General features: G+C 31.4%; 9 protein-coding genes and 1 long non-coding RNA gene across 11 annotated transcripts; 7 read left to right on the top strand and 3 right to left on the bottom strand.

Moving 5' to 3' along the window:
• Positions 1-293: 293 nt before the first annotated feature.
• LOC114179744 (putative casein kinase II subunit beta-4) lies at positions 294-3,673 on the top strand. Of its 2 annotated transcripts, none has more exons than XM_028066169.2 (5): positions 294-737; positions 2,301-2,519; positions 2,741-2,850; positions 2,933-3,098; positions 3,337-3,673. In XM_028066169.2, the coding sequence occupies exons 1-5, from the start codon at positions 560-562 to the stop codon at positions 3,465-3,467; spliced, it is 804 nt and encodes a 267-aa protein (XP_027921970.1). In that variant the 5' UTR covers positions 294-559; the 3' UTR covers positions 3,468-3,673. The 2 variants fall into 2 exon arrangements, with proteins under 2 accessions (XP_027921970.1, XP_027921971.1); XM_028066170.2 differs by having other exon boundaries at positions 296-737; positions 2,744-2,850.
• A 5,074-nt stretch (positions 3,674-8,747) lies between these two features.
• LOC114178326 (uncharacterized) lies at positions 8,748-12,970 on the top strand. Its single transcript, XM_028064165.2, has 3 exons — positions 8,748-9,873; positions 11,512-11,770; positions 12,414-12,970. Exons 1-3 carry the CDS (start codon positions 8,945-8,947, stop codon positions 12,576-12,578), a joined length of 1,353 nt encoding a protein of 450 aa, XP_027919966.1. The 5' UTR covers positions 8,748-8,944; the 3' UTR covers positions 12,579-12,970.
• A 3,206-nt stretch (positions 12,971-16,176) lies between these two features.
• Positions 16,177-18,936, top strand: LOC114178648 (putative casein kinase II subunit beta-4). Its single transcript, XM_028064667.2, has 5 exons — positions 16,177-16,515; positions 16,651-16,872; positions 17,116-17,225; positions 17,311-17,476; positions 18,387-18,936. The coding sequence occupies exons 1-5, from the start codon at positions 16,359-16,361 to the stop codon at positions 18,515-18,517; spliced, it is 786 nt and encodes a 261-aa protein (XP_027920468.1). The 5' UTR covers positions 16,177-16,358; the 3' UTR covers positions 18,518-18,936.
• A 3,088-nt stretch (positions 18,937-22,024) lies between these two features.
• On the bottom strand, positions 22,025-23,203 carry LOC114176944 (large ribosomal subunit protein eL43). Its single transcript, XM_028062150.2, has 5 exons — positions 23,064-23,203; positions 22,921-22,960; positions 22,547-22,635; positions 22,348-22,430; positions 22,025-22,270 (listed from the first exon to the last, which is right to left on the bottom strand). The coding sequence occupies exons 1-5, from the start codon at positions 23,064-23,066 to the stop codon at positions 22,207-22,209; spliced, it is 279 nt and encodes a 92-aa protein (XP_027917951.1). The 5' UTR covers positions 23,067-23,203; the 3' UTR covers positions 22,025-22,206.
• A 2,626-nt stretch (positions 23,204-25,829) lies between these two features.
• Positions 25,830-26,546, top strand: LOC114175503 (uncharacterized). Its single transcript, XM_085670471.1, has 2 exons — positions 25,830-26,307; positions 26,398-26,546. Exons 1-2 carry the CDS (start codon positions 25,830-25,832, stop codon positions 26,544-26,546), a joined length of 627 nt encoding a protein of 208 aa, XP_085526597.1.
• Positions 26,547-33,831: 7,285 nt separating this feature from the next.
• Positions 33,832-39,757, top strand: NPSN11 (Putative plant snare 11). The gene is made up of 10 exons (XM_028066491.2): positions 33,832-34,115; positions 34,199-34,291; positions 34,615-34,708; positions 34,850-34,887; positions 35,045-35,133; positions 35,757-35,836; positions 38,273-38,329; positions 38,426-38,518; positions 38,610-38,684; positions 39,380-39,757. The coding sequence occupies exons 1-10, from the start codon at positions 34,039-34,041 to the stop codon at positions 39,467-39,469; spliced, it is 786 nt and encodes a 261-aa protein (XP_027922292.1). The 5' UTR covers positions 33,832-34,038; the 3' UTR covers positions 39,470-39,757.
• A 3,443-nt stretch (positions 39,758-43,200) lies between these two features.
• On the top strand, positions 43,201-45,875 carry LOC114178398 (putative serine/threonine-protein kinase PBL19). The gene is made up of 4 exons (XM_028064263.2): positions 43,201-43,888; positions 44,327-44,587; positions 44,759-44,881; positions 45,184-45,875. Exons 1-4 carry the CDS (start codon positions 43,565-43,567, stop codon positions 45,613-45,615), a joined length of 1,140 nt encoding a protein of 379 aa, XP_027920064.1. The 5' UTR covers positions 43,201-43,564; the 3' UTR covers positions 45,616-45,875.
• A 4,825-nt stretch (positions 45,876-50,700) lies between these two features.
• Positions 50,701-51,272, top strand: LOC114179692 (uncharacterized). Its single transcript, XR_003603519.2, has 2 exons — positions 50,701-50,835; positions 50,919-51,272. It is a non-coding gene; the product is annotated as an uncharacterized LOC114179692 (long non-coding RNA).
• A 677-nt stretch (positions 51,273-51,949) lies between these two features.
• Positions 51,950-54,405, bottom strand: LOC114179691 (beta-amylase 3, chloroplastic-like). The gene is made up of 4 exons (XM_028066106.2): positions 53,855-54,405; positions 53,555-53,765; positions 53,158-53,268; positions 51,950-52,979 (listed from the first exon to the last, which is right to left on the bottom strand). Exons 1-4 carry the CDS (start codon positions 54,379-54,381, stop codon positions 52,188-52,190), a joined length of 1,641 nt encoding a protein of 546 aa, XP_027921907.1. The 5' UTR covers positions 54,382-54,405; the 3' UTR covers positions 51,950-52,187.
• Positions 54,406-57,340: 2,935 nt separating this feature from the next.
• On the bottom strand, positions 57,341-61,036 carry LOC114179381 (uncharacterized). The gene is made up of 9 exons (XM_028065709.2): positions 60,819-61,036; positions 60,646-60,723; positions 60,513-60,563; positions 60,359-60,418; positions 59,610-59,669; positions 59,390-59,449; positions 58,553-59,155; positions 58,000-58,071; positions 57,341-57,716 (listed from the first exon to the last, which is right to left on the bottom strand). Exons 1-9 carry the CDS (start codon positions 60,936-60,938, stop codon positions 57,483-57,485), a joined length of 1,338 nt encoding a protein of 445 aa, XP_027921510.1. The 5' UTR covers positions 60,939-61,036; the 3' UTR covers positions 57,341-57,482.
• Between the last annotated feature and the right edge of the window lie 9,399 nt (positions 61,037-70,435).

Here is a 70,435-nt window from a genome sequence, read left to right as displayed (position 1 = left end):
CCCCTTACAAACATGTTATCATCTAATAATAAATTGACATGCATGATAAAAATACTGATTTTTACATTAATTATAGGAAAAGGTGGACCATGGTTATATTTAGTGAACAGATAAAAATATTTAATATAACAGGTGCACTATTAATATTTAAAAAAAAATAAAGCATAGATTAGTTATGATTTTGTGAGAATAGTGAGTATAAAATGGGAGGTGGATGCAGTGGAGAAGAATTATGTTATTGATAGAGGAAGCGAAAAGAGGGGAAGAAACATGGTACGTATGTGACAGAGACGCAATAAAAGAAAGAAGGGGCCCCTTGGAAGAATGGTTGGGAAAGTAGAGAGAGACACGTAGACGCATAGAGAAGAGAGAGAGAAGTTACTAAAAATGAGATTGTGAAGGAGTGGGAGGAGAAGGATCTGGTATATTTAATTAATGAAAGAGAGAAAGTAATGATGATCATCGGAGAGGCAGTTAGAATGGTGAAGGCATAAAATAATTAGAATAGAGATAGGAGATTGGAGAAGAGAAAAAGAGGGAAAGAGGAAAAGAGGAGGTTATGAATGATTACAAAGGAAGAGAAGGAGAAAGTGTTGTTGTTCGGAAGCGAATCAAGGATAAGACGCAGCACCAACAACAACAGCAACAACAACAACATCACCGACAACCCAGTCCTTCCACTGCAAGGCCACACCAGCTTCACCGTCGCTCCGTCTCCCTCCCTAACAATCAACACGGTTTTCTCTTTCTCCTTCCCACACACGCATTTCTTTCCTTCTTTCTTTCCTTTTTATCATTTTCTCCAATCTTCCATGCCAAACCTCTCTTAAGCTCGCATATTATCGTTTCTCTTTTAAAGATTCATTCATGTTCTTGAAAATTAAACTGAATGGAACGGTTTTTCGAAGGCCAGGGGACAAACAAAGTCTAATATATCTGTTTTTCTATCCTCCGCTGTTTTGGACAAGAGAATTTTGGAGAGATTAATTCATTTTAGGCACCAATTAAAAAGTTTAAGGGAGTTGAAAATTATTTAATTTTTTATAAAGAAAAGACAAGAATCTAAAGATTTTCATATATTTTTTTATTTTCTTTATATTTCTTTTATTTAAATTCTATTGGGATATTATTTTCTCGGTTTTATCAGGTCGTTATCACTTGATATTATTGTTGCACTGTGATCCGTTTTTTTCTTTTTTATATATTGAAATTCATCATGATAATTTTTTTATGATCATAGTTACTATTATATGCTTCTTTTTTTGGAGGATGTATTTAGTGTTATTTTTCAGCCAAAGTTAACGAGAGATGTCTTAGGTGGTATCAAAATGTTTTCTTGGTGATAACACTTTTTTATATTCATTATTATTTTCAATTGATATTAACGCTTCGATTAATATTGGTTGGACTATTTTTCTTTATAACAACAATCATGACTTTTTACTAATGTTATTTAGACCATTTTCTAGTTGATATATAATAGTGGTTATTTTTGGTGCATTATTGGATTTATTTACCTGCACTGTTATTTCTCGATTGATCTTACTTAAAGTTTCTAAAAATGATGTCTTGGTGACTATTCTATCGTGGATGTCATTTGTTGTAGTCTAATATTGTCAAAAAAATATCTGAAGTTGGCAGGGATTTTATCCATCTAATGTTGACTAGAACTATTTTAGCCAATCATCACAAGGACTCTTTTTTTTCGTTAGTTGGAAAAAATTTCAGTAGGCATTATTAAAGAAATTGACAAAAAAAAAAAAAAAACTTGTATCAAATGTTTTGAAGAAATAGTCCTAATTAAGGTAAATAATCAAAATCAGTCGAAAACAACCTCGATTGATGTTAATCAAGAAAATATATTATATAAACTAAAGAATCGCAGCAAATTTTAAATTATTGAATATTATTTAATATTAAAATAATTTTTTGTATTTGGTAATAATTAAAATACTTCGTTTAAACAAGAAAAATCTGATTCAATAAAATATGAATTGTCTTATAAAAAAGTATTAAAATAATTTAGAATGAGAAAAAGTTTAAATTTATTATATTTGAGTTTTCTAAAAGAATATGAAATTCTTCAAATGCTCACACAAGAATTTTACCTAATCACCAAATGGAACTGCCTTGGTTATTTGCAACTTATTCAAAACTGTTTGTTCTGTAAGATAAAAAGTAAAAGGCATAGAAAATATGCGGGCACTAACTAAGAAGGGTGAAATGGATCTAGTGTTTTCATGGCTATGTTTTGGAATTAATTGGAATAGATCCTTATTTTTTACGTGTACTGGATGCAGAGGAATCTGAAACAGATATCGAAGGATCTGATGTTAGTGTCTCAGAAGGGGATGACTCATCTTGGATCTCATGGTTTTGCAATTTGAAAGGAAATGAATTCTTGTGTGAAGTTGATGATGATTTTGTACAAGACGATTTCAACCTCTGTGGATTAAGTAGTCAAGTGCCTTACTATGATTATGCATTGGATTTAATTTTGGACGTTGAGCCTTCCCACGGTAAGCATGCTTTTTTCTTTCTTCAGTTCATCTTTTATTCTACATTCCAAGTTATGCGATGAAACTGAAAATAGTTGTTGCTACCTCTGCATTCTGATTAAAGTAAGGCAAAAACTTCCGCCATTGGTGCTGAATCAAAGTTGTTCACTAATATATGATCTCTGATAACCTCTTTGGTGTTTGCTTGATTGACTGGTAGTGTCATTTTGTCGAATTATTAGCAGAAATGTTCACAGAGGAACAAAATGAGTTGATTGAATCTGCAGCGGAGATGCTTTATGGTCTGATTCATGCCCGGTACATTTTGACGAGCAAAGGAATGGCTGCAATGGTATGAATTTGTTTTTCTGTTTTTTTGATGTTTTATTGTGGACAAAGATGGCTCTGATAAATGGCATTGTGATAATCTACAGCTTCACAAGTTCAAAAACATGGACTTTGGCAGATGTCCAAGAGTTTACTGCTCTGGACAACCCTGCCTTCCAGTAGGGCAGTCAGATATTCCTAGGTCAAGTAATGTAAAAATATTTTGCCCCAAATGTGAAGACACTTACTACCCAAAGTCCAAGTACCAAGGTAGTATCCTTTGAAGTGCCTTGTTAAACTTCTGAGAACTATTTATCTTGTCTTCTCAAAGTTTAGATTTGCTTATTCTTCCATCTATGTACACTTTATCATTGCCTTCTGATAATTAGATGCTGGATATTTTTGGAGTGACTGTGTCTAACCCTGTGTTTTGCCATATGATTGTTCAATTATTTATTGGTGGGAATAATATCCCCCCATTTCATATATAAATTTCCTAAACTGTGTCTAGACATGGATGGAGCTTATTTTGGAGCTACATTCCCTCACCTGTTTCTGATGACTTACGGGAATCTGAAGCCACAAAAGCCAGCACAGAACTATGTGCCAAGAGTTTTTGGTTTCAAAGTTCACAAGACCTGAAGCTGGGTGGAATTTCAAGCTTTCATCAGAGTAAGAATCTGAGCAAGCCTTGTTTTCCCTTTGTTGTATTTCTTTAAAATACAGTGGATTTTGAGTTTCTGAAATGAGTATAGTGTAGATCCACGTTTTTGTAAACTGTAAAGATATATGCAGATACCTCTACAACAAGGCAGCTGCTAGAGCTTAATTTTTCTTTCAGTTTCAAATTTAGTCTGCCTTTGTAAATCTTTTTCTGATAGAATTTTAGATCAAGTACTTGAATGCACTTCTCAACGTTTATGTTAAACCTGCCCAAGAAGTGACACATGACACTTTCTTATCAAATGTATTCATGTCATTTACTCATGAAATGTATTCCTGCTTCTTTTCTTCGAGTTTTACCTCTGCTTGTTCAAATGCACAATAACTTCCTCTGCTAATATTTATGTCTAAAATTTCTCTGTTCTGTTCCTATTTTCTTGTTTCATATTGCTATTTTCATATTAATATGCCCTTGCTTATTTCTGCAACTTTTACTTAAAACTTTTATCAGTGGGCTTTACATGAATGCATTTGTGCTTCAGAATTTGATATTTTCAAGTGATTTAATTTCAAGTCCATCTATTCAAATTCAAAGGTTAATTTTGATACTCCAAAGAATGTCAGAGTATTTTAGATCATCTTCAGTATAAGATCATGGATCTTAATTTACTTTTCTGTAAATTTCATTCTACCACGATCTGTAAGATCTCTTTACTATTTTCTTTAACATGTTCATTCACTTAGTACCAAAAATTACATCCCAACTCACAATATCTCATGTATCTACATTTTTCCTCAATTTAATAAAATCATAACATATCTCAATTCATACACTTTTCTTATAGTTTCACATCTTCTTAAACATGTCAAAATTACCACTTAGGTATTTTTGACTTAATTTTTATTAAATTATATATTTTATACAAATACTGATTCGTTTATACATATTACGCCAATAAGTAAATTGAAAAATCTAATGTTTGATACATTTATAAAATTTGTATCATATAAGTGAAGAGAGAGAGTGTCTATAATCGAATGTAAATTTTTTATTGTATGTTTTCTTGAATGTGCCATCAAATAATACGGAAAATCAACTGTTAAATGACTATAAAGATTTAAATGAAATATTAGATTATCATATATATATATATATATGATTATTATTGTTTAAATACTTAATATTCGAAAAGGTACTTTATATTAAATGTAAAATTGATTTTTTAAAATAATCAAGTTAAAAATACTATAAAATCATATCCTTTGGAGCACTACGACAGTAAAAGAAATAATTTAGTTAAGACAAATAGTTTTAGTCATAATAAAAATATTAAAACTGATCTTCAAAATTGATTTGTATTTCAAAAGTTACTATATTAATACAAAAATAATGATATTTTGATTCATATTTTTTACTTATTTTTAATTTATTATTTCAATTATATTATAAAAAAATCAAAATAAATAATTAAAGATGATTAAAGTAGCGAGTAAAAATGGATAAAAAATAGATAAAAATATATTATTTTGAAATAAAAATTTGTTTTACGGTGCAATGAATGATTCCGATACAAGTGGTTTGGGAGCTTATTCCTTATACATATTTACGAAAGTTTACGATGAATAGTAGTTCAATGTTACATAAGTCAGTTAAATTTATGGAAAAGGCTCATGTCAGAGATTGCAGAATCAGTTTCAACAGAACACATTGACTGTAACAATAAAACATAACAGCCGAAAGAAAAAGTGGATGTGAAGCATGTGTGTGATCAAAACATTAAATATTTTTTTAATCTAAAATTAGACCAAAGTTAGAAAAATAAAAGGTTAATTTAAAATATATCTTGTATTATTTTATTTGTGTAGAATTGAGTAACATTTAAAGTTAACTTCAACTAGATAAATTTGAAATAATGTTAATCTGATATTAGTTAAGGTTCATATTATAAAGACTATGTTTCTCTGATGATTTTGTTTATAGACTTATGAAGGACATACATTGATTGCAAAAGAAGGTTGTGAGAAAGATTGAGAGTGAAATATGGTATTAAGATAAGGAGGCATGGAAGATGTAGAGATGATAAAAGGGATAAGGACAAAGGTTTGGGTAATGTAAGGCCATGACTAAGATTATTATTGGCATATATGGATAAGAACAAAGTAAGGCCACTCAACCTCACCATACCATACACATCTCCAGATTCCACCCCCTTTTTAAATTCTTTATAATTTCAATCTCATTTGTTGCAATGTTATCTTCATAATTCTTAACTTAGTATAATTAAATCTCTCTGATACTGATCTTGCACTACTTTTGTCCACATCATAGTTTATTGTATCAACACGGAACAACGTGGGTACTGTTCCACATCGACAAATTTAAAAGGGTATACTGTCATTGTCAAATGCCTTCATTCCATCGTTTTTCTTTATTACCATTATTGAGCATAATCAAATAAACAGTGTTGTAAAAGAATATTTGAATGGCTTATTGGTTTCAGAATGATAAAATCCAATTTTTGCATTTTTTTTTTTATATCATCGAAATATCGTAAAATTAAGATTGAGCAGAAGAAAATAAAATTGTGTAAATGAAAAAGAGAATGGGAGGTGGCGTTTACGTAAATATAGGTAAACCATGTGATTGATTGGTTTGAGATGAGAGTTCGTTTCAAATTCAGGATTACCAATCAAAAGCTGAAACGAAACCAACGTGTGTCTGAAACAGCGTGCCACGTGGGCAGCTTTCGGTACAGTTATCGTTGCTACCTGCTAATACAGTTGCAGTTTCATCAGAGGGTTTCTCAATGTTTTGTTACATTACATTTTTGCCCTCCATATGCTTGTGTTTTACGAATTAACATTGAAAACTTTTTTTTTCAGTAAATTTATAATAGATTAAATATTCTTTTTTTAAAAACTTAAAAGAAAAATTGAAAATTCTTTATGCTCAATGATATTATTTTAATGGTTTAATCGGTCGGATAATATTTTTTTTCATTTATATGTGTTAATTTGGTGTCTATTTGAGTTTTAACATTTGAAAATGTGTTTCAATTAGAATTTTTTTTAAAAAATAATTATTTTTATTTATGACTTTTATCATTAAATTTTAATATAAATAGTAATACTTACTTTTGTAAGTCATTTTAAATATTAATATTATTAATAATGTCAATAATTTTATTTCGAAAAAGACTTAATTGAGACATTTTTTCAAAAGTTGAAATTCAATTAATATTTTTTTTTAAAATATAGGTATCAAATCGACACATTTTCAACAAAAAAATGAGTGCTATCCGACTAATTAAACATAATTTAATTATGTTAAATTGTATTTATATGTCTAATACGATTCAAATAGTATTTAAATAATATAAATTATGTGACAAGTTCTTAGTTCAATATCGGTTAAAAAACATGTTTGATATATCAAACTTCTATTTATAGTTATGTAATACTTTGAGCTGCATTTCCTTTTAGTAATTTATTTACATAATATTTTTAAAAGATAAATTATATACAAAATAAACTTATTTTAGTCAAATTAACTTTCGGTGAGTTTGTATTAGTGTGAAATGAGAAGTTGAGGAGATAAAAGTAAGCTCTGACATCAGTGTGGTTAACTATCACACTGCTTTGACCATTGGTAGCACATTTGCATGTGAAGTCTCCATTAACTTAAATTATGTTTTCTTATGAATTGTTGTATGCAGACATAAACATAACAAAAATTATGATAAGATTGAAATTCATCCACATGCATGCAACCTTTTCCTATGTGATGGTTCACTCAGACACGGAATTTCTCTTCAGTCAATGTTTTCGTGTTTTGTTCATCAATTAACCTAACCTAGTCAAACTTCAAAATAACGATTCACTTTAGGGTCAAGTTAAATTTCAAAATCCCTAATTTATAATAGTATTATTGAAATCAAAAACATTATTTTACCTGGAAACATTTAACCTTTATTATGTTCTGCTTTATTCTTAATTAACTAACTGTACATATTTAGTTTATAGAGTAAATGCTTAAATATACCCTTAAAAATTGAAAACACGCTTTTGATTTGTTTCTAAATAATTAGTTTCCCAAAATTTTAACAGAACACTTTAATCATTTCAACGCTTCGAGTTAATGTTTCTAGAATAATCTTGAATTACTAAACTTATATTAGGACATTATTCCTTTTATAGAATAATAATCTTTTTGTTAAAAACAGAATAAAAATAAATAAATAACTAAAGTACCTGATACTTATAATCTGGAAAAGGGAAATATTTAAAAGATTAATTTTATCCCTTTATTACTTGCCAATCTTTTCTTTCATTCTTTTTCAATTACCTTAAATAAGTTTTTAACTTTTATAAAGCATATTTTGTAATTTTCTTAAAGTTTATTTACCTGTTTGTGTCTCTACTTTTCCTTGTTTTATTTTAGTATTGAGTGTGTCATTCAGTTTGTCTCTTGTAAATTCAGTCTCTGTAAAATTATACATTCTTAATATATTATTTTCTTTTTTATTTTAAATTTTGTTATAGAATACAAGCCTATTTCGAATATGCCAGACATTGAAAATAAAAATAATAATAATAAATGACTGAAAACAAAAACAAAAAATGCAACAAGTGATTTAATAAAAAAGAGTTTGATAAATATTTATTATAGATATAAAAACTTTAAGATTATTAACAAACTATAATAATTATTAATATAATTCACAATAAATTAATAGATAATATAAATTATACAATGCAAGGTCTACTTTTTTTATCAACCTCTTTTCTCTGTTTTCTCTGTTATATTTACATGGTAACTAAAGCACGAAAAAAAAAACACTTGGAACTATCGTAGTTGCATAAAAAATGAACAAGTTTATTGAATTATTTTAAACTATTAATGAATGTTTTTTTTTTTCCATAAAAGTATTACTATGAATTATAAAGAAAAAAAATATAGTTATAACTATTCCTTATTTTCTCAATAGTCCTATCATGAGCAGAGTTGATCCTTTTAGCAGTAAAAAACACTTACCATAATTTATCCCTTCAACTTGCAATGGAAGTTGCAATTTTGGTAGAAATTTAGAAAGTCCAAACACAGTTCATAATTTGTTTACACCCTTCAACAATCAAGTTGCAACCTAACCGTAAGACTGTACCTTTTTGTGGCAATTTAGAAAATTGAGAGAAAGCCCATGTCTCTTTTAAATTCACATGCAACCTTTTCCAAATCCCTCTTATTATCACATTCCATTGGCTTTGGCATTAGCATTGGTATTCCTGTTGGACCCCAAAACAGATACAAACTGCAATTTCCCACCTCCATTTTCCTTTCATTCCAACAAATTAAACCAAAGCCACAAACAGCAGCAGCAGCAGCAACCAACTTCCACAGAAGAAAAGCAAAACCATAATCACAAGCAGTGTCACTGTGTGACTTTCTTTGTGTGTTAATGCATCACCACCACAAGCCCGACCTTCACATCGGAGAAGAGAACTCCCACCTCTCTTCTGAGGATGCCACTTCAATTCCTCTTCCCCAAAACCAAAAGCAATCGCAAACCCATTTCTCAATTCAGGTCTCACCCTCCTCTCCCCATCCACCGCCACCAAACTCACCAAACACTCCCTGTCACCATGAACGCTTCTCCAATAACCCATCTGAAATTTCGCCCCGCAAGAGAATACCCGTCATGGCCCTCCCTTGCTGTCTCTTTCCGACACCCTTTGGCGCAAAGTTTCCAACTTCGAAGCTTCTCCCTCGCTTCCGTTTCCTCATGTTCCTCCCCCTTCCTTCCCTCTACTTTCTCTTGTCAAACCCTAGCCCTTTGGATTTCTTCTCCGTCATCGCTTGCTCAGCAGCACTGTTGATTTCCCTCAATCTGGCACTGTTGCTCTTCACTCGATTGTTCCCCGCCAAATTTTCATCATCGTCTTCTTCTTCCTCCTCTTCTACCCACCCTGTGGTGTGGTCCATTGGGTCGAACCCTAAGCAAGTGAAGAGCACGAGTTGGGGATGTTGGGTGCAAGTTTACAGCAATGGGGATGTGTACGAGGGTGAATTCCAGAAGGGGAAGTGTTGGGGAAGTGGGGTTTATCACTATCACATGAGTGGGAGGTATGAGGGGGATTGGGTTGATGGGAAGTATGATGGGTATGGTGTGGAGACATGGGCAAGGGGGAGCAGGTATAGAGGGCAGTATAGGGAAGGTTTGAGGCATGGAATGGGGATCTATAGGTTCTACAGTGGTGATGTGTATGGTGGTGAGTGGTATAATGGACAGTGTCATGGGTTTGGAGTCCACACTTGCAATGATGGGAGCCGCTATGTTGGGGAGTTCAAATGGGGTGTCAAACATGGACACGGACAGTACCATTTCAGGTTTGTTTTTATTTTTTCAATTTACAATCTGTACAGATGCTTTAGTTACGATGTTTCAAAATGTCCTTCACTTTAGCCCTTCACGATATTAAGAATAGATTAGCTTTGTGTGGATAATATTTCTCAGTAAGTCTTCATAGGAGAAGAAAATAAATAAGTAAATGGATTGCGTTTCTATTAAGTTAAAACTAGCTTACTCGTGTGTTGATTTATAGAATCCCTCTCATTTACTTTCTGTGAGAGCTGAATTTTAATACGTCAAATTCCAATTTTAACATTTAAGATGAATTCAAATTGTACCTTTTATTTTCTTATTTTACCTGTATTGTCAAAAGTTTACCCAAAAAAGATGTAAACAGTTTTTTGCAGAGTGAGGGCCTATACTTGCTTTGTCAGTTATAGAGGTAAATGAAGTGCATGATGAATACAATTTCTAGAATTAGAGTTGGGGTTTAGTTCTATTGAAATTTCACATAATGTGTTCAGGTTTAGTGTTGTCGATGTTCAATGCAATGGGACTTTGGTTTTCTTGTTGGAACTTGTTGAACATTCCAAAACCATGATTTGTTGGGGAACTTCTATCTGCATCTGATTCAAGCCTATTTTATTTTCTTTTGATGAAAACATCGGTGTTTCCATGGCCAAAGTTTAGAAATATGTTCATTTGGCCAGTAAAGCATTACTGGATCCAATATCTCAATGCTTCAATTATGACTTCTTAAATTTACCCGTATTAGGTCTGGAGATATAAAGTTTCAGTTGCAACAATGACCATTCAAATTGTCAACAGCCTGTATTAGACACAAAAGTTTTTTTATTTGAGGTTTTACATTCCCTATCTTATTTTACAGATTTACAGGTATATTGATTTGGATTTACTGTTCTTCATAGTTTGGAACTAATAATCCCAAAGTTTTGTTGCTCTGGCTAACTAAACGATTTTCTGCCGTCTTTTCTTTTGCACTGTAGTTCAATCAGTTGTTTCTATTACTGTCAGAAGCCAAATTGGTGTAGTTTCTCACTAACCACAATTTAATCAAGTATTGATGATTAAAGCACAGCCTGTTTGTAAGCATCTGTAGTAGATCAAAGTTTTTTGGGCCACTTTTCTTGTAGAAAATTACCATCTTATTGATGATCACCTTGAAGATTATGAATTTGCTACCTGTCCTTGCTGATGTCAATTAATCAAGTATATTATGTCTCAACCAATTTTACGTGCAGTATACACATCCTGCTATAAGATACTTGAGAAATGATATGGAATACTGGTTCTAATACTCTGTAACCGTGTAATTGCATTTGAAATATTTCTCAGCTATTATATCAGTATAGTGTATAAGAATATTATAACTCTGACTCTGTCTAACTCTTTTAACCTTGCAACATTAATAATTGAAACTCGGTATTGAATTTGATCCACGTTTCCAGACTGTATAATTTCTCAATTCTTAACCACTTATCATTTTTTACATAGATCAAAGAACAATCTCATTGGAAGGTGGTACAAGGCTGTGATTGTCATTAGTGCTGTGGAATCTTTAGTTCACTGCATATATTGAATGCATTACAATAGAACAATTGTGATGGGAAGGCTTGGAAATGTGTCTTTACACTCTCATTTTATGTGTACTGCAGAAATGGGGACATATACGCTGGTGAATATTTTGCTGACAAGATGCATGGTTTTGGAGTGTATCAATTTCAGAATGGTCATCGGTATGAGGGGGCATGGCATGAAGGAAGAAGACAAGGACTAGGAATGTACACTTTCCGAAATGGGGAAACACAGTGTGGCCACTGGCAGAATGGGATTCTTGATGATCCTAAAAGACAGAATAGTCCTACTGGATCTCCATGTGATGTGGACCATGCCAAGGTTTCCAATGCAGTACAGGTAATGTTATATTTCTCACTTAGGAAGGATGGATTGATATGTATATAGTAACTTGTACCAAAAAATCTGTAGATTGGGAAAGAAAGGGAATAATAAGGGACAGGGTAGTTATTCTTTTATTAGGAAAAGGGTAGAACTAACTATGATATAAATGTAATTAACCTCCTTTCTAGTGCGTAAGCATAAACATAATGTGATGACAAACCATCCAGAAATTTCTAATATTCTACTCTCCAAAGGAGTAGAGTATTCTTCTTTGAAGCTTCATCTTCTTCTATTCTCTTAATCAAGAATATAGTGGCCTTGGTCGGATGGTTTCTCATCACAATGTATGAAAAAGCAAATACACTTGATTACATTGCTTTTAAATTACTAAAAGAAAAGGTAAACATTGAATGATTATTTTTGTATTTTCAATACAATAAAGATTATGTTTTTGGCTCTATGCTCACATTAGAAAACCTGTATAACCTCATCCTGTTTTGTTTGCCATAATATAGTTTCTTTCGTTGTTTCTTCCTGGTTGTCATTATGAAGGATAATCAAATAATAAAAATCAGGAAGAAACCAGAATTTTCCTCAACTTATTTCATCAACTTGGTGATCCTTAAACCACGGTATTCACTTCTCTCGTTGTTTGCAGGATGCACATTCTGCTGCTGAGAAAGCTTACAGCATGGTAAAGGTAGATGACAGGATGAATAAAGTAGTGGCAGCAGCTAATAAAGCGGCCAACGCAGCCAGAGTTGCAGCTGTAAAAGCAGTGCAAAATAGGATGCACCATAACAACAGCAATGATGATAAATGATAGTAACCATTTCCTCAATCTAGTGATGATATAAAGCTTCAGTATCATCCTCCATCATAGGTTTGCCTACACACCATTATTAGATATGAGAAAGCAAAGGAAGTAGAAGGAATTAAGGAAGGAGAATCATAAACATGTGCAAAATAATGAGATCTTCTCTCAAACTTGAGTACTAAGTTCTGTACATGTTCTTCCCCTCCCCACTGGAGAGGCGTTTCCATTTCTTATATCGTGGTACAGGTGCGAGGTGTGCCTGCTTGGAACCACTTTCGGTAATTGAACTCAATGGCAGATTGTGGAGCAAGTAGGGTCCTCCCTTTTGGTGTCTGGTTATATGTGTATAAGTGTAAGAAAATTAGATAAATCATAGAGTTTGAAATTCCTATGTACAATGCAGAAGTGCCAAAAACATGTAGCGTAGGATTTGCATGCTGGGTTCTTGCCATAAACACGATAGTGTATCTATCCATGTGGGTGCATTTAAAAGTTGCCCACCATCTAGTGCTGTATGTGTTTGGTGAAGAGTTAAAGCTTTAGAAAGCTGAATTTCGTTATCATGCATCAAATCAAACAACCATGTATAATTTCATATCTTAAAATAGAAAAAAAGTGATTGAAGATGAAGGTCTATTAAATAAAAGAATTGTATGTTGTAGTACGATGGCGACATCACATCAATTTTCAACAGAAATGGATGCCAGTGGTGTCAACCAGGCTGGTTCTTATCAGCCACCAGACTAGTCAGTATTTTTGTTTACTACAATGTTAAACACATTTTATTAAAACTCTTTTATCTTATTTTCATATCTAGATATGATTTCAGTTTTTATAGATATGTTTAAGTTTAGTTCAAGTTGCAAGAAAATTGTTATATGAATCTTCAAAATAAGTAAAATAAAAATGATACTGTGACTCACATTTGTTGATTCTCATCTTTGATGTGTTTATATTTTATATGATTTGGCTATGATATTAATATTACACATATAAGATATTTGACACTATTTTAATCCTACAATCTTAAGACTATGTGGTTATGGACTTTTATTATTATATAGTGTTTAATTTTGTTTAATCTATCCAATGTGAAACTTTGACTCACATTTAAACTATTCTCAACCATCTTTTACCCTTTTACGTGGTTTAGTATGAACCCTTAATTAATGTATTAATATATTTTCCTTTAAAAGAATCAATGACTTACACTAAATTATAATAAAAAATAAAGGATGAGAGTCAAAAAAATAGAAGTCACATCATTTTTTGAAATAAAAATGATATCTACTTCATAATTATGTAGCAACTCGAGTTAATAGTCAAATCAGGTGAATATTATATGATAAGATGATAAGAAGTAAAACAAACAAGATATGAGTATAGTATAAGAGAATTTAGTAATTGTGCATATCAAGATAAACTATTTAATGCTTGATTATGTTGAAAATTAAAAGCTTAATTAATGTTTAAGTTTATTATAAAAATATTTTAACCGGATTTTTATTATTTTTATTATTTTTATTATTTTTATATTTTTTTATCTAATATCTGTTAATTAAATTTTTAGGTTAGTTTTTTAATATAATTATCTTATTTTATCATTTTATTTAAAAATAGATTTTACGATTACAATTAATAGAAAACAATCGTAAAATTATAGTTACAATGAGTAGATTCATAGTTCATGAAAAAAAGTTAATAAATAAAATTGTAGCCATGGGTATTAAAGTTAACAACTTACTTTTCATTCACATTATAACCATTTATTATAATTAATTCAAAATACCAATTCAAGTAAATCGAAATTTGGAAAATAGTTTATTATATTAATATAAATGGTGTATACTGTCAAGTAATTGGAAATTAATATTAATACAAAAGGTAAAAGAACATATTATGCATGATAATTTGTAATTAGATAATGATGTAAAAAGTTTATATTATCTGTATATACAATATTTTCTTGTAGAAATATTTCATTGTATGCAACTTTAAAAAAATACTTTACCTTCATATTAACCAATGGTTTATTTCATTTAATCACCTTATTATTCTCATTGATATTTTATTGTGGTAAATAAATCATTGTATTTATTAATGTGTTCAAAATAACTTTAAAAGACCCCTGAAAAATAGTGAGAACGTGGAGATGTACACCAAACACTAACATATGTTTCTTTATCATAGCTTTTCATGTCTTTCACCAAAACTCATTTCTTTTTTATTTTTAATAATATTTTATAAGATTATGATTAAGAGAATAAGTTATTTTTAAATTTAAAAAATGAGATAAATATAAATTTTAGAACTCATAATTTAGAGAGAAAAAAAAATCGATCATAACTTAAAATGTTTGTCAATTTAATTATTGTAGTTACTTCAACAAATGTTTTAAAAATAATTTAATTTGCTTCCAATTTTAAAGATATTTTTCTAATAAAGACACACTATATTAATTGAGATGCAATTAACATAATACGTGTTGATAACATATTATCAATCATTCATTTTCTAACCTATTTTCTCTCGTTCATTAAAATTATTAAAAAAAATTTAAATATATTAGTATAATATTTAATGTCCCTCGAATAGTTTTATTAAATTTCAATCAATATAATATGTTAAGTATTTTTATAATTTTAGAAATTTCTATATAACAGAATATGCTGTAACAGTTCTTAATTAATGTACTTGATATAAAAAAAAAAAATCTGAAGTATAATTAAAATAAATTCCATTAGTCTGTTTATGAATTGTGATTGATATTCTTTCGGTCCTAAAAAAATATTTGATTATTTTTCCGTGTCCAAATTCTTTAACCTTTTTTATTAACGTATTACGGTGTATTTGTCTTTTCTAAATGTCACATTTAAGTTGTTATAAAATAAAAACATCGATTTTCTTTAAAGTTTAAATAGAAAAAATTATAAATATATATATATATATATAAAATATTTTTATGTTTATATTTATTTTAAAATTTTATTTTTTAAGTAATCTATTTTTAAATTAAGATATTTATTTTATCATTTCTAGGAACCATTTTTTTAAATTTATCCATTTTTTCAATTTTTCTACTTTTCTAAATTATTTATTTTTTTAATTATGGGACTACTTGTAAAATAAATAAAAATTATTCATAATAAAATTATAAAAATAATTTATATTTAACATTATAATTATAATGATAACAATAATTTTATTCATAATATACATAACATATTTCATATATATATATATATATATATATATATATATGTATGGTATAAAATAATATTGTGAAGTCTGATTATATCAACAGTAAAATATTGTAAACATCTACAATAATTAACAACAAATGCAATTAACAAAAAAAAGAAATGGTTGAAGTGGGAATAATTAAAAGAGAACTGAAAACATCTACAATAACTAAAACAGCTAATTAAATGCTCAGAAACACCTATTAACAATGACAATAATAGTAATTTAATTTGACTTGCATTAATGCCTGGATTCCTTAATCTCAGAAAAAATAATATTATAAATGAATTGATGATAATTAATAGTAATAATTAAGTTGGAAGAGGAAGAGGAGTGGTATATAGGAATGGGAATGGGGTTGCTTAGCTTAAAGTGACAATTAGGATTGTGTTGTGTGTTGTGCTGTAGGTAATCAAAAACCCTAGCCTTCACCCTTTCATCCTTTTTTTCTTTTCATCTTAGACCATGTTTGGTTAACTTCAATCGTCCCAAGAGAAAGACGAAGAAGAAGAAGAGGAATTAGGGATAGGGCAAGGATTAGGGATGTATAAAGAACGAGGAGGTGTTTCCGTCACTGTTTCTGCTTCCAAATCGGAGGATCGGAAGCGAATCAACGACGTTCTCGACAAGCACCTCGAACGATCTTCGCCGTCCACTTCTCGCCCCATCAACGCCACCTCCAAGAATTCCAACCTCCAAGGTACCTTTACCTTTTCCTCTTTCATTCCCTTCCAATTTGCTTCACCACATTCTTCTCTTCACACAAATGACACCACTACACGGATTCACCTAACATCATAATATTCCTTTCTAATTTCATCTGCATTGGCTGCAGCGGAGGAATCTGAAACAGAGAGTGAAGAGTCCGATGTTAGCGGTTCCGATGGAGATGACACCTCTTGGATCTCTTGGTTCTGCAATCTTAGGGGAAACGAGTTCTTTTGCGAGGTCGATGATGATTATATCCAGGATGACTTCAACCTCTGTGGATTGAGCAGTCAAGTGCCCTACTATGATTATGCCCTTGATTTGATTCTCGATGTCGAATCATCCCATGGTTAGTTTTTCATTACTCTTATCTGTTCTCGTAATTATTTTCCTTTCAGGTTAATTCGTATTACCAACGGTGGTTTCTACATCAATGTTAACATATTTTGAGGCTCCTCTCATCTGAATGCAATTTCCAACAATATCAATCAAGAATTACGACAGAATGCAACTTAAAAACTTAAAAACGTTTTTCAGCATTCACTCATTTACTTTATTTTCGTAGTGGTTACACTTTGGTTCGAATGTGTAGGTGACATGTTCACGGAGGAACAGAACGAGTTGATTGAATCAGCGGCGGAAATGCTTTATGGTTTGATTCATGCCAGATATGTATTGACCAGCAAAGGAATGACTGCCATGGTAAGATTTATTGTTTGGTTTTCACTCTTTTCGTTGTTAATCATTCAGGGGATTAGCTTGGTCAGTGACGTTGGTTCTTTTTCAGCTTGATAAATACAAGAACTATGATTTTGGTAGATGTCCGAGAGTTTACTGCTCTGGACAGCCCTGCCTTCCAGTTGGTCAATCAGACATTCCTAGGGCGAGTACTGTAAAAATATACTGCCCTAGGTGCGAAGATCTTTACTATCCTCGCTCCAAGTATCAAGGCAGTATCCTTATATATGATCTATTATTGAACCTTTTTGTGGGTGACTTTAGCTGATGCAACAGCTACTTTTTATAACTGTTCACTGAAAATTCTATTTTTATTCTCTTGTGCCTCTAATTTCATCCTTGCACGAGTTTAATTCTTGAGTCTGACCATATAAGCAGTTTGTTTTCAAGGATGTGTCCTTTTTGGTTTTGGTTTATTTGGAAATTCACTTCTTACAATCCAATATTTGTTATGCTCATTTGAAAGAAAAAGTAATTGCATGTGTGGATCAGGAACTATTTTCTCAATATGATTTAGAATATATTTGAATTTATGGACACGCTGTGCAATTCTTTTTCTTTTTTTCGGAAAGTATACTTCAATTTCTTGTTAATGTTGTCCATACTATGCTGGTCCCTTATGGAATAATAGAAAGTTATATTCAGATAACAAGTTTGTTTAACTGTTATGAGAAGTGGGGGTTCTAGATATTCCAGTACCTAGTGATATGATGTCTAGTAAATGGCCGGTCATAAAGGATAGCCATGCCAATTTTCTTGTTTGACAAATTATATCTGCTACTGTACTTCCAGTGCTGTATGCCTCGAGCATTAGGACTGTTTCTGAATACTTTGGTGAGCACACTTATGTTTAGAAAATGTTGCAGGAAGTTAACTTCTGAATTGTTAAGTCTTTGGAAGATCAAATTTCTTTAATCTCTTGAAGCTAAGAAGTTTGATCATTCGGAATTTTCAGTTTATTTTTAAACTTCCTGACATTATATTGTTTGTTCCTCTTGCATTTATTTTTCTGTAAAACTTTCATATTTTAAATTTTGATGTGTATATGAAATATGGTATATGATTGTATGACACTATATAATTGCGGTTCAAATTTTACTCCCAATTTTCCTTAAGTCTGTCTAGACATTGATGGAGCTTATTTTGGAACAACATTTCCTCACCTCTTCCTGATGACATATGGACAACTGAAGCCTCAGAAACCATCCCAAGGCTATGTTCCAAGAGTTTTTGGGTTCAAAGTTCACAAGCCATAAAGCTGATAATACTGAAACTTTCACTAAAGTAAGAATCTGCCCATGTCCCGTTTAACTCTTCCTCCTTTTGATTCTCATTGCTGCACCCGGCGGATCATAAGCTTTCTGAACCAGTACAATCTAGGCATCTGTTTTAGGAGCGTGTTGTAAAGAAATATGCGGACATGTGAAGCAAGTGCTTAGCTTCAGCATCCGATTCAATTAGCAAGTGCGTAGGTACTTGATGATACTTTTTTAATGGCCTAAAAATTGTATTCTTGCTATTAACTTAAAATTGTCTATGGTTATGTCTCGGATTAGAACTACCCTACTACTTTTATGTCGTTTACCTCATTTCTGTAGTCTTTGAATTTGTGGATATGATCCCAATGGATTCATACATTATACTGGTTTTAAAGTTTCCTTGCTTGAATGTTAAACTCGCCTATACAGTTCCAACATTACTATTGATTATGTGGAAAATATGAATGCACAATATGACTGACCTCAAGTCAGTGTGCTGTATTCTGAATATATATGATTACTGACTTGTGAAACCTCTAATTATGTGCATAGAGAAATAGTTACTGTTGAAAAATTAGCTATTATCTATTTCTTCAATTCTCATTTTGTTGAATCCCCCAATTCAGTTCCCTCAACGTGCTACACTACAAACTGAGACCCCATAATCACAGTTTTGGCTGCTTTACCTGTTTGGTTCTCGTTATTCTTGTTCTGATCGTAATAGTTGCGGATCAAACTAAGAACTCTTTTATCGGTTCTATTCACTTGTTGTACCTAAGACAGTTCATGCTCAATTTGGTTTAACTGGCTATGAGTTGGTTGTTTATTCACTTGTCCCTAAGACAGTTCATGCTCAATTCGGTTATATTCACTTGTTGTCCCCAAGACAGTTGTCAAAATGAAAGTTGTAAATCCCCAAGGAACTTTTAAAAAAAATGGTAGGCTCTAAAGTTGGTTTTAGTTCTATTTACTGAACGTAAAATTTTAAAGCGATTACAAATCCTTCCAGTTTAGTTCTATTGACGAGTTGATTAAAAAAGTAATTTACTAATTACGCATGGAGTGGTTGAGTAGTTCTGACTTGGTAATCTTTTGGGTGGAAGCTTACACCACCTTCCATACGCAATTCACGTCCATGATCTGTAAAATTGTTTAAATTACCCCCTTTTTAAGCTCTTTATTATTTTCTTGCAATCATCATGATTTGGCTGCACGCAGGCAGTGAATACGTCTCATACTATTCTATATTTTTGCATTGGTTTTGTCTGGGTTAACTTTCTACGAACAGATTCATTTCGTTGGAATTAGTAAAAAGGGATGTCTTCTGTTAATCTATCTTTAAAAATAACGTATAATGCCTCTGAATTTAATTACAATTCGCCCATTGCAATGTGTACGATTACTATTTACAAAAGTCAATATTTATTACTCTGAAAATCTATAAACGCCAAATCAAGGAGCTCACACAAAGCTTTGTACCCTCCCACGCGTCTATGTCATCCACGTCATTGTCTGAGGCTGGATTCATCTCAGAGAATGGATAAAAAATAATTAATACCACAATGAATGAACATTCGACATTTGGTAAACAATAAAAAAAATATTAAAAATGATGAAATTAACAAATTTTCTCAATTTCTCAACCATACTTATAAAAGAGACTAACGAAATGTTCATTTGAATGGTTTGCACTGTTCAAGCAAATTTGGGAGTGCAGATTTGATACAATGAGGGTGTTCTTTTGCTACAATTTGCAATGAAAGCAAAGAGCGAATTTGGCCGATGAATGGTTTTTAATCCATCCACATAAAAGTGAGGTAATTAGCATATATTTAGTTTAAGATTACGAAATTGTCCCCTTTTTTGGGAAAAGCAATGGGTGTGTGTGAATTGAATGCAGTGGTTAGTGCAGATGGGTCATCAAGAACGAAGATGAAGGAGGAGTTAGGGTGTGGTGGGGAAGAAGATCAAGGAGGGGGTGGACTGTGGTGACAGACAAAGATGAATGATGTGGTGGGGATGAAGCTCGTGGAGGAATGGTGGTGCATAGGGTATGCGCACTAGTTACATAATCGGTGAGTGTGTATGGCACCGATTACATAACTTGTGTCTTTGCAAAGTGGAGAGTGACACCGGTTACGTAACCAGTGTCATGTGTTTGTTGTTTTTTTTTTAACTTTTTTTGTATAACTTTTGTTTAAAATTTAATTGTATAATTTTTTTAAAATTTAATTGAATAAATTGTTTTTAAAATTTAATTGTATAAATTTTTATACATTCATAAAAATTTAAATTTTTTTATTTTAAAATTTCATATAATTTTAATATTTTTTAATTCATATTAATTATTTATAATTATTTTTATAACATCAAATTACAAAATTATTATTATTTCCATAAAAGATATTTTGGTAACTTTCTAATTTTATCTAATTTTACAATTTATTTTATCTCTCACATTAATCAAATTTTTCTCTAACCTTCATAAAATTTATCTCCAAATCCAGTCACTTTAACATCTAAACTCACTTAAAAAAAACACGCAAATCCATATACTCAAATTCATACAGAACCAACTTCAGACTCTCCCAAATCCATACTCCAAAGTAACACTCTAAAAGAATAAAAAAATACAAAAGTAAAAATTGACGCACCGGCCGTAGGATTAACATTCTATCATCAAAGATTAAAATGTAAACCAACCAAAATATATTTCGATAACTTCATTGACTCCCTTACAGTAAAGAAAAAGAAAAATTAGCTTCTTGATAAACCAAAAATAACATAGTAGAAGCAATGAATAAACAACTTCAAATCCACAGGTAAATCATTCGCATTATATATATTCTAGTTTAGAAAATATAAGTTTCAATTTTTCTACTTATTTTTCTCATAAAACTAATTATGAATAAAATCATCCAAATATATCCAAAAATATACATGTATATTAATACACTCGTCTATGCGCTGATCACAAATCAAGAACAAATTACCAACCCACGCGTATGAGTGAGTTCAGTCACTCTAATTCTTAATTTTACAATTTTAAGATAATATTTTCCATAATTGAAGACTTAAAAACAATTTGAAACGTTAATGCCCATATAAAAACCTTCAAAGAATCAGCAAACATTAAGAATTCAAGTGCCGTCTGACCAATCCATTTAATTAATTCAAACATTCTTCAAAGTGAACTTCGGAAATTAACATCCAAGTATGTCCTAACTCTCCAATTACGTCCAGACCACTTGAAAAACAAAAATCCTAAGAAAACTTGTCCAAAAGACATTTTAATTTAAAAACCTAAAAATCTCCTGCATTGAGCCTCATAACAAATCAAAACATCATTTTCAGTGCTAGCTCTCCTGCACTATATGATTAATATAGACCTAAAACTTTTAGGAGTAAAGCATTTGCGGGGTAAGTAAAAGTTCACCTTAATATGCATGGAAAGCAACAACTAAAATCTGAAAAAGAAACTACAATCTTGGGAAGAGACTAGAATTGCAATCAATAAAAAGAAACTATAAGCAAAATTACTGACATAGAGTCCAAAACAAGAAAAATCATAAGAGTTAACTCTGATAGAAATCAAAGGAGTTTACTTTGGGTACAATCAATGCAGTTCTGTAAACACAAACTAAGAACTCCACGCAGGTCTAATTGATATAGCATTCACAAAAAGTTTATCCCTCAGTCTGCTCTCTCAACCTCCTGATGGTGCTCCGTACAGTCACAGCACTTGCGGTGCTGCCAAAATAATGAGAAAAATTAAGTCTCTGGTTTAGAAAATAAAACATTTAAGTAGAGAGGAAGAAGAGCATTACTTCAAAGTGTAAGCACCCCCTGCTTTCACTTTACCACAGTCCTTGCATCCCCATATTCCCACGGCTTTTCTCTTCACAGCATACTGCCACAAAAATTAGAATGTCAGAATTCAAACATTTTGAAAAGCTAAAGAGAACGACTAAAGAACTTGCTGGAGCATATGATATAAAAACATACAAGAAATCAAGGTTTAGCTACCTTTCCACAAAATTCACAGAAGAACTTGCTGTGTTGACTAACTTCCATCTTCTTAATCTGCTTCCGCAGACTGGCACCATAACGGGTACCTGATAAAACAAATCAGGCAAATTTCTCAGCAATTAATCAAAGCAAAATAAACATGTTCCCTGTGACAGCATTCTCAACAACCTAAGTTCGCATAACAATTTCCATTGACTCCAAAACCAAAGGGTTTAGCAAGAAATCGTCACATTATAAAAATACATCAACCAGTAATCATTCTTCTCAAAGCTAAATAAGATTTACAGTAAGCAACAACATTAAGATTGACCCAAAAACCTAATCACATCAAAATTATAAGATTCAGGTGGCATTGAAGCAACTATACGTACCGTATTTTCCAACAATGCCAGCCTTCTTTGTTCTCTTAGTCTGCCAAAACAAAATGTGAAATTTTAACATAAAACGACGCACAAAAAAAAATAGAAAAAAAAAAAAGATGCTTGAGAATGGAAAGAGAGAGAGGGGAGAGTACCATGTTTTCTGGATCGTGGGCGCTGCAGAGAGGTTTGGGACGGTGAACGAATGAATGGAGCAGCCGCAGAAACCCTACTTGTCATTCCACAGAATTTATAGAAAACCACATTGGGTTCGGGTCGGGTAGAGATCCGGTTTGATTCGTTTTTAGTGAAGTTTGGTTTGAATTACTATATTTTGTTTTATATTTTTTTATAAATGATATACAGTAAATTAATAAAAAAAGATTATAGGTTATTTTCACCGAAGTAATACCGATTAGATGTAAATAATAATTTCATATATAAGTGTCAATAACTATATTTGTGTCTCTTTCGTTTTAACTTTAAGAAATAACTATATTTTTTAAAAGGAAAAAAAAAAGGTCGGAAAATATTATTTACTTGAATGAAAATATGCGCAATATTATATTTATTTTGAAATATCACAAAATATGTTATAATTTTACGTTGTTTTTTTATTTTTTAATATTTCGTTCTTTCCATTATATCTTGAGAACCACTTAATACATCCTTTAGGTAACACAAAAATTAAATTATTCTTTTTGAAAGTATAAACACGTTTAATATATTAAAATCATAAATATCTGATCTCAAAATTTCAATATTAAATCCAATATATTTGCATTTTTTATTACCATTCATATCCCAACAAATAAGTTTGGAATGAAAACCGAAGCCATAAAAATAGTATTGCCGTGAAGAGAGTGCAAGACCTTGTTTTCTTTTCTTTTCACTATTGTGTCTCAATATTATTGGGCCGTTGATTTTTTATCTATAGAGCTGCTTTCTTCCTGCACCCTATTTTTTTTTCTTCACCCCATAGTTCCCACACTACTCTCTCTGAAAATGTAATAAAAATTTTTGGGGACAAGGGACCGAATATCTATCTAAAACACTCCCTAAATCTTTTTCTTTTGTAATTAGGCTCTGATGCTTAAATCAGTTCAAGTCCGTTCGGGATATGCAATTAATGCTATGATAAATACGAAGTAAAAGTCTTTACCAACTTAACTTGGACTCCTTTTATAAGTTTGATCAAAGTCCAATTGCTTTTTAAATTTGATTACTGACTTGTTTTACTTTAAGTATAGATCTTATCTTCTTGGTCCGCCTGACTGACGTTGTTGAGTGTTCGTACTCCGATTAGACATGTTCTTATGCCCAAATAGTCAGATCAGAATGGCAAATCATAACCAACATTGTCGGTGTTTACATTAAGAAGGATCTCAGTGTGATTTTCAATTACTTATTATCAGGATCAACCGGTCGTTGCGGACTTTCGACCGCTTGTCCTCAGAATCGTTCAGTTGTGGACTCCCTAAAATTACTTCGGAGAAATTGTCACATCAACAAAGTTAACAACTTTCAACCTCAATTGTTGAATAGTTCACCTGTAACAAACGACTTTTCCACCGCTTATTCTTGGTCGCCTAACTCAGGGTGTTGATAAGTACTACGCTACAAAAGTCCTGCACCTCTTTTTTTCTAAAATTTTCCGGATTGAATGTTTCGGAAATAGCTTCTAGATTGGGTGTTCGGAACCCAAAAACCCACACCCAGCCTCATCCATGTTCTTCCACCTATGTTGAAGATTATGCTGGTTCATGAGCTTCTTGATGTAGTCGTTTTCGTGGTGTTTTCCTGGATGATGATAACACTACGGATGGAGACGTGTTACACCACCACCTGCATCCAACCTCCCGGATAGCACAAGAGTGTCGTCAATCAAGAGAAGTGTTTGGAGGTGGTTCTCATTGCCTTTACAAACTTGGTCCATGGTGATGGTAGAAGTCATTTCAATAAGGCCATGAGGGTGCACCAAGAAACATGTGGTAGTGCAGGAAGAAGCAACTTTGCTATAGTTATATGGCCAAGCCTAATTTGTATAATAAAAGTAAATAATTTAAATAACTAAATGAGAGGGAAGAAACTATGTATCTTTAAAAGATGACAAAAATATCTATTCACAAGTTATAATGGATATTTAGTACATGTAGATATTTATAATTCGTGAGTAGCGACTATTTTAATACATGTTTATAAATAGGTCGAGTGCTAGTACTATACCATCCATACATGTAGATACTCATTATTTGCAAAAAAAATAAAAATAAAATTTAATTTATATTTTATTAGTATAAATTTAATTAAAATTAAAATTTAATTTTTCATAATTTTATTTAAAAAATATTATGAAATATATATATATACATATATACATACATATATATATATATATATATATATATATATCTTTTAAAGATTCGTGGGTATGCATGTATTTACATATATCCGTTAGTTTTAAAAAATCTACGAGTATTTTTTAAATGACTAACCGACAACTTAACGGGCAGATAATTAATGGACTTTTTTTGTTCGGATCGGATTACTGGTAGACACTATTTGTATCCGATCCGACCCGTTGTCATCCTCAATATTCATCTAATTTTTTGTGTAAAAACATGAAATACATTCCTATAGTCTAATGTTTCAAATGAATCATGGGAAGGCTAAAATCATGTGCCAGTTATGAGAAAATTGATTATGCTCATCACTTCGGTTTGAGCTTCCAATCATCCAGGAAGCATGTGAAGCTTAGTAGGTGAAGCAGCAACTTTACATGTGCACACAAAAAGTTACCCTTTCCTTTCTCAACTCTCAGAATCTACCTGGAATACCATTTTCATAATAAAACCACACCTTGCTCAAAAGAGGATAGGAATAACCAAGCCAGCAACATGAAGAAAATATCTAGCACGTTCATGGAGGCATTCCTGATATTGATGCTGATTTTATCAGTGACAGCAACAGAAATGGATGCAAGGAACGAAGAAGACGTTGTTGCAGCAACCAGAGAGATGCAGAAGGCAAATTACTTTACCTTTGTAATGCTCATAAACATGTCTCCACCTGACACAAGACTCGTGGGGAATGTGACTTTCTTGATGCCCAACGATCGAATGCTAGCTAACATGGTTTTGCAAGAAGGATCTGTCTCTGACTTCTTGCTTAGGCATTCAATTCCGTCACCTTTGCTCTTTGAAGTCTTGGGACAGTTCCCAACAGGAACAGCTATTCCCACTTCATTACCTAATTGCATGCTCAGAGTATCTAACAATGGTAGGAAGAACTATGTTCTAAACAACGTTAAACTCATCAGCCCAAATATATGTGTAGCAGGATCCTCGATTCGGTGTCATGGAATTGATGGGGTTCTGTCAGAAGTTTGTACATCAGTAGGTAACTACAGTGTTCCCTCACTCACATGTGATAATAGCACACAACAACCTTTGTGTAAGGCCTCACCTATTTCACCTTCTTTGCCTTCAGCTCCTTCCCCTGCTAGGGACATCCTTAATAATTCTCCTACATTTCCAACACCTGATGCAACAACACACAAATCAGGATCTCCCTATCGGTTTTCTTATCATATATCCTTAGTCTTTTTAATGTTGTCTCTTATAGGCATCTCTATCTAATTCAGACACATTAATTGATTAGGATTATATGCAATTGATATTAATTCTTCAACTAATTAATAATTTAAGTTTTAATTTTATAAGTGTAAACTCTTAATTAGCACTACAACATTTAGTAGCTACAGCAACATTTACTTAGCTACATTTATTAAAAATGTTACTATAGGTATAATATAGTTACATTTTCTTAAAATGGTTACTATAAAAAATATTAATATTAATATTAATATTGTAACACTTTTAAAAAATGTCACTATAGATAATTACATTACACTTTCCTGTTTTTAGTAACATTTTCATTATCATAACTATTAAAAATGTTACTATACATCAATCTTATAAATTATAATAATATTTTTTAAATAAATATTATTATAAGTTGTATTTTAAATAAAAGTTATTATAAATTATTAATTCACTCAGTAAAGAAAGTTCAGGCACAAATGTCTCTCACGTCCATTGGCATTCTCTCCGTTGTATTGTAATTGTTTATCTAGTTCACTTGCATTCTTCCCTTTGCGGCTTCCTCTCTAGTCGCCACTCTCTTATATGCTCTCACTCATCGCTCTAGTAGGTCGCGAGTCATTTCTCTGCTCTTTAACACTCATCGTTCTCCTCATTCTAATTTCGACATCTCACGTCATAGGGTTCTAGGATTGACTTCTATTTGTTCTACATTGCTTCCCATCTCTTTGCAACGGTGCAATCAAAGTTAGTTTATCCCATTCTCTAACCTATGCAATTTAGGGTTTAGTTCCTGATTTGGATAATTTTTTTGAAATTGGTTTAATTACTTTTCCTCGTGTCTATAATTGAGGGTTGTTGTTGATTTTGGATTTGATTGTCTCCTACATGTATTTGTTTTTTAAAATGCATATTTAGCATTCTTTAAGAATTGATCTATAAAAATTCTTATTTAAATCTATTTTTTATGTTCCTTAAGAACTTGTCAAAATTAGTATCACAAAAATGGAGAAATAGAATCACTAAATGTGGTGTAACTCAAAATAAAAATTTAACCAAATGGGATTCATATGGAAAAAGCCCATTAATTCTTTACAAAGAACAACAAGGAATCTCATTAAAAAAAAAATAGAAAACAATATAAATACGATCTTTTATCCTATAATTTTATGAATTATGCAAATAAGAAAGACTCATATATTTATCGATATAGATCCCTATTTCAATCAAATAAAAACACAATGATTTCTTCTAATTACAATACATATAAAAAAAGACTTATTTGATAGAATAAGTAATATTTTTATCAAGAATTATATAGCAGAAGATACTATTATTATAAATTCGGATAGAAAATATTTGGATTGGACGGGAATCAATAGAAAAATACTAAATCGTTCCATATGCAATCCGGAGAATTGATCTATAAAAATTAAAATCAAATTTTTTTATGATTAGAAGACATCAATTGGTCAAAAGAAATGTTTGTATGACTATTTATATTAGTGATATTTTTATAATGTTGCCTTAACAAAAAAAAAATATCATTAAATTTTGTTAGTAATAATTTTGAAATGTCTCTTTATTTCAAAAAAATGTTATCAATGACTTTTAGTAACATTTTTATGATAGTCACTCATTTATAAAAAAATTATAACTAGAGTAACATTTTTTAAAATATTACATTTTTATTAAATAAATGTTACTAAAAGTATCTAGTAACATTTTTATAAATGTCTCGATTGATACGTAAAAATGTCATTAATATTTATTAATAACATAGAATATACATAACATGTAGTATAATGTTACTAAATTATATTTGTAACATTTTTTATAATGTAGTAACATTTTTTAAATGATACTAAAGAACAAATATGTAGTAATATGCATTCGTAAAATAAAACTAAAATGTTGAAATATCATATAGACATATCATTTTTATCATTTTATATGTATTATATGTTTCAATGTATAATTGTGTTAGACGTTTATAATTTAATAAACTAACCAACAACTTTCAGTTACAAAATAATGAAATATGTAATAAAAGAATTATGTAATATAAAATTAAATTAAGGATAATAAATCAACATATTAAAATATAAAAGTCATTAATGAAAATATATAAAATAAGATACAAGCACAAGTTTCCTTCATGTTTCTCGATAATCACATTTATTTATTGCAATAAAAAATCCTTTTTTTAATAGCAACCACCAACTATGTTGCATGACACTGGCATTATAAAATTCGGAGTAAGAGAAAACCCTTGTTCTTAATCAATGTAGCGATGAATTACAACTCTATTAATGTCCTTTTAAGGTTATGTGTTATGATTTTTTTTTCTCTTCTTAGTATTATATATCATTCTTAGTGGACTTTTAACGAAGTATATTTTTTTAGAACGACTTACTATTTGAGTGAGTTCTTTTTTCTTGAAATGCACCATTTTGGAAATGCCTTCCCGATCTTCCACACCACAAATTTTAAGCCTAGTAAGAAAAAAAACATGTTATGTCCAATGTTCATTGACATGATTTCAATACATGAGACGTTGAGTGATTTGAGTCGCTGAAAGTTTGAACCCAATCAGACTTGACATGTTTAGATAAAGTGGTGATTAGTGATATGAAAAAACAAAAATGTGCCAAGAATAACAGTGGGAAGGTTAGGAAATTGGAATTTAATAATGACATACTAAGGTGGTTAAACGAGAATAGGTGCAAAAGAGAACGTAGTATAATTTTACTAATATTGGACTAGATATTACATCGATTCTAATTTAGTCGACGTAAAAAACGATAAATTGTATTAATTATGTAGTATAATTGATGTAAAGTTATAAATTTTTTAAAAATTTAAAAAAAATTATTTCACTATACATATAATATCATTTAAGTTTAACAAAATGTCATTAGGATGAAATTGAACATGGTAGCAAAATTGTAATTAATAAAGGACTTATTATATCGGTTAAGTTGAGAACTAATATATTAAATAAAAACAACATCGGTTAAACAAAATAATGATGTAGGGATTTTAATTTTTTCATATCTTCATTTACATGTATTTGTTTATTTCGTTATTGTCTTAATGTTATTTATTTATGTGTGTCACTCCTCTTATAGTGACTCATCATGAAAGGTGTTCGAACATCGTTACTATCTCATAATCCATCTTTATTGCCTCAAAATGTCGTGTCCCACGTCGTTATGAATGTTGTTCGGTCATTGTCATTCACACTGTCGATGGTGGAGAATCGTGCTTTGAATGTGATGTCGCTCTTAACGTGGAGGTTTTGTTGTTGGTGATGGAGGTTTGTGTTCTAGGTGTTATTCTGAGTGTTGAGATGCATGTTTCACCTTCTTTCACTCAACTTTATCGTTTGCAAGCCACCTTAATTGTATATCATTGGTGTCTGCATCAATATCCCCTTGTTGTTCGAAACCAAAGTTCAAAACAACATTTTTATGTTTTGTCATTATGTATTGCGTCATTCTTAAAACTGTTTGCAAAACCATACTTTATATATCAGTTAGGATCATACCCATTGTAATTTGTATATATTAATCAACTTTTAACCATGTAAAAAACACCACATTTTATATGTCGACTACATCTATATTAATAATTTGAACTATGTAGAATTCACAAAATAACTTGTGTAATAAATGTTTTTTGTAGTAGTGGTGAAAGTAAAAGCACGAGAAAAAAAAGTTTAGTGGTCAAGTATAGGGGTAAAACTTTAGAGGTAAAACTTTAATGAGTAACCGGAAGTAAGTCTTTAAATGTCTTTTCATAAGATCTTTTAATAACATCTATTAGTAAGACAAACCATATGCGTGGGAATGATTGAGTGGTAAGAGTAGGAAGCCCAGGAACAACCTTGATCACTAACAAGAATTAAGTCCTTGAATGTCTTTATATAGGATCTTTAAGTATAGTCTTTAAATTATTTCTATTATTAAGGTCAAATATTAGGTTGAATGTATCTACATAAGATCTTTGGGTATAGTATTTGAATTATGTATATTACTAAGGTAAAATACTAAGGGAAAGAGACTTCAACAATAAAACATACAATCCGAGACTTTTACATATTTATCATTAGTGGTGAACCTACATGTACATAAGGGTGTGCCGTGATTTTGTTAAAATTATTACCAAATATTTGAAGAAAAAAAAATGTTTTGTCCCTCTTCATCTTATATGTTTGTCCTTCCTAATTTTGTTTCTCTAAATTCTTTACTTTTCTTGATTTAAAATTTAAATAATTTTTAATTGTCATGTTGACTTAGGATTTTAAATCCAACAATGTTTCTCATGAATTTGCCAAATTCTCCTCCTTATTCCATTTAATTAAACTTAATATCTCATTATTATCATAGTGCAACACAATGATGTCATTATTGTGTTGGTTACTAACCATATTAAACATCATTTTTCTTTCTTCTTTAATAAAGTATCAAGTCCAATGCTATTTTTCCTTCTTCTATTAGTATTTTGGTAGATCATTTTTAATTTTTCTTGTAGTTTTGAATAAAAAAGTATTAATACTGCAAATTGAAATAACAAATATTTTATTACTGATAATATGTGAAAATTATACAAATTACAAAATTAAAACTGTAAAAAAAAAAACATTGTAACAGTAACTTAAAACATTGTTTTTATGAAAACAAGTAAAAAAATTGAATTAATAAGCTTATTCACTCTTATCTGAAAAATATCACGCAAAAAATTGGTAAAGATTTTTTTTTTCCACCAAGCATACTCGATCATTGCCGATGATCAGGGCAGAGGTAGGGCAGAGGTGGGGAATTGTTACATTTAAGTTTTCAATTTAGTAACGAAATCAACGTGTTAAAAGATTATCTATTACTTATTAAAATATGTCGCTACTTTAATACCTTATTCTATATTATTACAAAATTGGTCTTTTAATAAAATGGTTCATAAATTAAATCTTGAAAAATACATTTAATAATAGTCTATATATCACCAGGGGTTGGCATAAATAATAACTTATGTCATCGTGATATAAGATTTGAAGAATAATAATATCAAATATGAAATATATTAATTTGAGAAAAAAAAAGAATATCTACCTTATATAAGTGTTCAAATCCTCTAGTATCAGTTATTTATGAATAATTATCACTTGGGTTTAGAGAAACATAAATAAGATCCTTACAAAGTTACATTTGAAATATTTAAGAAACTTTTATAGTATAATCATCTTTTTTTCGAAAAAACTATACCCCACGAAAAAGCAACCATCTGAAAAAGTGATTGAAACTTTTGATGGATAAAAGAAACAACAACATTTCTCCACCGTGGGGTTTGTTCTACCTTAATGTTTATATATATCATTTAAAATTTTTAGTGAATTAAGGAATATTTAATTAATATAATATAAGTTATGTTTAAAATAAGTAAACTATTTTTAAAATAAAATATAATAAAAGAAAAATCACCTTTTTGAACACTTGCACTTTTAATTTATATAAAATTAACCAATTTTGGTTTTGATTTATATACATTTTTTTTGCTTGTTTTCATTTATGTAAAATTTGAAATCAATCTTTTTAATTCTATAAAAATTATGATTTTTTTTATCTAGTCTATAAAGATATTTTCTTTATTTTTTATCTCTAAAAAATTATAATAATAACAATAGTTATTATTCTTAATTTTCATTATAATATAGATAAATAAGATATGTTTTATAAACATTAAGAACTTTTTAAGTGTCATGTCACAACACTAATATATACATAATTTGAAACAGTCACTTGGCATTTTATTCTATAGAAAAAAATAATAATATTTATTTTTATAATAGGAAAAATCAAATAAAATTTTACATATAACCAACTTGCTCATTTCAGAGTAATGAAAACACATTTAAACATCTCTTTAATAACAAAATAAAAATTAAATTTTGGTTGCTGTCAATAGTTGAATATCTAAATGTTACTTTAATCATTGGATACACTAAATTCTATATAAATAAATTGTGTAAACTTAGTGGTCAACATGTACTCTTTTTTTTTAAACAAATACGTGGAATACATAACAATTAATTTTTTCTAAATGCTAAAAAACATTTTTCATATAAAAACATGTGTATGAAACTTAAAAGAATACAAAAAGTTAAAAAATAATTATAAGTTATAATAATTTAGATAAAATAACAATTTATTTGAAATTGTTTTCACAGATTCCGCTTATTGTATCTAGTATCACGAACCTTTATCTTTTAAATTAATTGAAATAAAACTTCAGTGTTAAATTCATAAAATAGAGATTTGTTAGCTCATATTCACAATTTTTAGGACCGTCAAGTTACTGTAGTTTTAGATATTTTAGAATTAGCAAATACATTAAAAATCACATAAGTAAACGAGTTTGTTTTTTATTTAAAGAATTAAAAAATATAGTTTCTTTGTTAAGAGTCATGGTAATCTATAACAATATATAAAGGAGATTCTCTGTTTTGTGTACACATTTTAAAATATTAATTTTACCATTTAAATATAATAATTTATTAAATTTTTAAAAATTGACCGTTATTTTTACAAGTTTTTTATAAAATCGACTATCTCTGCTTTTTCTCTTCTTCTTTATTTATCAATGATGATTCTTTCATCTGTTCTGATATATTTCACTTTATTTTTAATAAATATAATTTTAGTTTATATATTAACTTAATAACATTACAATATTATTACTTACTAATATAATATCACCTATATTTAAAAAATGTATACACACCTTTTTTATATTTATGCCAGTAATACATTAAAAACATTGAGTATTCTATAATCTTCAATAAATATTTTCACCTTTTCTTTTATTTTTCCATATTTACTCCTTTTAAGTTCAATAATAAATATTTTAAATTTTTTCTAAATTATGTCTTAAATCTTTTAGAACAAAGTCAAATTAAAATTCTTAATTGAGTGCATATTAACAAATCTTACTTATAATGATACTTCTAGTTTGTTAAATAATTTAATATTAACTGTTTTAAGAATAGTAGATGTTAGTTTCTTGAGCTGTCAAAAGAAAATAGAAAATGTTGATTTGGAAATACAACGCACTTCGCACACACAGCATTGTCCCAACAACGAACAACCTGATGAATCAGGTGTCGGAACACACCACGAAACAATCACCCACCATCACGGAATCCTAAACCTAGTAGTAGCGGTTTAAATTTAACGTTTAAATTAAAAATGAAAGAGTAAATATTAGAAAAAACAACTCAGAACGCTGCGGTAAACAAAATAAAATAAAAATAAAGAAAAGCAAATCACGAGGGAGAGGAGGGAAGAAAACCCCCCAATAATTTTTGTTTGTTCCTTGCAAGTAAAAGGAACGAACAGACACTGAAGATCCCGTCCCAACCGCACAACGCGCTGTTTGGGAGCAACGCGAAATCTCACCCGCATTCCTCGTTTCCTCTCACTCCAAAAGGCCTCATCCAAACACCCCTCTCTGCCTCAGATCTCGCCGCGAGATGGATCAATTGTCGGCGATCAGCGAGGACCTGGCCGAGATCGAGGGGCACATCGCCGACAATTTGCGCGCCCTACAGTCAGAACTTCAACCTCATCGCTTTCTTTCGTGTTCCGTTGCTACATTGTTTTCTCATGTTGTTCTTGTTGTTGTTGCTGCAGAAATGGATTTCAGAAGTTGGAGAAGATTAAGGATTCGAATAGACAGAGCAGGCAGCTGGAAGAGCTCACGGAGAAAATGCGAGAATGTAAACGGTATTTTTCACATTCTACATACGAATCATTCGTTATAGAGTTTCGATTATGTTGTTTACAATTCGCGTATTCGAATTGCATTTGTCTCACATTGATGAGAGCTTTGTGCAAGAGAGCCTGTATAATCTGTCACAATTTTCAGATCTGGAATACTGAAAATTCATGACCAGAAACCTGTATATAGGGTGAGGTTTTAATTTGTGTTCGAAAGCCTGATTGTGTGATTGTCCTGATAATCGTTTGGCATTGGAGAACACCTTTGATTTGAGGTTTTGCTGTGGCTGCCTCATCTAGTGTGTTTACGGTTGGATCCCATTTTGCAGGCTTATCAAGGAGTTCGATAAAGAAGTCAAAGCTTTGGAGAATAACTTCGATAGAGAAACCAACAAAATGTTGAATGAGAAAAAGCAGTCAATGGTCAGATGCTTGTCGATTGTTTTTTTTTTTCCCGTTCATATTTTAATCGATATGTCTTTGCATTTTAGGTTTATTGATTTCCATAAATTATGCACGACGTTTGTCAATGTTACTTATCAGCATCTTCTATTTTTGTTGCAGATCAAAGAGTTAAACTCATATGTTGCTTTGAAAAAGAAGTAAGTCAAAACATCGTATAAGCTATCGATTTATTCCGTTTGGCAGACATAGTTTTTTCTTACTTCTGCAATTTCGAAAGTCATTATATTCTGACATTAGTGGATGTATTCCTTGATATCAACAACCAATTCTAGTGTGTGCTATATTGCAATGCAGGTATTCTACAAATATTGAGCAGAAACGAATTGAACTCTTTGAGGGGCCAAGCGAAGGTTTTGCTGAAGAAAATGGCTTGCTAGCATCCTGTAAGCAGACCGATTTTTTTATATTGTACATGCGGGTATTTATTTTTCGTATCACATTTTCTGCTTTCAAATAAATGAAAGCCTATAATAATTTTTGTTTTACTACTTGGTACATTATTGCTAGAACAGACATATATGTTGCCAACCAGTATGCAAGTAGGATAATGTGGTGAGTATGAGTGGAGATACAAAGTCTTTAATCATTATTGTGAAAATGAGAAATGAGAAATGACAAAATAATTATCATTTTTCTGCGAAGTTTTATTTTGAGAGAATCTCTTGGTGTGCTTTGACCTAATTCAACATGGGTGTGCATGCTCTAAGTTCCTGTCTGGCCCTGCTTTGATTTTTTTCATTTTTTAAGAAATGTTTTTTCCAGAGCTTCAACAGTAAACATAATTAGAGGGAAATAAATTTTTTTCATTTTTTAAGAAATGTTTTTTAACGGCATATTTTCTGCCTTCTCTGTCACTGAAAGGCATTTGCATGTCTGTAGTTTTGGTCAACTGCCTGGAAGTCTTAAAAGCCTTTGAAAGAAAGAAAACTAAAAACAAGCCGTTTAGCAAATAGAATTAAGATCTATACTATTGTGCTTAACATTGACCATATATGATTTATTACAGCAATGACTAACGATCAGCTAATGGATCATGGGAATAGGATGATGGATGAGACAGATCAGGCCATTGAAAGGGGAAAGAAGGTAGGTCTATTTCTTGGGTGTCACATCTTTTAAAATTTGCAGTGCACAACTAATTTGTCTATAGTTTGTTATTGTATTTTTTCTAGTCCAAGGAACCCAAAGTGAAATCACATTGGTTCCTCCACTTGTTTATTGTATGTAGCAGCTGTGGAAATGCAGGGACCTTAAGTTATTGTTACCGTCTTTCTGGTCTTCTTATTTTTCTGTCCTGCTATGATATTTGTTTCTTGTTGTTTAGCTGGCATTTGCTTGCCATTTTGCTTATTTGCTACACGTTCTTCCTCAATTAAATTTACATTGTAAACTTTCTGAGTGTTTTAAATTGACATTATGCTCTTGAAGAACTACTTTCCCAATCTTCCTTTTGTTCACTCCCATTCTATTATCATCTTTGCTAGACTTTTTCTGGCTCTCCATGAAATGAAGGTATGTGTGATGGAGGTGAGGGAGAAAGGATATTTTTCAACAGTAGTAGGCGTGCAAAGGCATAGCTATATAAGACTATAATCCCAACCAATATGCACCATAGCCTATATCAATAGTTTTCAGCACACCAAAATATCATTTTAGAAATAAAGCAAACAAAAAAAGAGTTGGAGAACCAAACCAAATCCACTAAAACTTTAGAAAATCTAGTTTGACATGCCCAAACGATTTGTAAAAGAGTCTTGCACAAAAGATGGGATATGATTGCAAAGAAGTAAACCCTGAAGAGTATTCCCACAATAAGTTTATCAGCACAATTTGAAAATGTGTGAAACCCTAAAATACACAGGCTTGATGAGCTTAAAATTTTTTTTCCACATGCTTCTTAACTACCAAAGATACATCAGGAAATGCTCGAACCTCGAATAGAGAATCCCATTCCAGCCAAAGATGCAGCCACTCTCTGCCATAAGAAACTTCAATGGCCAAAATAGCACTCATAATTTCAACGTAAAGGCATCCTTAACACCAAGTGGAGCAGTAAATCATCCAAAAGCAGTAGCCAAATTATTTCTGAAAATTCCAACACAAGCAGCTGGTCCAGGGAAGCCTCTAGCTGCCACATCAGTGTTACATTACCCACACGACTTGAATAATCTCTTGATAGATTTTCTAGGATGTCCAGACACAACAAAGGCTTTTATTATATCAAATTCTTCAATATTGTTTGTTATTCACGATACCAGCACAAGAACTACCTGCAAGATTATCATTTGTAAAAATTCTCTTCTTCATGTAATGATAATCTATTCTACCATTGTCAAACCTCAATTTATTTCTGCTGAACCCTATTTCATTAATAATACAAATTACCACAGCCTAGATAATGGTCCTTACCTTTTTATAACAGACCAAGTAGATTCCAAGAGAAGAGTGATCAATAGGAATCCTGATAAAATGGTAAAGTCAATTCCACAACCTGGCAGCAAAAGGGCAGTGAAGAAAGATATGACCAGCTGTTTCCTCATGCTGACAACTATGAGTACACGGGGAATCTACTGTACACTGTGAATGATTTAGAAGGAGAGATTGCCTTGTTTCAGATGTTTTTAGTTTTAGCCATGATCTGTCCATACTCTTCTATGTGCATTTATGCTTGTTTCATTGAAAGCATACCATCAGTTGTATTTTCTCATGTCATACTATCTTGGCTGTCACAGAAGGGAATAGTAATTCTACTGACCTCACAGCAACCAGATCAGAATGGTTTTGTACCAAAATTCCAGGGATATTTCATTTATGATTCTGAATAAAATCTGCAACAGAAGCTTTTAAAGAATGAAGTTGTCAGGAAATATTTAGAGTTTCTACAATAGGCCTAGAGAGCCTCGTATCTACCCAAAAGTTGATGTTCTTCCCATCTTCTAACTGGCTTGTAATGTGATTATGAACTCCCTCAATATTGTATTTTATCCCTGCCCAAATAGAAGAGAGAAGGAAGGAGCTAAAAGGCGTAACTCTTGTGATAACCCTTGCTTGAATGATTTTTCCCATTCAATTGACAGTTAACATTTTCCAACCTGGTTTAAGCATTGCTGCTTGTTTGATATCAGAAATTAGTCTCAATCCAAGACCCTCTTCTGTTAGGCCGACAAACCTTACCCCTTGTTCAGAAGTGGCATATCTTTTTTGTCTTTAAGATAATTGTACGGTTTTTGTATGATATTGTATACTCACTTAGACCAGTGTAGCAATTAGAGAACTTATCCATGTGCATTGTTGAACTTTATGTGTAAAAGACTTGCATTTTATGTGTAACTAACCTGAAAGGCCACAATTGAACTCTCTATCCGCTGGAAGTTTGAAGGGATGAGAAAGTTGTTGTGAAATGAAAAATTCTTGATGATGTTTAATTTGAATATTCTTTACATATAACTTTTGCTTCCATCTTGTGGGTAAAAGGGGAAGTTTGCTGATACGAAGTTGATTACTGTTAATCCCTTTGAATAGGTCGTTCTAGAAACAATAAATGTTGGTACAGAGACTGCAGCAGCTCTTAAGGCTCAGGTATGATTCTTGTGCATAGTCCCATACCCCAAAATTAACGAAGAAAAAACAGACTTAATTCGACATGGGGCTAAGTGTACACTCTTCTATGTATAGACGGAACAAATGAGCAGAGTTGTCAATGAGCTGGATTCGATCCATTTCTCTTTGAAGAAAGCATCACAATTGGTCAAGGAAATCGGTAGGCAGGTCAATTTCTACAGAATCCACATCATTTCATTACAATGTAGTTACTATATGTATGAATCATTCATCTAACGTATAGGTGCTTTTATAATAGGTTGCTACTGACAAGTGTATTATGGTGCTACTTTTCCTTGTTGTCATGGGAGTAATTGCTATCATTATAGTAAAGGTAAGAGAATATGACTTTTTAACTAAAGGATTAATTCAGAACCGTCATCCTCTATTATTGTATTTGTAGGTGAATTTATTGGCCGGGAATTTTTTTTTGCACTTAACGGTAAAAATTGCTTGACAATGTTTAAGGATATATATGTTGCTTATGGAGCATATTATATTTATTTATCGATTAACCATGAAAAAGAACTTCCCTTTCCAAGTCTTTCACTGGATACAGAATTTGATGGCCTTCATTAGTTTGTGCATTTTTATGTGATATGCTAAGGTTCATTTTTTTGTCATTGATCGATGCAGCCATGTGACAGTTATCATAAAAAAACTCTTCCAAAATCTATTTGCAGTATGTTTCAAAAATATTGTTTTCACCATTACGGTGCGGAAAAAACTAGTTCCCGTACACTTCAATTCATCCTCCAAAATGCCGGTGGCTTTGGACAAATTTGAAACAAAAATATCCTTGATTGAGTCCAGGGCAGTTAAAGGTGGTGAAAGAAGTTCTAAAATTTAAATAGTTACGAATGTTACAGTTTAGAATGCCATTTTTCTTTTTGGTAAAAAGTTCCATTCTCAACCTACTAGAACTAGATTCCAGAAGCCACCTTCGATAAGTATTGCCAAACAGCTCATTTTTATTGATTAAATCTTCTGACAGTGGTCAAATTATTATGAATTCTTTCAAAATTTCAGCTTGTGCACCCGGAGAACAAGGACATTCGCGACATTCCAGGACTGGCTCCTCCAGTTCAGAACCGAAGACTGCTTTGGAGTCATAGTTGAAGAGTTAAAATGAACATGGTGATGACTGATAAGCTTATGACAAATGCGTTGGGGACACTAAAATGACCATGTTTATGACTTCATCAAATTGATTTGACGCTCTTTGGTTTGATGGTGATGACATTGGATGAAGTCATTACCAGAAACACAGTTGCCATTAATTGAGTTTGTTATTACATAATAGTAGAAGAGGGGTTGGTTGGCCTGAGGCATAATAGAACGTGGGTCTAGGAATGCACACTGGACTTTTTCTTGAACCGAACCATTTTTACTACCATACAGGTTCTGTCTATCGAATCATAGGGAAAGCCAAACAAATGGGCCCTCAAGATTCTTTGTTGATTGACTTGCCGTCAATCATGTAATGTACGGTGCCATTTACTGTATACCTTCACTTCTAACAAACCTACCTAGTATTATCAATTTATAATATAAGCACTGATTTATCATGTTTAAATCTTGCAAATCCTTTGCTTTGTTTTAATCGATGTCCACATTGCCCTCTGTCACGCTTGGTTGACATCCCATTGATCCATGATGAGCCCATCAATGTTTTATTTTATTGCTGAGAGTGTGACAACCTATTTGGTTGCAAAATTTTATTTTAGGTGGTTCCTGTCTTATAGTAGCTGCTAGCTTGACTTTTGATGAGGATTGTGATTTTGAAGTTGACCGAGGATTCTTGTAGGGACTAGGGACTGTGGTCCAATTGGGGTCATGAGTTGAAGAACTTTTTTCTATTCATGTGCCAACTACTCGTGTCATAATTGGGCTAGTTGGTGTATTAAGCTGACAATAACCACGAACTGGTACGATCTTACTGTTTTGGTAGGGATCGGTGCTATACGAGGAAGAGTTATCAGTCTTTTACTTTTTATACCTAATAAATATGAGTTTTTAATTTTCTTTTATTTTTTTAAAAAATAATCTCTATATGAAAAGAATCCCAACCCTCTAACGTGACCAATTCACCTTAGAGGTAATTGATCAGAAATCAACAATTGATATTGCATAAGTACTAAAAAAAATTAAAATATGAATTATTGATTCCCATTCACTATTGGAATTTCTTATTTATTTTAAAAAGTTAAATTCAAATAATAATAGCAATAATAATGATAACGAAGAGGCGGTTTAATACTTTTTTTCATAACAAAATGCTATACACAAATTTACGTTGATGTTATCATTTCTATAATCTATCTATAATAATATATAAAGAGGATTCCCTATTTTGTGTCCACATTTCATAATATCAATTTTTTAAAATTAATGATTATGTTTACTTATTTTCTATAAAACTGTTTATTTTTTTTTCTTTTTTTTATTCATCAACAATTAATTTCTCTATTCATTTCACTTTATTTTTAATAATTATAAATTTATTTTATATATTAATTTAATAATATTACACTATTATCACATATTAACATACTATTATTCGTATCTAAAACATTTATCGCGCTTGTGTGGATATCGTGTCTGTGTGGCTAATACTATATTAATAATGTTATGAACCAATCCCATTAACGAATGAATCATACTAGTGAAATGTTCTGTTAATATAATGCATTGTATTATTAATAAAATTCGACAATATTTATACTAATATTTTTTTATTAAATGAATAATTATGCTCACTTATCAAAGTTGACAATTAGGAACAGTGCACTTATTTTTAATGTGTGTGCCTACATCTATTTTTCATAAGCTTTTTTAATATTCAGCTGAATGTTTTTCAAATAAAAACATTTGGTTAAATCAAAATAAATAAAAAATGTCTCTTAATTAACTTACTTATGTTGTGTTTTTTTTATTCCTCTAGTTGAAGGAGATTTTATGTAAAAATCTTAAGATCTCCTATTTTACTTGTACCGTTAAATTTTATCATACATTTAGTAAAATGCTTCACACATGATCTAATAAGTAAAGAGATTTATTATCTTATGCTACTCATTTCATGCTCTAGTATGATTTTAAAACCATCATTTTCAAAAGAACCAAACCATGCTCAAAAAATATCGCAAACCATTTGATCATCAATGGAGGACAGCAAGAAAACCAATGTTAATGGTTGAGGTTGATAATAGATATAAAACCCTAGTTTAACAATATTTATAAGTAAAAGGTAGATGGATTTGGATTACTTATTAACGAATATGAGTGTATGATCTATCCAAGTTCATAAATATCTACTACCTATCAATATTAAAACATCAATATATATCAATTTTCACTTATTTTTGTTTGATTAGGTATTTTTTTAACATGAAGCAAGATAAATTATATATTGGCGAGAGTGATCCATATTATTAATTGTATTCTTAGTCTGATTGGGTCAATACACAGCATCCTCTTTTTACTACTTTTAGCTGCTGACGTTCTTGAAAATTGAAGAAAAATGTCAACCAATATTTTCTATTATTTAATCATTCTATACTCTTGTGGAATACTTTTTTAAATTAATATACATTAAGAGTAAACATAATACTTTAAAATATAAATTATTTATATTTAACACTTCTATACGAATGTTTAAGATTTATGAAAAAAGAATACTATAGGAGGCTACACCCTCTCTTTTTTCTTCTAAAATTTAGCTTTCCCAAATTGATAATCCAAAATTCAGTTTGACGAAATTCAAAATCCGAAAAGAGCTTAGGAATATAAAAGATGGAAAGAAGACCAAAAAAAGTTGAAAAGTCAAGCATAACATGAATATAGCTTTTAACCGTATCAAACAACATATTTAGTGCATCAGTAATTTAAAATCAATTATATTTAATCTTTAATACTACTGCTGCAGAAAGGGTTGGTTATTGATTCTCCAACGGCATCGATAAAAGATATTTTTTCAAGAATTATATAGTTGTGTGTGTGGCACCCTTGTTATTTTACCCAAATTCAAGTGTTATGAAATATACTTGCACTTAGGTTTTGTTTGTATAAATGGAAAGTTGAAGATGCCAACCACCCAAATTCATTGCTCTCATTTTATCATCATCGCATTTTGAAACTTTTGCACCATTCAACCTTACACCATGCTCCACATACCACAATACAAACAGAGTCTAACTCATGCTAAATTTAAAGAAACACATGACAACAAAGAAAAAAAATCTATTCTTCAAATACTAAACTCTATGTCTTACTGTTTGTGAATGAGATACGGTAATCCAACCGATAGATTGAAATTAATTCTAGTCACAAACAAATTAATGATAAACTCAACCTAATTTCATTTAAACTGTGAACTAAACAAACTAAACTAAAAGTTTAATTTAATTTAGATTCTATTTTTTTTTTCTTGGCTTATCTCATTTTATGAAATTTGTTGGTCGATTAGTTACATCAAATTTATTTTGAGAGTTGTAGTCAAAGAGGTACAAAAGTTGTGACCCGTAATATTGGGCATGAAGAAAAAGACAGATTAAGATTTTATTGAGTTACAAAAATGAAAAAAATTGAATTCTTTCTTCAGTTTTTGGTGTTGATGTTATATTTAGTCTTTAAAATAAATTGATAGATATAATTTTTTTTATGTTTTAAAATATTTTTTAATATATCGGTGTATTTTGAAAATTTAGTATAGAAATAATATAAAAAACTTAAACAGAACAAAAAAAAATGTTGAGAGAGCGATGTGACAAAGGAAGCTATGAGACCCGACCCAAATTTTTTGCGACAAAGCAAAAGAAAGCTACATATTCATATTCCAGCTCACATACACACACCAAATTACCTTAACCTTTGAAAGGTCTTTCTTGGTTAGTCTTTTGGTCTTTCTTCCACACACACAACGTCGTAAACCCGCTTCACTCCTGTCTCTCTCTTCCTCCACGCGGGTGTGTTTCTGAATATCTTAAACTTTCACACCTCTGCTTCTTCTTCTCCATCGTTCCCATTCAGTATATTTCTTTCACTTCACGGAACCTAATCTTTTTTTCCCTTTTCCTCTCTCTTCGTCCCTTATCACAATTCACCGCCTCAATATATAATCAAGGTCCCATTTTCTCATCTGGGTCATCACCTTTATTCTCTCTTTCTCTTCTTCTGTTCATTTTCCCTTCTCCTTTATTTGATGGTGGTGACAAGATGAAGTGTTTCTTCTTCAAAGAGAAGTGTAAATCTGCCCCCGAATTGCATAAGAAGAAAAACCCCGCCGTGAACCGCGCCGCCAACTCCACCGGCTCCTTGTCGTCGCCCAAGAGCGTGAAGGACTTGTACAGAGAGAAAGAACACAGCTTCAGAGTTTTCACTTTTCAAGAGCTCAGAGATGCCACCCAAGGTTTCAATAGGACGCTCAAGCTTGGAGAAGGGGGGTTCGGGAGTGTGTATAAAGGATCCATCAGACCCTCCGATGGACAGGGTGATCAATTTCCGGTAGCTATCAAAAGGCTCAACACGCGTGGCTTCCAGGTATACACATGCTTCTTTTTCCATCCTCAATTTCTCTTCTTCTTTTGCTTTTCTTGAAAGATTACTCGATCCCGTGATCATTATTACTCTCTTTTTATTGCAATAGTTAACTTTTACTGTTTGACCCTTGTCAACTTTATTTTATTGATCGTGGGTCATAGTTTTATCATTTGTCCTACTGTGATCTCGTGAAGGAAAAATTTTATGCTTTGGGATCCAAAACTCATACTGCACAATTCTTTACAGCTCTGTTCAGCGAGTACAAGAATATTTTTCTATAAAAAAAATAGTTATGAGATATTTGCAACTGCATTGTTGTCTGGTTGGTGCATACAAAGTCAGATAACTATTTCTGCATTTGACATAAATGATCCAGAAGCACAACAAATTCTTGACGTTTTATTACTATTCTTATGGTTGTAATTTTTTGTTACCAAGGGTCATAAAGAATGGCTTGCGGAAGTTCAATTTCTTGGCATTGTTAATCACCCAAATTTGGTTAAGCTTTTGGGGTACTGCTCCGTGGACGGAGAAAGAGGAATCCAACGGCTGCTGGTGTACGAGTTCATGCCCAACAGGAGCTTGGAGGATCACCTCTTCAATAAAAGTTTACCACCACTACCTTGGAAAACAAGATTGGAGATTATGCTTGGTGCTGCTCAAGGATTGGCTTATCTCCATGAAGGACTCGAAATTCAGGTACTTCAAAAGTCTCATACTTTCCAAATTTTGAGATGATATAGTTGTCATTTTATTCAACTTCGTTGCATGCCATAGCATTTTCCCTTGGAAACTTTAATTGTATATCTGAATTCCTATCTTGGGAGGTAATCTTTTCATATTTTTTTTTTAATTTTTTTTGTCGAGAAGGTGATCTACCGAGACTTCAAATCTTCAAATGTTCTATTGGATGCGGATTTCCATCCAAAGCTCTCAGATTTTGGTCTTGCTAGAGAAGGACCACAAGGCGATCAGACGCATGTATCCACTGCGGTAAGTTCACTGCAGACAGTTAATGTCTGTTTCATATTTGTTGGTTTAACCTTAGCCAACCCCTTAAGATGTGATTTTAGCAACATTGCTATGATCCTATCAAAGGTTTCAAATTTGTAATGGTAGTCACAATTTGTTATGTTCTTTGATATTGCGGATAATAAGACAGATGAGACTACAACTGCTGTCATTGACACCTTCAAAGGAATAATGAGTCGAAATTTCCGTGGCATACAACAACAAAAGTTATGAACTCAAGACCAATGATTTGTCCTTATGTTGTTGTATTGTTTGGTTATTAGGTGGTTGGGACACAAGGGTATGCTGCACCAGAGTACATTGAAACGGGTCATCTGAAAGTCCAGAGCGACATGTGGAGTTTTGGTGTAGTACTGTATGAGATCCTCACCGGAAGAAGATCATTGGAAAGAAACCGTCCCACTGCAGAACAAAAGCTTCTAGATTGGGTGAAACAGTACCCTGCTGACACCAGCAGGTTCGCGGTGATAATGGATCCACGTCTCAGGAACCAGTATTCTCTCCAAGCAGCTCGCAAAATAGCCAAGTTGGCTGATAGTTGCTTGAAGAAGAATCCAGAAGACAGACCATCCATGAGTCAGATAGTGGAATCCTTAAAGCAAGCATTGCAACATTCTGAAACTCCGAACTCTTCTCAAGACATTGCTGAATCATCCTCTTCATCCCGGTCTAAATTTGTCCGAAAAAGTAAATAGTGAGTTTTGTTCTTTTGGAGGATCAAGAACTTGTGGGAAACGCAGTACTTTAACCATCTCTTATTTACCACCATCCACTTGTTCTCGAATCTCGTCAATATTCGAAGTCAATTTTGGGTATTTTTCGTTCTGCTTTGTTTGGCCCAGTTCAAACAAAACCACGTCCTTCCTTGCTTTGTCAGCTATTGGCTTTAAATACACTTTTTTTAGGTGAGATTGTAGAAAATTTTCAATTAATAAAATCATTCTTTACTTCAAAATCCAATGTTATTCCCATAACGGTGTCGATGGTCATTATTCCCCCAGGAATAGCAGGACTAGTTGAAATTGATTTCTGTAGCCAAGTCAAATTAGAAAATAGAATATTTCAACCTATAATATTACATTTTACAGCAAACATAAACAGAAAATGTTTTGTAAGATCAAATGATAATATTTTAAAAAAAAATGACAGTATTCTTTTTTCTTTTTTCTGTCCATTTCTGATTTCATGAAGAAAACTAAGAAAAGTGGCGGAAACACGCGGTGTAGAGATGAAAATCTGGTTGGATGACACATCCACTTTTGAAAACAGGTGTAACTGGTGTTGGCTTTTTTTGCGACTAGTGAGGATTTTCATTGTCTAACTAAACCCTTTTAAATTTATGAACAGAAAATTAGAGAGCCTTAATCAATTAAGTGATGTCGCAATCCATATGAATATATTAATATTTGTATTCGTGTTATTCTCAGTTTGATGAGGGATCCGTGGACATGAACGAAATAAAGTAATGATTTCTTACGGAAAGAAGGCACATACACTAAATTAAATTTTATTGAAGGGGCATTCGCATACCGACTTTGACTTGAATGGTTATAATATGAGATTAGATATTATGTATATGGTTGGGTAGTTCTTAGAAAAGTTGTAGGAAATTTTCGTTTGAAACATTATTGAGCAAGTCTACAAACAAACTACCACGTTTGGTAAAGAGTAGAGAAATAAATTTTTTCCAAAATGGTTTTTGTGATCAAAATCTATGGTAGAAAACGATGAAGCAAACGTCATTGAGATGGCAGCATTGTTGTCACGTGCACTGCAAATGTTTGTGATAATGTGAACGCGGAAAGGAGTTGATGGGAAGATGAGAGATAGGAATTACTAATGCAGATGTAGGACCATGCCTCTCTCCTTACACTTTTCCCATTTCCTGAAACTTCTTTATAAAAGCTTCTCCATAATTACTATTTATCAATCTAATTTTAAAATATCTTCAAAACCCCACCTTGGTTGCATCCCTTTACTTTTGCAATGGGAAAATAATAGTGCAACACTGTTACCACTTGATGTAACAGATGAATATTTAATGTCTCACGTGGAGGGGAAGATCACATAAAGCGTTTATGCCCGTGATTTTGCGGATAAATTATACCCAAAACTCTTCTTCACTTAACTTTTTAAGTATCGATATTTATACCATTCCTTTTCCCCTTCCACTGACCAGTGTGCATCCAATTTTATCATAGTTTGGTTCATTCGGTGTCAAAATTTGCACAATTTCAATACAACCAACTTATAGCTGTTACTCCACCATAATGCAACAACTTTAATTTTACCTCTTTAATTTCTGTCTATTATATTCAACTTATAAAAAGAATATTATATTCAAATATACTTAAGTCTATTATGAGACGAAGACACATAAAATCTTTTATTTCACTATTTCATAATAGATTTTTCACGACGGTTAAAATATTATTATCGACGATTTTAAATTATCGTAGATGTTGTCATCTCTAAAAATTTGATAAAAATGACGATAGTTAAAATAACCATCCTTAAAAATTTAAAATGATACCGGTTGTACTTGAATTATCGTTAAAAGTTATAAAAAAAGATAAAGAATGTATTGTATATCACAACGGGATTAACAAAAGAAAATCTATCAGAATAAAGTAAAAAAACATTTTCATTTGAGTGTTAACAAAGAAATATAATTCTTTTATGGATTTACCATTTGCTTGCTTGTGAAGTCATAAAAGATAAATCAAAAACAAGTAAACAAATCCTTCAATAAATGTGAAGTACTAGCCATAGGTGACAAAGAGACTCACGAGAGGAGTTTTATGATGCGGTTCGGAGAGCTTCACAAAGGAGTCTTCTGGTGAGGTTTGGAGAGCTTCGTGGAGGAGCCTCATGTCGTTGGTTTAACAACACGATGAAACATGTGATGAGACCGACAATGCTTTACTATTGGCAGAAGTTTGCGCAAACTGGTTTGCAATTGACAGAGGCTTACAAAGGTTCATCATTAGCGGTAACGACGACCGTGAAAATGTAGAGGGAAGAGAAAATGAAAGTGCAAGGTAAAGAAGAAACACTTAAATAAAAGTCGTGAGTGGAAAAAAACGCATTTTTTTTAATTGTGCACCTTTGACGATAATTTTCTATATAATCGTTGTTTCGCCATCACAAGAAAGTTTTAAGGATGGTTCTCTTTATAACCATCGTCGTTTCTCCATAGCAATAAATTTTTAACAACGGTTCTCTATATTATTATTGTTATTTTTCGTCTGTCTCAATTTTAATGACAGTTCTTTATATAATCGTCGTAATTTTCACTTTTAACAATAATTATTTAGCCAACCATTGTTAAAAAGTTAATAAAAATTGTAATTTTTCCACTATGTGTATTTTTACTATAGTGCTTGTTAAATATCGTCAATCAATGTTGTGAAAAAAAATTCTTTTTTCACTAGTGTGTATAAGAATAAATTAATTATTACTTATTTGTTTTGTAATTCTACGTAAATCATGTTTACCATAACACAAGGATAAAAAAATATATTCAAATTGTGAAAGAAAAAAAGTTCTTTCATATTTCTATATTAGTAGCATACTAAATGTTTTTATATAAACAATAACATATTTGCACTAATTTTATTTTTAAATTAACTGTACAATTACTTTTATTTTTTGACATCATCATTGGAACACTTGAAAAAGGATGAGAAGAGGAGAGAGACATGTTAAATTATTTAGAATGGTTAGAAGGAAAAGATGACCAGTTTAATAAAAATCACATTGACAAATTAAAAAAGCTTTGTCAAAAATGTTTTCCTTATGTGTGGGTGGTAAAATAGAATGACTTTGGCACATGAAAAATTGACTTTAGTAAAATGGCAAAATAAGATTAATCCATTATGGTTAAACTGGAACCGAACACACGTAATTATGTATATATTGGTTAATTAACATCTTCAATGAGATAACTTAAAAATATTATAATAAGAAAAAAAAATTTAAATGTTTTTTCACCTTAATTTTTGGTATTACAAAATATTGGGCAAGTAAGCCGGTTCCTATGTTAGCATATTAAAGGAGTCAAAGAAGACTTACATGTAAGCTTGTTGGTTACCCTTTACCACCCTTTAACATGAAATTTATATAAGAAAAATGAAAAAAAAAAAAAGAACTTTTAGTTCCTAATGGATTATGTAATATTGGAAATTGTGCTTGATCGAAATTTGTATTTGTTAGATTTTTATCCTTTTAAAGCATTGCTTTTAATTATTGTTTCTCAATTGCGTTAAAGTTGCATGTGATGTGTTATTTAATTTTACTTTAAAATAAAATCTTTTTGTAACTCACATTTTTAAAAGTTAATTAAAAAAATTAAAAAAAGTTAAAAGATCCGATATTTTTTACTGTTATTATTTTTATTATATATTAATAATAATATATAATAATAATAATATTATGTAATAATAACATTAATAATAGAATAAGAATATTATTATATAATAATAAAATATAATAAAAATATTATTATATAATAATATATAATAAAAAAATAAGAACAGTAAACATAATAATAGAAATGTTATGGTTGGGCTGGGCACATCTCTTTCCTGCACCTTTATATTTGTTGTATGTACCACCTACGTATATTGGATCTTTTAATGGATGCAATTATTTTGTTAGAAAATGATATTTTGACAACTAAATTTTAACAATTTTTATTTTACAATATGAGGTGACATTTTTTAAATGATTTTGGAATATTGAGAATGAGAAAATGAAAAAATGGAAAATCATTTAAAAAATGACACCTAAAATTATAAGAGAAAGTTGTCAAAATTTAGTAGTCAAAAAATCATTTTCTTATTTTATTATATAAAAAAGATGAAATAACATGTTGTATATTGTTAGTCACCTAAGTTAAACATCAATGTTAGTCGAGAAAATATGGATCAAAACCGATATTTTAAAAAGTACAAAAACCAATCAATGTACAACTTTAAATCAGGATTATTTTAAATTTTACGTAATACTCCAAATATCAAAACATATTTTCCCCAAATCTGAATATTATTTGTGTAAAGCTTTATCAACTATGTTTTAACATTGTGTTAAAAATGTTAAAAATTAAATAAATTTTAAAATTTTGAGAAATTAAAATAGTATTAAAGGTTTTTTAGAGCTGAAGGACTTTTCTTCCCTATCCCGCCACTTTTCTTAAGCTCACAGTAGTTGATGTCAATTGGGTATTATCTTCGTTGCTAATACTTAAAACCTTTTCTTTATTCAAAACCATACTTTTTCTTTAAGTAATGATATTTACACAAGCAACAACATGCATAAGCAAAGTTATATAATTTGTTTTAATGATAAAATTAACTAATTAATATTATTTAATTTTAATCAATACATATATGCAAGAAACTCCGTTTGAGATGACCCAATAAACTCACTACTTCAAAAATCTCAGAAGGAATTTGAGTAGATAAACTAGTTTTTATAAAATACTTTTGGTTGGCTTTTCTTCTGATCAAGAGTTAAATATAAAATCTTCACAAGAAAACAACTTATACTTAAATAATATTAATATTAATTAGTAATGAATAAATAAAATTATTAATAACAAATAAAATTATTATCATTATTAATTTTTCAATCAAAAATCTATTTCTACGTTTTTTTCACACCTCTCCTCTTCTGTTTACATAGTATAAATCTTATAATGTTTTTGAATGGGAGAATAATTAGTTGGGCCTGGTGATGTTGAAGGCCCAGTTTGAAGGTCCAGGTTGAAGGATGGTGTAATAGAATTGGATTCATGCGTTAGTGTGGAGTGAAGATTGGTAACTGAAAAAGGAAAGAGAGGGTTGAATGGAGAAGAAGCTCACTCTGGTTCAGACCATTGCTACTGCAGGCGTGTTCTCCGCCATTTCTTTCTGGTAATACGATTCAAATTCATTCGCACTCACTGCCAATTCTGTTGTAAACACTTTTATCACATTCCTCGCTGTCCTTCTCTTAGGTATGGCTTCATGTTTGGCAGAGAATCATCTCGCAAAGAGCTCTCTCAACTAATCGAAGATCTCCGTCGCGGAAACCCTCCGTCTCCCTCTTCCTCTTCCTCACATTCTTGATTTGAATCAGCTATATCTTCTTCTTTTTTTTCAATTCAGTTTCGTTTCCTACGCTCTGTGTGCCTTATAAACTCACCACTTTTCCCTAACAATTTTCTAATCTAGTGGTTTAGGATGGGGTTGCTTCTCAATCCTTTAATATGCACAAACTGCTGTACCTTTCCTTAAACGTTACTCCGTTCAATCATCTCTGTATTATTTCAGAGAATCATGTAAAAAAGTGCCTGGATTCGTTCGTTTTATATTTTCTGTTGAATCCGTTCGCTACTCATAGTTTCACTCGGTTGTTTACCTAATGCTTCAAGTAATTCCCTTCGTTATTAGTTTCATGTTTTCTATTTTATTGCGGTAGTATAAGAGAGAAAGAGATGCTGATTTATAATGCATGGATTTCTTATTTAGACAGCAAATTCCTTTACAACATTGGTTGTTGCAGTTATTATTAACTTACCATGACGGAGATGGATCATCTGATATGAGATTTTCACGTGACAATGTTGTCTAAAAATTGTCTTCTTTTTTCTGATGAACATTAAATACACAATGCCTGTTAAAATTTGCTAAGTAATGTCGTGTAAATTCAACTTTACAGGAATTTGTCTTTGGACTAATCCGATATCTTCCAAAATTGTTGATAAACCTATTATAAATTATTTCCTGAGTAGTTAGCAAATCGTTGAAAAGCCTCTTGCTATTTTACTGGTTTCTTCTTGGAATAGTGTTATTTTGTTGTAGCAAAGGTTGTTATTGATTGAATCTTGAGACACACAGTAATGTTAGCAGATTTTTCTCTTTCAACATTGTCATTTACTTACGTTATACTGATATTAAAGAATGAGAGAAAGCAATGACATTAGTGAGTTTCTGTAGATGTTTTTCTGGGGATTAATTAATGAAATTAGAAGTGACAAATGGAGCATAGAGATACGATATCAGTATTATTGGGTTTATAACGTAAGCAGACTAAGTATTTTCTCCATTGTACTTGGAGCTATATACATTATCATGAAATGAAATAATATCTTCTCGATCATCTCAGGTGTTGGCATGGTATATGCCAGAGTTCTCTCGTTTTTTTTCCTCTTTTTCTATAAAAAAAATATACTGTGTTGCTTTAAACTATACACCAAGATGCCTGAGCTTGCTATTTTATACGTTTACACAAGAACGGCCTCTTGTGTGTGCTTCTCCTGTGTTGATTTGATGTGGCCAACATAAAGATCACTCCCATGGGAATCAGACGCCGGAAGTCTCTCTCTCCTACCGCCTTCAGACATGCTTCTTACAAAATCCACCAGGTGCCGCCAGTTATCACCTTCAAACAACCTCTTGTTCATTCTTAGATAAGTGAATGCTGCCAATCCGTTGCCGGATTCGGATTTACTTGTAGATAAAACTTGAGCATATGCATCTGCATCATATCTCTCCAATGCGTTTTCTCCAGCAAGTTCTGCTCTAGCTGTTTTTGTTGCCATCTTCACCTGACTAACCAACCCTTCAGGTGAGCAGTTAGCAAAGTCAGGCTGCTCTCTGTCTTTCATTTCCATGCAGGTGAAATTGAAGACAACTCCATGCTTTGCCAGCATTCTGGCTATGGGCATATACCCATCGTTATTTCGCGTGTTATAGTAGCCAGCAGTTAGTTCAGCTGCGTGTGACCTTGCTCTGTAGTGCCAATGGATTCCAGCAACTTTCCCTGATAGTTTCACCCCTGATGTATCGAATATTCCTTTGGCTGATACGAGAATCTTCTCACCATGTTCTAGCAATTTACCAGAGTACCATTCTAGAAAGAACCGTCCATATTCGGTGTTCCATGTCCCTTCCCTTCTGAAAAATCCGGTATCCTCAGGAAATTGATTGTACTGGCCAGAGTCATGGGGTCCACCTCCTCCCCATTCTTTCTTTCCAATGGCCTCGGCTGCTGCTGCCAAGGACGCTTTCATATACTGCACGACAAACAGGTCATTTTAGTAGTCCATAGATATTTTTCAATTTTTTTCTATCCTCATTGTAATATCTTCGTCATAAGTCATTAGGAACCAATGGTTACCAAACCTTACCAATTTAATCATGCTTTTGGATTAATGTACAAAAGAAGTTTAAATTTATGCACATTTTTAATACCTTGTCATAACATTGGAATTCTCCAATTCCGGGAAACCTCCAAGTTCCATTTGCTTCTGGATACGATGGATATCTCAGTTCTCCACATGGACCCATGCCAACTTGTATTTCCTGTAAAAGTGTTCGTCTTATATATTCAGATTTCTTTCAATGCAGAGAAATGGGAAAAAAGACGTGGAAATTGCAAGGAGTTCCAAGTTCCCCCTTGTTACGTCTATTAAGCCTTAATGGATATAAAGTCCAATCATTTTATGGGAGTTTATCTTTTCTTTTCTTTTTCTTTATATATAAGTGCTCATAAAGGAGAACAAAACTTTATTACATAACGCTCACTTCAAACTCAAAACTTAATGGTAAATCTGTAATAGTTGGCAGCAGTAGTTGCTGAAGTACTTACCACGATAACGCTGCCTAAGTAATCTCCGAATCTGTCACGAAAGCTTCTCATGTAGTCTGCGTACACTTGGAGGGGAGTCCTTCCTCTTAGAATAGGAAGTGAATCACAGCCCAATGAGATGTACTCAGGATTCCTCCTCCCTGATCTGTCTGTGTAAACCAGGTCAGGGTTCTTGCTGATTTCTTCCTGCACCCATGGTGGTAGAGGAATGCTGAAAAATAAAATGCAATAACATAAATTTACAACTAGGGGCAAATAAAAAAGAAAAAAAGAACTTTCAAAAGTATTATATTGTGGTACCTGCAAGTGTCTCCAACATTCCCCCCACACTGATGGAAAGACATAACAACTTGAAGCTTCAAACCATGCATTTGTACCATCTGCACAAGCTCGACATAGGGTTCCCAATTGTACTTCAAAGGCCCGTCTTTTTCCACCAAACCCCACCAAGCATCCACCATTACGCCTTCCACTCCTGCACTCTTCAGGGCCATCAAACTTGCATTCATTGCTCTAGGCTTGTTCAAGCTTCCTCCCACTGTTACAGTGTCTAGTGGCAGCATCACATACACAGGTACCCTCTTCGAATCACTGTGACTATGAGCCACCGAAGGAGCATGCACCTTCTCCCATTTTTCGTTTCTCCTTGCTTCAGAGCTGTTGTCGCGTGTGGGGCGTGCTTCTTGCATGGAATTTTTCACTCGGAGACGGAACGATGGCTTAACCTTTGCAAAACTAATTATCGCAGGGACATCATCAGAAGTTTTAAGGATTTTGGTTTCTTTCTGATTAATAAAACAAACTGAAGAACGAAGTGTTAGAGCCATAGTTTGAAGGATGTGTAGGAAGTATTCAGGATTGTGCGAGTGTATTTATAAGAATGAAGTTGGGTTGGGGAGTTGAAGTGGACAACATAGGTGGGCTCTAATTGAAAAGTGGAAAAAGTGCAAAAAATCAAAACTAGTCTGTTCTGTTTCAACCTTGCTTACGTGTTTCCACCTCTTCCAATCTTATCTGACTCAAAACGTATGAGCCTCAGTTTTTAGCGGTTTTTTATTAGGTGTTTCCTTATGTGCATGCTGTTTGGACCATATTTGGTGTATTTGCCTCGTCATGTTTTTCTTTACTAGGACCTGATAACAAGGAGACCTAAGAACATATACATGATTTTATTTTTGTTTTAGTACCTTTACATTTATAAATTTTAAACTTAAACTAAAAAATTAGAAAAGCTAAGGTTGGTCACCGTTTCCTTGTTTGATCTTTCACTCATGGATTTTTAGAAGACATTATAGTAAAGGTCGCGGAAAAGAGATTAAAAGACTCCTTTAGTGATTGATATATAAGAGGCAAAACATCTTATTTTGGGAGATAAATATGGTGCATAGAGTATTGATGGCTAATGAAGTAGTGGCTGAAACTAGAACATCAACAAAAGTGTTTGGTGTTTAAGATACATTGTGAGAAGATATGACTATGTATCTCGGGTGTTCTTACTTTATATGTTAAGGATTTTTGTGTTTCCCATAGATGGGTTAATTAGATATGGACATGCATTAATTCAATCTTTGTATCTTTTTAGAATACAAAGGGGACTATGATAAGGAGATCAATGAAGACCTTATTCATTTGATTAGGGAAGTAAAGGATAAGGAGTTTTTCAAATGGTATAAGATAGGGGATGGAAGTGTTGAAATGAAATGAGTGTGCTTCAGTTTGGAAAGAATCGGTCCTCTTTGATACCCTCTGCAAGCAAACAGCTTTTGAACACCGAAGCCAAAATGGAATGTTAAATTTTTTATTTTTTAATTTTTCCTTTTATGTTATACTCACATATTGGTTGGTGTGATAATTGGTGTGGGGTATTGCATTTCTACCATAAGACAAACCCCACAAGATGAACTAGCTTGTCACTTGTTTCTGTCTTCTGCCTTTTCTTGCAAACTGGGTTTTCGTGGATGAAAATGTCTCACAATTCCAATATTTTCTTGGTTCTGCTTCACCTTGTTCAGGATAAGAAATGTTGAATGCTCCACCTTTTGTTGTGAAAACATGTGGTTCAGAGGAAGTCTTTGGTTTAATTAGTCTTGGACCGTTCTTTCAGCGTGTTTATGATAACTATTCTCAATTTTTTCATACCATTTCAGATTTAACATGTGTTTGAGTGATGGGCATTAATAGAATTGTAATGTTGACCAATGATGTATAGCCATTGAATGTGGATGAGATGTAATATTGTCATCTGGTCACAATTTTCAGAAGACCTGCCACAGACTTATTAATCTTACATTACACTAATAAATTTCCCGTAATGGTCCTCCTAATACTCACATTCCCATAAGTTATAGCACACTACGTGATTAATATAACTTCCCAAACAAAAGATATTATTAGAGGGCACACCTAAATGTTAGGAAAAAACTTGGTTAACAAATGTACATCGTCGTTTATGATGCATCTGCATCAGATGGAACGTGGAAGCATTCAAATTTGATTTGCAAATCGAGCAAGTTGATAGTTTCAGAAATTTGATTCGGAATCTTCCAAAATGCTTGATTTTTGATATTTTGTACTCTCCTATGAAGGGTTATTGAGATGAGCTGTGTGCACGTAATTCATACGACACAATTTGTGGAGGAAATAGAACCTTATCTTTACGTTTTGTCACATTTCTGATTTCAACTGAAACAATATTAGATGGAAAAAAAATTGATTAATCAATGACCAAGGGAAAAGGGGCATGCAAACAAGTTAGCGTTAATTCTTACGTAAGAAGTTAGCTTTTAAGATATGGAAATCAACATAAAATGACAGAAGCCATTGACGTTTGATTTGAAGATTGTTCCTTTAGCACTAGCTTCTGAGGGAGTAAGAAAAAAAGACAGCTTTCTAAAACCCCTCGTGGTGAATTCACCGATTTCATAAGATTTCTATCCGAAGTTGTCCAAAAGAAAGGGAATCACTCACTTTCAGAGCAAGCCATTTCAGTTCTTATTTTTGCATGGACAAGTAGGAACCATGATTGGTGATGAAGCTAATAAGTGAAGTTCAAATTTAACGGGTAAATGCTGTTTATGGCTATAAATACGTGGAACCTAACTTTTTGTTCAATACAATCCGTCCCTTTCTGAAAGAGAATATAATTTCATTGTCGTGATACGAAAAGCTCTTTCTGATGCATAATACTTATTTTACCTATAACCAAAATCATGGCATTAGTTATCCGTCTACACTGTTTCAACCCCTCTTTATCCTTCATTTAATTATCCTTGATTTTACACAGTTTACTTATACAATAACTTAGCAAGGATTGTTGGTGTATATTGGTGAGCTAATGAATTAAAACTTGAAGGCATCCACGTTATAAGCTCTAACTGTTCAAGTCATTCAACATGGTATTAAAATGAAGGTTGGAGACCTTTACAGTAACTTGCAACTAAAATCAATGGAAGGGTGAGTGGGAGTTGGCAGAAGTTTATGCGATTCCTGCATAACAAGGTAATATCTTTTTACTTCTTTGAAGTAAAGATCGACAATAATGACAAATTTGGAACTAAAATCAGTTCACCTAAATATTTGGAATTTTCAGAACTTAGCCTGAACTTATGTGTAAAATGTAAGCTGGAATACTTTTCAAAAATATCTTAAGACCTTTCAAGATATTTTCGTAAGACATGGTACGTCAATAATATCTAGGAAATTGAGATATCTTACGAAAATATCCAGTTCATACGTGTATCCAGTAAAATTTCCTAGGTATCTCAAGTATAGAATCTGAGATGCTAATTAATAACACATAATAGCATGTCTGAATGAAATAAAATAGTTCTACAATAATGTATACACTGCTGTAGATATACCTTGTCCAGCCATGAACTATAAGTTCTCATACATACAACAAACGATATCATTGCTGGAAACTGAAAATTCAAGAATCTGCGATGGGGAAAACAGATCCAATCTTATTGCTAAAACGATAGCACTTGATATTAACTGCATATGGACCGAGTTGAATGTGGTTATCCTCCCTACCAACATAGAAACACAGGGTATATAAAGCAATTTCAAATTCAGGGCTCACTCCAACCAAAGTGCTTGATACAGATTTCAGAACACCATTCCATTCAAACTGAACAGTCAGAAGCTGCGTTTCCGAGTCAGGCTGCAAGTTTTGGTGGCAGAGAGCATTAAAAATGAGGTGGTTACAGCTTGAAGTATAACAAATGTTTACCGAGATACCAACATAAACAAGCTAAGTACAAGATTTTTTACGTAATGAAACAGAAATATGAATTAGGCTTACATTGTTTTGGGAAAAATAATTTCAAAATGCTTTGATGTCTAGCTAATGATGAGTTTATTTCTTTCATGTGATTGGTGCACCAAACTTCTATTCTCTGTTTGGATTATTGCCAATACAATAAGCTTAATAAATAGTTACTCACAGTTTGTCCCCGTCGACGGGGAAAAATATAGCCCTGATAATCAACTCTCCCCTTTTCTTCTTCAAGGTAAAACTGCCAAAATACATCAACAGGTGAGATAGAAGAAGTCATTACAAGTTAAATTACAAATTAAAGGAACAAAATATATCTGTGCAGGCTTCATCTGATTATCAGATTAATGACTTCCCAAATAGCAAGAAAAAAAATACTTAATTATCAGCAAAAATAGAACAAGACATTGGCAGGCCTGAATAAGTATTTATGGTTACAGAACTTCATTGGCAAACAATTGACTATACAAGACTATAGCAAAGTATTCTTGGCAATTTCAACTATTGAAGTTATTCATCGAGGAATAACACTAAACTGTGCAACAGAAAACTAATCCACAGTAATACAATATTGGCTAATCAATGAGAGTGGTGATGTCAGAATAATTGCAGAAAAGAGCACCAAATATGACCCAATATTATAAAGTGGTGCACCTTCAATTTGGCATGAATAAGAACAGATAAATTATATAAACAGGCAGAAGAAAACTATGAGGTCATACCTGCAGCCAGTTATGGAAGCCAGAAACTTCGCCACTTTGTTTGATTTCTCCAACAAAAACATGTTCAAAAGCAGAAGAGGAGCCAGAAGTGCCACCACGGCCATAAAGGTCAAACCACAGATTGGTCATCATTTGTTTGAAATCTTGGTAACTCCCTGGTGCAATTCCCTTAGATGCAAGATACTTGTGAAGATATTTAATTGGTGCTGTTCTACTGATTTCTTCTATGAAAGAAGCTTGCTCTTCTCTCTCCTCAGATGTGACTACTTCCTTACATCCTTCATGTGGATTGTAATTATCTAGAAGTGAGAGAAAACGACCAAATGTAGGCTTTCTAAATACATCATCACTAACCCAAGTAAATAAGCTCCCCTCTGCCATATCTACCTTTTGGTAAACCTTTTTCCCTTCACCACAGTCAATTTCATAGTCTTTTCCAGGTACCAACCTATTGAAATCAAGATCCCAGAGTTTCTCACAAGCTTTTGATAGATCAGCAAGTTCATCTTCTGAGGGCTCCAAACTATCACCGACTTGAACCTCATCAGAGTATTCTTGCTCATGAGAAGGCCGTTTGTAGTTCTGCCAAGTTTCCTTCGGAACCTACATGAACTTGGTAAGATCCATCATTCAGATTCAGACAGGGATGAAGCATAAAACATCCATAACTGGTTAGATCACAGATTCAGTAACGAAGTTAACATACAGTAGAATTCAAAGAAGAATACGTGTTACAACAATATCAACAAAACAAAATTAGTTTATAACAATACAAAACACTGAAAAAGCCGCATATGCTTTTATATTAGACATATTGATGAAAACACAAACACAAACCTTTTGTGTCCGCCTTGGAGGTTTGCCAACAGTCTGCCATCCATCTTGATCTTCATTCACCTGCAAAAAATAAAAAACGAGTCTCACATTAATAGTTCTATTTAATAGAAAAAAAAAATGTTTTATGTTATATACCGCATCACTTGGAAAGAAGGCAAAGCCTATCCATTGTTCAAACTTTCTCAACATGTTCAATTCTACCATATTCTCACACACAAACCTTTTCTGTCCGTCTTTGAGGTTTTCCAACAGTCTGCCATCCATCTTGATCTTCATTCACCTGCAAAAAATAAAAAACGAGTCTCACCTTAATAGTTCAATTTAATAGAAAAGAAATGCTTCGTATTATATACGGCATCACTTGGAAAGAAGGCAAATCCTATCCATTGTCCAAACTTTCTCAACATGTTCAATGCTACCATACTCTCTCTCTCGAAGCCAGATTCTCAACTACCCACCAATTCAGTGGAACATTTATCGTGTTATTTAAAGAAGAAGAAGAAGAAGAAGAAAATTCTTCCAGTTTCTTTCTCCAAAAACAATCTTAAACTGTATGCAGAGACAGATAGATCTGAATGAAAGCAAGTGCCAGCAGGATGACCACAAGAGCTTGAATTCTGTACATATTGAGCACAAGCGATGCAGCACCAAAAGGTAACAAATCTGATAGAACAGCTTTACTATATATTAAGCATCAATAAGAGTAATTTGTCACTGGGATAAATGACCCCAGTAATCTATATCACATCAAGGTAGCAAGCAACCCAAAAAAGATATTGTTATTGAACAAAGTTAGGTATCAACTACATTACACTTTAAAATTTAAAAGATTTAGCGACAATCTCTTGAGATATCCAAACACATCATTTATAAACTTCAAATCTACGATGAAGCCAAACCATAACTATCTATGTTCAAAGGGTTAATACTGCAAAGCTAAACTTGAAGCTAAGAGTGAAGGGGATTTACCTTGTGACCAGTGCTGAAATTTTGAGATTGGCTCTCCTCATGCTGAGGACGGTACACTGCCTGGACAGAGAACAAGTGTGGTTACATGAAGGGCTACATATGAGAAGAGTATGGTATTGGATTTAAGAATTGAGACCAAGTGATTGACGTTCACCTGATGGGGCCTGTTGGTATAACTGTGACTATCCTCTTCCCACCGTTCTTCCTATAATGGCCATAACATTATCAATGAATGAGTAAGATTACATATTTTTGGGGAATTGAGAACAAAGATGAAGAAATGTGACCTTTTGGGGTGAGTTGGACCACTGTGTCTGTTGCTGGTGGTGCTGCTGCTGCCGATGAGGTTGAGGACGAGGGTGATCCTGCAGAAATAAAGATAGAATTTTGATATCACGTGATCCTGACAGATAAAACTTGAAAAATGGGAATGTCGAGTTGACATAGTAGAATCGGAAACCTGATCCTGATCGCCGGAGACAAGGTCGGCCCAGGAGCGTTCACCGTGTTCTTCTTGGCCATCGTTGTGATCAGCGCCACCGATAGCAACATCGACCAAGCCCTTGATGAGACCCTCCATTTTGATGTTGATGATGTTGTTGTTGTTGAAGCTGTTGAAATGGAAAGTGAGATAATGAATCTGAGATGAGTTGGTTGGATAAGGTAATTTGAGAGTGACAATGGCGGGTAATTTAATAAAGATAATTAATAATATCAGTAATAAGAAGAAGAAGAAGAAACAAAACATTTTTTTGTAAAAAAAATAAAATAAAATAGTTTCAATTATAATTTTGTCCGTAAAATTTGAAATGATTATTTTAGTTCATTAAATTATTTTTTAATAAAATATATTTTACTTATTTAAATTTAGTAATCATATTTTCAAAATTTTGAAAAGAAAAGCATTTTTAAAAAACCGAGAAAGTAATAAATAAAATAAAATGGGACAAGGATTATCCTAAAGACTAAAACTAAAATCCTAAATAAAAACAAATTATTCTAATTAAAGCATAATTAAGGAAATAAAGGAAATGGGATGAGAATTGGATCACAAAAAATACATAATTATTATTTTCTTGGCTTGCCGACATGGATGAGTGGAAGTGGGAGATTTAACGTGATGAAATGAAAGTCAAAGGCTGTCTTTGATGGTAGACTCGCCACGTGAGATGAGATTACCTAATTTCTCGTATCATAAATAAAAATATCGAAGGAGAGGATGATAAATAGAGATGGCAAATAAATTTATTTTCGTAAGTATTGTTTGAATTCGTTCTCATTTTGATGGAGAATCTCCGCATTGACTGGGTATGAGTATGTAGAGTTGTCAAAATGGGTTGAAACCTGCGAGCCAACCCGGCTCACCACGGATTTAGGTCGGATTGGGTTGAAATTTTTTTACAAATTTCAATACGAGTTGATTTTTGACCCGACTCATTTAGAACCTGGCTCATTCGGGTTAAACTCGTGGTGAGCCGGGTTGGCTTACCAACCCGCACATAAAAGGGTCAGACAAGTGTTTTTATTTATTTTTATTAAGTTGAGCTTTACATTTGGGTCATATTAAGTTGTTTCTTTATCCAACACATAAATAATTTGTACTTTTTTTTATTTTGGTTTGTATTTGGATTGTATTAAAGTTTATTTCAATTTTAATTAGAATTACAATTTAGACTGAAAAAAAATAAAAAAAAAATAACATTTTTTTTAATTAAGTGAACATGTGAGCCAACCTGTTTAACCCGCCAAGCCGTGGTGGACCGGACCAGATTCAATTTTTTTTGGCTCGCTAAAAAATGAAATGGGTTGGGTTGGCTCATTAAATCATCAACCCGTGGTGGGTCGAGCCGGGTTGGGTCGGGTTACCCGTTTTGACAGCTCTATGGGTATGGGGAATTCCCGATTTTTTCAATTGGGTATGGGGATGGATATGGGTAGCGATGGCAACAGGGCGGGGCGGGCACGAGTTTCGCTATCCCATACCCATCCTTGTAAAAAACATTCATCCTCATCCCCATACCCAAACCCAACGAGTATCAAACTTTTGTCCCATCCCCATCCCTACCGGGTAACGGGTATAATATCGTACCCATACCCATACCCATTTTCTTACTACTTCAATATTAATTTTAATTAATCTTTATAAAATAATACAAAATTATGATAAAGGAAACATAGTATTAATAAATATTCAATATTAGAAGGATGGTTGTTTCTTTGATATCAAATACTTAAAAATAAATTATAATTGTTTACATTTTAGATTATAATACCAAATAAAATTTTATGAGAACCAAAATATTGATTAAATTTGCAAATATTAGTTAAACATAGTTGATAAAATTTAAAAATATTTTTTAAAATATAAAAGAAAAACAAATATTGAAATTAAAATATGTTTTAAATGTTTGTTTACTTCAATCTTTTAAATTCTAATAAATCTATTTTTTATACACTAATAAAAGTTATAATACAACATGATACAAAGAACAAATAATAATCATAATAAAAGTTTTAAATAAATTATAATTATTTACATTTTAGATTATAATACCAAATAAAATTTCATGAGAATCAACACATTTATTAAATTTACAAACATTAATGAAACCTAGTTGATAAAATTTAAAAATATTTTTTAAAAAATATAAAAGAAAAACAAATATTCAAATTAAAATATATTTTAAATGTTTGTTTACTTCAATCTTTTAAATTCTAATGAATATTTTTTTTATACATTAATAAAAGTTATAATACATCATTGATCAAAATGATACACAGAACAAATAATAATCATAATAAAAGTTTAAAATAAATTATAATTGTTTACATTTTAAATTATAATACCAAATAAATTTTCATGAGAACCAACACATTTATTAAATTTGCAAACATAGTGAAACCTAGTTGATAAAATTTAAAAATATTTTTTTTTAAATAAAAAGAAAACAAATATTTAAATTAAAATATATTTTAAATAATTTTTTACTTCAATCTTTTAAATTCTAATGAATTTCTTATTTTATACACTAATAAAAGTTATAATACATTACTTGATCAAAATGATACAAAGAACAAATAATAATTATAATAATAAAATTTTAACATAAATCTTGTATATTTTGAACTTCAATTATGTTGGATGGTGATAAAAAAATATTTATGACAATTACATTAAATTTTTATATTGTAGTAAATAAAAGTTATTTATACAATTATACTGAAAAAATTACAATATGAGATATAATGAGTTAAAAAATAAAAAATAATTAGATAAAATATATCGAAATAGTATTCTACATAATAAAAATAAACAAGAAATAATAATATTAAAAAATTAACAAATGTTTACTAACAATTTGAGAGACTATTGAAAGAAATTATCTTAGAGATCTAAGAAAACTTTTCAAATATCAACATATTTACTCAGTGGTTGAGAAATAACAAAAATTGTTTTAGTGAAACAAAAGAGTTTAATGAAACAAAAACTAATAATAATAATAATAATAAGTAAAGGAGTTTTTTTTATATTACCTATTAAACGAAAGGTTTGTGCTATTAAATACTTAAATTGAGAGTATTAAACATTTTTATGTGAAAGGAAAATATACAATAACTAAAAATATTAAAAAATAATAGAAATATTCGAATGTGAGACATAAAATATTTTAATTGACATACATATTTTTTAATTACATAAATGTTATGATAAGATGAAAAATATAATTGAGATGCAAATGAGTTTCATGACAAACCAAATAATTAGAAGAAATAAAAAATAATAATAATATATATATATATATATATATATATGGTTACTTAATTAATTGAGAATATTTTAATAATTTAAATGGGGACGAGTATTATGGCGGGAATATGTACATCCCATCCCCATCCCCATACCCAATTGAAAAAGTCGGGGATTCCCTATACCCATAGAGTTGTCAAAATGGGTAACCCGGCCCGACCCGGCTCGACCCACCACGGGTTGATGATTTAATGAGCCAACCCAACCCATTTCATTTTTTAGCGAGCCAAAAAAATTCGAACCCGATTCAGTCCACCACGACTTGGCGGGTTAAACGGGTTGGTTCACGTGTTCACTTAATTAAAAATAAATAAATAAATAAAAAGAACTCACCCTCTATATTAGTAGTCACGATAATGGTTAAGATATAATTAATAATTCTTTATTTTATTATTTTATTTTAAAAAATAAAATAATTAATTATAGAAGGGTTAAATATGTTTTTGGTCCCTTAACTTTTAGTAAATTTTGGAATTAGTCCATTTTGAAACTTTGGACCAATTTAGTCATTGATCTTTCGAAATACGTGAATTTAGTCCTTTTAATCAAATTTTGGTTGGTTTATTGGATGTTTCGTACACATTTCAGGATTGTATTTGAGTTGTTTATACTGTTTGACACATTTTTGCTTTAATGTTAAGTCAAATACTATTATGAAACGTGCTTGAAATGTCAAATAAACTTAACAAAATTTGATTAAAAGGACTAAATCCACGCATTTCAAAAGATGGAGGACTAAATTGGTCCAAAGTTTCAAAATGGACTAATTCCAAAATTTACTAAAAGTTAAGGGACCAAAAACATATTTAACCCATTATAGAAAAATGTTAACCCGATTTTGAAATAAAGCGAATAAAAGATAGAATAATAGATAATAGAGAAGAAAAGAAAAAAATAGAGAATAAAGAATAGGGAACAACTGATCTATCTATTATTATTGATAGAAAGAGTCCTACTTATTACAACATGTAATCCATACAGAAAACAAATCAACTTAGTACTTAGTTAATACAAATATTTACATAAAGAGTAATTAAAGAATAATGAATCATATGAGTATAAATCATATGATATGAGTAAATGTATCAAATCAATAGACAATCATTAATTCATAACACTCCCCTTTGAGTGTCCATTGATAAAAGAATGTGTTTCGTTAAAACCTTACTAGGTAAAATCCTTTGGAATAAAAAACCTAGTAAAGGAAAAAGAATACAAACCCCCTCATGTAAACTTACATCATTAAGGCACTACAAGAAAAACTGATATTATCGACAGTCAAAATCCGTCGGTAATGGTCAAAATCCGTCGCTAAATCAACATTATCGACGGTAAAAAATTTGTCCCTAAAACTCTTGTCAGTAAAATTTTTCCGACGGAAATCATGTTCCGTCGATAAATCTGTCGATAATTACCGATAGAAAAATTCGTCGATAAATTTGTCGACAAATACCGACCGAAAAATCTGTCGGTAATTACCAAAAAATTCGTCGGTAAATAACATGCATTGTTCATCTTCTTCCTCCTCCTTCTTTCATTTTTTTTTTCATTTTTTTTAGTCGTCGCCATCTCCACTCTCGTCGTCATCGTCACCGTCGTCGCCGTTGTTGCCACCGTCGTTGCCGTCATCTTTTTCTTCCTCTTTCTTTTTCTTCTTTTTCCTTCTTCTTCTTCTTCTCCTTCTTCTCCTTCATTTTCTCCTTCTTCCTCTTCTTCTCCTCCTTCTCCTTCTTCTTTTTATTTTTCTTCTTCTCCTTCTCCTTTTTCTCTTTCTTCTTTTCTTTATCCTTCTCCTTCTTTTTCTCCTTTTTTTTTTCTTCTTCTTCTTCTACTTCTTCTTCTTTTCCTTCTTCTTCTTCTCTTCTTTTTTTCTTTTTCTTCTTCTTCTCGTCTTCTTATAAGGTGAGTTTGGCGGGAAAATTCTTGCTCCTTTTACCGACGAATTTATTCGTCGGTAAATTCGACGATAAAAAAAATTAAATTATCGACGAATTTTACCGATGGATTTTAAGTTACGTAAGTACCGACAGAAAAATCCGTCAAAAATGCAAATTTTGGCGAGAAATTTCTCGCTTCTTTTACCGATGGATAAATCCGTCGGTAAATCCATCGGTAAAATTTTTTAAAATTATCGACGAATTTTATCGACGAAATAATTCGTCAAAAATACAATTTGAGTGGGAAATTTCCCGTTTCTTTTACCAACGGCTCAATCCGTCGACAAATTTCTCCGTTAAAAAAATTGGAATTATTGACGAATTTTACTGACGAATTTTTCTGTCGATAAATGAAATGTGTTACCGATGTATTTTTTCGTCGATAATTAAAATTTAAAAATTCGTCAGTAAAATTCGTCGATAATTTAAATTTTCTGACTGAAACACATTCGTCGATAAAATTCTGTCGGTAATTTCAATTTTTTTTTAGAGAGGTGACAAAGTCTGAACTTGTGAATCATTTGCTCAAAAGTTCTTCTTAGCAAAAACTTCGTAAATAGACTTGCCATAATTTCACATGAATGAATTTTTTGATATCTATATCATCCTTTCAATTGAACAATACACTATTGTCTTCATATATGGTTGTTGATTCCATCTTTGTCGAGGATAGTCACAAGTTTCTTGCACATGTTGAATTATAGACCTTAGCCAAATATATTCACAACTTTCCTCGTAATTCTATATGATTAGACGATGTTACTACTATGGTTTGATTCATATACCTTCATGAAACCATTGTGCTACCACATGTGAACAAACATCTTGTTTGTGATAAACCATTATGATGTTATGAGAATATGTAAAATAACATGCATATACATGACCCATTCGTCTGAATCTGAATCATTTGGATGGAATAAGCTCATATTCGTAGTACCCTTAAAGTAACAAAGTATATGTTTTATTCCAAACTATTTTCTTCTTGTAGTTGAAGAACTATATCTTGCTTAACAAATTTACAGCAAATGCAATATTAGATCGAGTATAATTAGCAAGATACATTAGTGTTTTTATGACACTAAGATATGATGCTTCTGGACCAAGAAGATCTTCATCATTTTCTTGAGGTTTAAGAGTCTTTATCAACATCTAATGACCTCACAACTATTGGAGTGCATAATGGACATGACTTTTCCATTTAGAACATTTTAAGCACCTTAATTATATAAGCCTCTTGACGTATAAAAACACATTTATTTAAATACTCAATTTCTTCTAATTTCAAATAAGACTTTACCCTTCAAAGATCATTCATCTCAAATTATTTCTTTGAGTAATCAATTGCCTTTATGAGCTCATTAGGAGTTCCAACGATGTTTATGTCATCTACATGAACAATAATTATGACAAATTTATTTTTAGATCTTTTCATATAAATACAAGAATAATTAGGATCATTTCTACATCCTTATTTTAATAAGTACTCAATAAGACGGTTATGCTACACACGTTCTGATTGTTTTAATCAATAAAAGAGCATGTTCAATTTTATTGAATAACCCTCTTTAGAATTTGTCTTGTTGAGCAAATAAAATCCTTCAGGGATTTTCATATAAATATGATTCTCATTCTCAAAAGAATCGTACGAATAAGTTGTAACATCATCCATTAGATGTAATGCAAACCTTTTTGTGCAACTAGGATAATCGAATATTGCAATGTTGTTGCATAAAATACTAATGAATATGTTTTTTCACAAATCAATACAAGGTTTTGTGAACAACCTTAAGCAACCAATTGTGCTTTGTATCTAACAACTTCATCATTCTTAATTTGATTTTTGTGCAAAAAACCATATGTACCCAACGAGTTTCACAACTTCCAACTTCAGGTGTGCGAACTATACGTCCAAAAACCTTTCATTTAACAAGCAAATATAATTATGCTTCTTTGCATATTTTCATTTTGGTCAATCTTTTCTTTACTGACAATATTCAATGATCATTGCTTATTGATCCTCATTATCATTAATAACATTCATCGCTATGTTATAAGTAAAAGTTTCGTCGATGTTAGCTTCATTTTGGTTCCATATTATATTATTCATGACATAATTTATTGAGATCTCATCATTTTCAACAATTTTAGGTACCTGAGGTTCTTTTAGAACCGAACCATTAATTATGTCAAATGAATACCTTTTTTATTAGGTCATTTTGCATTTTAGTTCCCTTTCTCATTCAAGAGTTTTTATCTTTGGAACCAATAGGCCTACCACGCTTCAAACGTGTCTTTGGAACTAACAAACCTACCATGCTTTTATTACTCTTGAGAATTGTATAAGTTGTTACACTATCAATAAGACACATATTCTTTGGTACTAGTACAAACATTCATTTTTCATATAAACATAAATATCAATACTAGATTTTTTTTTAACATTCTCGTAATCAATAAAATGATCAATACTTCCATTTGCTTTAGCAAATAAAATAATAATATCATGAAGAGTAGCATCCATATAGCCATAATCAGAATCATCATCTTCATTAGCAAAGTGTGTTTCCATGTTCTTCTCATTATTTGTAAGATGCTTTGGTGTACAATAAGTACAACTCAAATGGTCTTTACCACCATAATGATAATATATACTTTTATTTTTTTGTCAATATTTTCACATTTTCCTTTTCCGTTATTCACATTATTGTGCCACTTATAATGACAAAATGTGTATTTGAAATTTTCTTTATAATCATGTCCATGATCAATATCACGATCACGATCACGATCACGGAAATATAAATCAAATGTTGCTGCATTCACTTATGGAAATGGAGCAGAACCAATTTGGATAGGTTTTATGATTTTCTATCAAAAGCTCATTGCTTTGTTAAGTCATACAAAGACATGAAATAAATTCATAACATTTATTGCTGCATTCACTTTTGGGAATGAAGCAGATTAGGCGGATCTCATGATTTTTCAACAAAAGCTTTATTGTTTTGTCCAGGCAGCCATACATAGGCATGAAATAAATTCATAATATTTGTGAAATCTTTTTTCACAATATTTTTGTCGCATGAGCAAATTAGTTGCTTAGATGTTTTATTTTTTTATTTAATGATATCCCAATATCCATTACATCTAAATGTATTTCAACATTTAAAATCCAATATAAGAAATTCTTCCTTGTAATATTAAGGGTCACAAATTCAAATTTTGCAACGTTTCACATATTTAGAACTAGCACATAAAATAATAATATTAATAATAATCATCATCATCATCATCAAAATAATAATAATAATCACCGTCATAATAAAAATAAAAAATAATAAAACATAGATGAAAATTGATAAAGTTAAACAATTCACAAGAGGAAGAATATAAGGTAAAATTATAAATTGAGAAAGGATTAAAAAGAGCCTGGATTGAGATACGCAGAGCACTGTCGTTGGAGAGAAAAAGCTTCCACTAGTCCTCAATTGGTTGGAGCATCGTGTTGATAACGTGTTATAAAATAAAGCGAATAACAGATAGAATAATAGATAATAGAGAAGAGAATAAAAAAAATAGAGAATAGAGAATAGAGAGCAACTCATCTATATATTATTATTGATAGGAAAAGTCCTATTTATAGATACAACATATAATCCATAAAGAAAACAAATCAACTTAGTTAATATAAAATATTTACATAAAGAGTAATAGTAATGAATTATATGAGTATCAATCATATAAAATCATATAAGTAAATGTATCAAATCAATGGACAATTATTAATTCATAACAAACCCATATTTGAAAGGTACTGATTAAAGTATAATTAATGATATTTGATTTTTTTATTTTTACATTAAAAACTGGAATAATTAACTCTTTTAATTAATTAAATATTCTATGAAATTTCTAAGTAATAATCTTAAACAAAGTAAGTATTTTGAAATCTGTAAGGTTTGTGTTAAAAGCAAGAAAAAATATTTCTCTAACACTTAAAAAGTTTCTTAGTGGGAGGTTCAAATGTGAAGACTTGAAACATATGACAGGTACGATGTTTAATTTTTGCATAAAAAATATCTCTTCTAACTATCTAACAACATTAAAATATAATTATTTTATTATTTAATTTATATTTTTATTATTTTTTAACTTTTTAGATATTTAACATTATTTTTTGTTATTTTTCTATTAGTTTAATTTTTTTTATGTTTAATTATATTTTAATTTTTAATAATATTAAAATATAATATTTATGAATATTTTTATTCTCTAAATAAAATAAATTTATATTAATGATTATTAGGTTAAAATTCATTTAATATCACAATT

The sequence above is a fragment of the Vigna unguiculata genome, chromosome 3 (assembly GCF_037176805.1).
Source record: "Vigna unguiculata cultivar grain cowpea cultivar isolate G323 ecotype 2 chromosome 3, ASM3717680v1, whole genome shotgun sequence".
NCBI classification, from domain to species: domain Eukaryota; kingdom Viridiplantae; phylum Streptophyta; class Magnoliopsida; order Fabales; family Fabaceae; genus Vigna; species Vigna unguiculata.
This window is presented reverse-complemented; position numbering and strand designations above follow the sequence as displayed.

Excerpts from the sequence above, each read along its gene's own strand:
- NPSN11 (XM_028066491.2), top strand. The coding sequence starts at position 34,039 with ATGGATCAATTGTCGGCGATCAGCGAGGACCTGGCCGAGATCGAGGGG. Across the intron at positions 34,709-34,849 it reads ATGAGAAAAAGCAGTCAATG|ATCAAAGAGTTAAACTCATA; the intron begins GTCAGATGCTTG and ends TTTTTGTTGCAG. Across the intron at positions 35,837-38,272 it reads CCATTGAAAGGGGAAAGAAG|GTCGTTCTAGAAACAATAAA; the intron begins GTAGGTCTATTT and ends CCCTTTGAATAG.
- LOC114176944 (XM_028062150.2), bottom strand. Across the intron at positions 22,431-22,546 it reads TCTGTGAATTTTGTGGAAAG|TATGCTGTGAAGAGAAAAGC; the intron begins GTAGCTAAACCT and ends TTTTTGTGGCAG. Across the intron at positions 22,271-22,347 it reads GGGGGTGCTTACACTTTGAA|CACCGCAAGTGCTGTGACTG; the intron begins GTAATGCTCTTC and ends TTATTTTGGCAG.
- LOC114179381 (XM_028065709.2), bottom strand. The coding sequence starts at position 60,938 with ATGGAGGGTCTCATCAAGGGCTTGGTCGATGTTGCTATCGGTGGCGCT. Across the intron at positions 60,724-60,818 it reads TCTCCGGCGATCAGGATCAG|GATCACCCTCGTCCTCAACC; the intron begins GTTTCCGATTCT and ends TTATTTCTGCAG. Across the intron at positions 59,670-60,358 it reads ATTTCAGCACTGGTCACAAG|GTGAATGAAGATCAAGATGG; the intron begins GTAAATCCCCTT and ends TATTTTTTGCAG.
- LOC114178326 (XM_028064165.2), top strand. The coding sequence starts at position 8,945 with ATGCATCACCACCACAAGCCCGACCTTCACATCGGAGAAGAGAACTCC. Across the intron at positions 9,874-11,511 it reads CACGGACAGTACCATTTCAG|AAATGGGGACATATACGCTG; the intron begins GTTTGTTTTTAT and ends TGTGTACTGCAG. Across the intron at positions 11,771-12,413 it reads AGGTTTCCAATGCAGTACAG|GATGCACATTCTGCTGCTGA; the intron begins GTAATGTTATAT and ends CGTTGTTTGCAG.
- LOC114178398 (XM_028064263.2), top strand. The coding sequence starts at position 43,565 with ATGAAGTGTTTCTTCTTCAAAGAGAAGTGTAAATCTGCCCCCGAATTG. Across the intron at positions 43,889-44,326 it reads TCAACACGCGTGGCTTCCAG|GGTCATAAAGAATGGCTTGC; the intron begins GTATACACATGC and ends TTTGTTACCAAG. Across the intron at positions 44,882-45,183 it reads AGACGCATGTATCCACTGCG|GTGGTTGGGACACAAGGGTA; the intron begins GTAAGTTCACTG and ends TTTGGTTATTAG.
- LOC114178648 (XM_028064667.2), top strand. The coding sequence starts at position 16,359 with ATGTATAAAGAACGAGGAGGTGTTTCCGTCACTGTTTCTGCTTCCAAA. Across the intron at positions 16,516-16,650 it reads CAAGAATTCCAACCTCCAAG|CGGAGGAATCTGAAACAGAG; the intron begins GTACCTTTACCT and ends CATTGGCTGCAG. Across the intron at positions 17,226-17,310 it reads GCAAAGGAATGACTGCCATG|CTTGATAAATACAAGAACTA; the intron begins GTAAGATTTATT and ends GTTCTTTTTCAG.
- LOC114179691 (XM_028066106.2), bottom strand. The coding sequence starts at position 54,381 with ATGGCTCTAACACTTCGTTCTTCAGTTTGTTTTATTAATCAGAAAGAA. Across the intron at positions 53,269-53,554 it reads ACTTAGGCAGCGTTATCGTG|GAAATACAAGTTGGCATGGG; the intron begins GTAAGTACTTCA and ends ACACTTTTACAG. Across the intron at positions 52,980-53,157 it reads AATTCCAATGTTATGACAAG|TATATGAAAGCGTCCTTGGC; the intron begins GTATTAAAAATG and ends TTTGTCGTGCAG.
- LOC114175503 (XM_085670471.1), top strand. The coding sequence starts at position 25,830 with ATGGAGGCATTCCTGATATTGATGCTGATTTTATCAGTGACAGCAACA. Across the intron at positions 26,308-26,397 it reads AGAAGTTTGTACATCAGTAG|CTCCTTCCCCTGCTAGGGAC; the intron begins GTAACTACAGTG and ends CTTTGCCTTCAG.
- LOC114179744 (XM_028066169.2), top strand. The coding sequence starts at position 560 with ATGAATGATTACAAAGGAAGAGAAGGAGAAAGTGTTGTTGTTCGGAAG. Across the intron at positions 2,851-2,932 it reads GCAAAGGAATGGCTGCAATG|CTTCACAAGTTCAAAAACAT; the intron begins GTATGAATTTGT and ends GATAATCTACAG. Across the intron at positions 3,099-3,336 it reads AAAGTCCAAGTACCAAGGTA|ACATGGATGGAGCTTATTTT; the intron begins GTATCCTTTGAA and ends AACTGTGTCTAG.